The sequence below is a fragment of the Myotis lucifugus genome, unplaced genomic scaffold (genome assembly GCF_000147115.1).
Source record: "Myotis lucifugus unplaced genomic scaffold, Myoluc2.0 scaffold_94, whole genome shotgun sequence".
Taxonomy (NCBI): Eukaryota; Metazoa; Chordata; class Mammalia; order Chiroptera; family Vespertilionidae; genus Myotis; species Myotis lucifugus.
The window spans coordinates 194,839-262,225 of record NW_005871142.1 but is presented as its reverse complement, the minus strand read 5'-3'; the positions used below and the strand labels follow the sequence as shown (position 1 = coordinate 262,225).

General features: G+C 45.4%; 1 protein-coding gene across 1 annotated transcript; it reads right to left on the bottom strand.

The window, feature by feature from the left end:
- Positions 1-14,699: 14,699 nt before the first annotated feature.
- On the bottom strand, positions 14,700-38,013 carry DNAJC27 (DnaJ heat shock protein family (Hsp40) member C27). Its single transcript, XM_023756430.1, has 8 exons — positions 37,809-38,013; positions 31,571-31,653; positions 27,795-27,864; positions 25,764-25,928; positions 25,113-25,235; positions 22,213-22,373; positions 18,282-18,410; positions 14,700-18,195 (listed from the first exon to the last, which is right to left on the bottom strand). The coding sequence occupies exons 1-8, from the start codon at positions 37,893-37,895 to the stop codon at positions 18,156-18,158; spliced, it is 858 nt and encodes a 285-aa protein (XP_023612198.1). The 5' UTR covers positions 37,896-38,013; the 3' UTR covers positions 14,700-18,155.
- Between the last annotated feature and the right edge of the window lie 29,374 nt (positions 38,014-67,387).

Genomic DNA, 67,387 nt, shown 5'->3' with positions numbered 1-67,387 from the left:
CCCTGCGCGCCAGACCCGGGCGGCGACGGCTGCGGGGCAGAAGGCTTGGCGCTGGGCTCCCGCCCCGCGGGCCGCCTCTCGGAAGATGAAAGCCGGGGCCGTGCCCCGCGCAGGTGAGGCGCGCCCGGGACACCCCCGTCGCCCCCTCCTCCGCAGCGGCTTCCTTCCGGCGCGCGGAGGCCGGGGCTGAGGTTTCGGGACGGCGGCGGCCGGGCCGTGTCCCCGCCCCCTCTGGCAGCCCCAGCACCGAGCGAGGGGCCTGAGCCTCCCGCTCAAGGGCCGGCAGCTGAGCCTGTTCTGGAAGCTCGCGGGTAGGAGCGGCCCTGTAGGCACGTGGAACTGGAAGAGACCGGGCTTCAAACAGTCCCACCTGTGTGAGATGATGTGTTTGCATTTACAAACTCTCAGTTAAAATCTCAAATGCTAGTGGCTAAGCCTATCAGTCTCTTACATCTTAGTATAAATTACTCTCCTTGGACTTGACCGAACACCTGTCAACCGTGGGCTTTAGGAACTTCGATAAAGGGAGAGGAGCAGATGGATTGTTTTGGAATAAAAGCATGTGGGAGGGGTAGGGGGTTGCTGAGGACTTTAGGGGATGGGCGCCCCTGGGGAGAGCAGAGGAAATGGGTCAGAGAGGAGCTCAGCCACCCAGGCTCCGGATGGAGTTGCCTCCTGGAGCTCCCAAGTGCCATCCATGAGTCCTGTTCCAGAACCTGGGCATCAGCTCCCGTCCCTCAGGGAATGGATTCATCAGGGAATGGATTCATCAGAGAATGGATCCCATCACAGCTGTTTCTATCAGTCCCTCATACTAATTCTGAAAAGCTGCCAACCTCCGCTCAAACTTGTCTGGGCTTTGATTCTAAAGGAAGGGGGACCTTACATCAGATCTAGGAGGAGGAAAATTAAAGAAAGCAGCACTTTCCGTTGTGTAATGTGTCTGGAGTCCAAACATTCATTTTGAATTGCTACATGATGTTAAAGGAGGCATGCTTCTTGTGTTTAACAAAGGGACCTGCATTAATAAAAAGAAAAGAGCCGCCCACTACATGGGAGAACATATTTGCCAATGATATTTCAGATAACAGTTTAATCTCCAAAATTTACAGAGAACTCATACAACTTAACAAAAGGAAGATAAACAATCCAATCAAAAAATGGGGGAAGGACCTACATAGACACTTTTCGAAAGAGGACATTCAGAAAGCCAAGAGACATATGAAAACATGCTCAAAGTCACTAATCATCCGAGAGATGCAAATCAAAATGACAATGAGGTACTATCTCACACCTGTCAGAATGGCTATCATCAACAAATCAACAAACGACAAGTGCTGGAGAGGATGTGGAGAAAAAGGAACACTCGTGCACTGTTGGTGGGAATGCAGACTGGTGCAGCCACTGTGGAGAACAGTATGGAGTTTCCTCAAAAAACTAAAAATGGAACTCCCATTTGACCCAGTGATCCCACTTCTAGGAATATATTCCAAGAAACCAGAAACACCAATCAGAAAGGATATCACCCCTATGTTCATAGCAGCACAATTCACCATAGCTAAGATCTGGAAACAGCCTAAGTGCCCATCAGCAGATGAGTGGATTAAAAAACTTTGGTACATCTACACAATGGAATACTATGCTGCTATAAAAAAGAAGGAACTTTTACCATTTGCAACAGCATGGATGGAACTGGAGAGCATTATGCTAAGTGAAATAAGCCAGTCGGAGAAAGATAAATATCACATGATCTCACTCATATGTGGGATATAATGATCAACATAATTTGATGAACAAGAATAGATCCAGAGCTCTAGCTGGTTTGGCTCAGTGGATAGAGCGTTGGCTGCAGACTAAAGGGTCCCAGGTTCGATTCCGGCCAAGGGCACATGCCCAGGTTGCAGTCTCAATCCCCGGTGGGGGGGCATGCAGGAGGCAGCCGATCAATGATTCTCTCTCATCATTAATGTTTCTCTCTCTCCCTCTCTCTTCCTCTCTGAAATCAATAAAAATATATTTAAAATGAATAAATAAATTTTAAAAAAATAAAAAAGAATAGGTCCAGGGACAAATGGCAGGGGAGGAGGGGGGTTACAGAGCAACCAAAGGACTGGTATGCATGCATATTAGCATAACCAATGGACACAAACACTGGGGTGGTAGGGACTTGCCCGGGGTGGGAATGGCTAGTGGGGTCGGGGTGGGGGGAGAGGGTCAATTTGGGGAAAAAAGAGACTTATGTAAAACTTTAGACAATAATAAATAATAAATAAATAAATAAGCTGATAACTACTGTTTGGCCTGCTTTGGCACAAGGGACACCCACATTGTCCCCCTGTGAGTCCCTCCCCTTCCCAGGCACATATGCCAACCCTTAGCTCCTGGGCCCCGTGGATTTCCTGCTGGGCCTTCTGCCATCACCCGTGCCCCCCAGTTGCTCCTCCCCACTGTGAAGGGGGGGTGCCACACAGAGACACCCCTGCTAAAAGCCCCGATCTCCTGCCCTGACTACTGGTTTCACTGCTCCACTCCCTGCCCTTCCACAAGCCTCCTCTCTTTGTTGTGGGCACCTGTTCAGCAGACGTGCGCTGAGCACACAGTGGACACCCAGCCTGGCCAGGCATCAGGGAAGACCAGAGGAGCCACCCCGCCCTGCCCTCAGGACACCAGCCAGCTCCGCCCGAGCACCAGGCCGGCTGTGTGCAGGTGGCAGCAGAGACCTGCAACAGGGCCTTTCGGTGGCGGGAAGGATCTGGTCAGGTGACTGGAGCTCCTGACAAAGGCGCAACAGCAGGGAAGCAGCACAGCACATTCCCATCCTGCTCTGCATTCTGGGTATGGGTACAGCCCTTACTGTGGATGTGGGAAGCCCCTGCGGACAGCTGCCACCCTCCCTGGGCCTCCCCGGGAGCCAGAGGCTATCGGGTAAATACTCCAGCGAGAGAGCTGCCCACAGAGGAGATCGGGAAAATGCAACTAGTCGGAGGCAGGCGGCCAGGCTCAAGCCTCATCGCTCTCCCTCACAGCTGCCTCTCCAGTACCTGGCACCTAATCAGTACTCAAAACAGTCGTCGAATGAATCAATAATTGCCCTGGGAAGAAACGCACTCTGTACGTGCGCTGGCTGTCCCTGGGGGCGGCATCAGGCCTTAATGATTGATGCTGAAAATGTTCTGGTCCAGAGACCATTAAAAATAACCACATTCAGGGAAAAGGGTGGGAGGTACCTTCAGCTTTCAAGCTATATGTTTTGTATGGTTGTAATCTGGATGATTGTCATGCATTGCTTTTGCAATCAAAAGACATAGTAAATCTATTTTAACACGCACACGCACATATACATGCATGTGCCCACACAACCTGAGACCATGACTGGCTAGTGGGTGACTTGCCTATGACGTGTGTCGTAAAGTGAAGAGGAGGGCTTCCCCATCCTACCCCTCCCCCATCCCAGGATCCGCTTGGATAGGATGCCTCGTTGCTGAAGGCATCTTTTTTGCAGAGAATTACCCATCATTGGATAAACAAGAGTGATTTGCCCCCTGGGGAAATGTGGCGGCTCCCGAATCCAGCAAACAATAGAGCAGAGCAGAGGCCTGGTGTCCTGGGGAAAGGGAAGGGGGCGGAGAGATCACTGGCTCCCCCGGGCCTGAGCCCAGCGAGAGTCTATCTGGGGCCTTGGCTGAAAACAGAGCCTGAGACAGGGGCCCGCCTGCAGGTGGTTTATTGGGCAAGGGATTCCTGGGGAAAGGAGGCAGGAAATATGAGGTGTGAGACCCTGCAGTCACTGCTGGGGACAATGGGGAGCCATCCCTCTGGGACCCTCCAAGGAGCCCTGGAGAAGGCACGTCAGAATTTTTTTTAAATATATTTTTATTGAGATCAGAGAGAAAGGGAGAGGGAGATAGAAACATCGATGAGAGATCCATTGATTGGCTGCCCTCCACACGCCCCCTACTGGGGAATCCGCAACCCAGGCATGTGCCCTCGACGGGGATGGAACCCGGGACCCTTCAGCCCACAGGCCAACACTCCATCCACTGAGCCAAACCAGCTAGGGCTCACCTCAGAATTTTCCACTGGAGCTAGAAGAGGGGCGTGTTCACCCACAGACTTCCCTCCCCCATTGGTTAAGGGTCACCAGTTGGGGTGTTCCCTGCCCAGTACTCCCAGGTGTGTGCAAGCCTCAGGGGGTGCCTGGCAGGAAACAGAGACTCAGTACAGAGACGCAAGCTGCCCCCAGGTGTACCTGCAGCAGCGACAGAGTAGCAGGTGGGCTGAGAGGGGGTGCCATACAGAGCCCCTCAGCTCCAGCCTGCTCAGAGGTGTGGACTGTGTCACCCGAGGAGAGAGGCATGCGGTGGGTGCGGGAGAAAGCTGGCCCTCCCCAGTGAGAAAACAGCCTGTGTGCTGGCCGTGATGGTACCCGGGACCTCGGACAAATTATTCAAATCCCCAAACCTCCTTGTGGTGTGAGGACATAGCACAGCCCCTAGCGCACCGCCCACCTCACAGCAGGTCCCCCAGCAGCCTGGCCATTTCTGACCTGCGCAGCCAGGCGGGGTGCCATCTCCCCTGGGCCCTCTCTGTGATCACATCTGGGAACCTCTATTGATTCCACTGCCATTTTCCTCTCCGATGGCATCAGCCTGTCTCCCACTTGGTCTTTGTCCATCGCTGTGTCTCTTGGTGCCTCTGCCTCTACATGTGTATGTGCCTGTGTGTGTGTAAGCACACAAGTGTGAGGAGGGGCATGAAAGTGACAGTGTGTGTATGTGTGAGATTATATGTGGGTTTGTGAGAGGTGTGTGTGTGTGTGTGTGTGTGTGTGTTTAAGTGTGCAAAAGTGTGAGAGTGCACATGTGATCGTGTGTGACTTAGCATGTGTGCAACCACTGGGCAGGTACGTAAGCATGTGAGCAATGTGTGAGCATGTGTGATGAGTGTGAGTGTGTGCACACACACACAGCACAGCCACACTGCCCTGCCCTTGCAGGTCCAGCTCCAGCCTCCTCCCACCTCCTGCCTGTGTCCAGCTGCTCTGCCCTGGGGCACAGGGAAGGCCACGTCCATGCTCCGCCTTCCCGGGCTGGGCGGGTCCCTGGGTCTGTCCCTCCTGGAGCCAGTCTCCATCAGGTCCCCGGCCTCCTGATGGTGGTGATGATGTTAGCAGTGCCCGTTTCCTGTGGGACCCTGCCTTCCAGCACTGTGGGTGGTGTTCTCTCCTTTCGTTTTGTTGGTGTCTCCACTTTACAGGTGAGGAGAAAGGGCTCGGAGACAGGAGGAAACTTGCTCCCGACCACACAGCTAGGAAGAGGTGGGCGGGGGTGGGGTGGGGTGTGTGTGTCCAGGTGCTGGAGCAGGAATCTCGGGAAGCTCCCCCGGGAGGTTACACTGCGCTCTCAGGCTCCAGGCCTACTGACAGCCGGGGAAGCCTGGCTGTCAGGGCTGAGGCTGGAATCATCATTCTGCTCCAGCTCAGACAGGTCAGATGTGGGGAGAGGAAGACACGCCACGGAGCCGAAAGCAACCTGTGAATGCTGAGTAATCCCGAAGCCTCTACGGAAAATGTCATGCTTCCAAAAGCACTCCAGCCAGGGCCCCTCGGGGAAGAGGCACCATAGGGATGTGTGCTAACGAGCCTCTCCCGGCCTGCTGAGGATGAGGAGGAGAGGAAAAGATTGCAGAACAAGAGATGGCTGGACAAGGCCCAGGCCGAGGAGATGGGCTTCCACCTCCATGGTCCATCTCACGGGGGAAAGTTACCAATAGGAGGATGAAACTAGAGGGGCTGGGGGAGGGGGGGATTCCTCAGTGCAGATGAGAACTATCTCCCATCCCAGTGGCTGCTCCTCCCCACCTCCCCATCTCAGGAATGACCTTGACCCTGCCCTTTCACTCACACCCCCCCCCCCCATCTATTCTCTATAATCCAACCAGAGCAATTGTCCCAGATCCAAATCTGTTCTTGTCCCTGTTGTCTTTAAGAACCTGGTCACTAGCCCTAGCCGGTTTGGCTCAGTGGATAGAGTATCCCCCACGGAACAAAGGGTCCCAGGTTCCATTGGGTTGCAGGCTCCTCCCAGCCCAGGCCCTGGTGGGTGCTCATGCAGGAGGCAACCAATCGATGTGTTTCTCCGCATCAGTATTTCTCTCTTTCCCTCTCTCTTCCACCCTCTCTAAAACCAATAGGAAAATATCCTCGGGTGAGGATCCTATCTAATAACAGACAAAAAGGGTAATTGACCGTAACTTCGCTACGCCTCCCATTGGCTAATCAGCATGATATGCAAATTAACCACCAACAAAGATGGCGGTTAATTTGCATATGGCGCAAAACAGCAGAGTAAATACTGAAGGTGGCTCCGGCCAGAGCAGCGAGGGCTTTGAAGGTGGCTCCGGCTGGAGCAAAGGCCTGGGTCCCGGGTGCTGGAGGAAAACCGGTGCCGGCAGCCAGGGGAAGGGAAGGCCTATTGCACAAATCTTTTCATGCAACAGGCCTCTAGTTAAAAATAAAAATAAATAAAATAAAAATCTGGCCGAAACCAGTTTGGCTCAGTGGATAGAGCATCGGCCTGCGGACTGAAAGGTCCCAGGTTCGATTCCGGTCAAGGGCATGTACCTGGGTTGCGGGCACATTCCCAGTGGGAGATGTGCAGGAGGCAGCTGATCGATGTTTCTCTCTCATCGATGTTTCTGACTCTCTATCTCTCTCCCTTCCTCTCTGTAAAAAATCAATAAAATATATTTTTTAAAAAAAATAAAAATAAAAATCTGGTCACTAGCTGCGCCTGCCCCGGGTAAGAGGACCACGTGCTGGAGGATTAAAGAGGACGACCCCTGTAAGGTGCTCGGAGGTCACCTGCCCCCTGAAGTTGTCCTCGAGGAACAGGAGCCACTCTCACGTAAACATCTGCAGGGGGTTGAATGGTGGCTCCAGAAAACATAGGTCCATGTCGAAGTCCCTGGAACCTGTGACGGTGACCTTTTTTGGAAAAAAAGTCCTTCTAGATGTAATTAAGTCCTGGGTCTTGAGTTGAGATCATCCTGCATTACCCGAAGGCCCTCAGTCCAGGGACAAGCGTCCTTAGGAGAAACAGCCACGAGGAGGAGGTGATATGAAGATGGAGGCAAAGGTTGGGGGGAGGGAACACCTGGAGCCACCAAAGCTGGAAGAGGCAAGGACAGGCTCTCCTCCTGAGTGTCCAGAGGGAGGGCGGCCCCGGCCATCGCAGTTCCCGAGCTCAGGGCTCCGGGGCTGAGAGAATGGCAGTGGTGACGGCAGCTCGGGAACCTGAGCGGGAGCCAACGGCATGTTTTCTGCATCTACACGGCTGCACTGTTGTAACCTGACACGACTGCCATCCCACTCGCTGGACTTTGAGCCCAAGTTCAAATCTTTGTACCTGGCATGCCAGCCTGAGAGATTCTCAAAAAATCCTGTTGAATTAAAAAAACAAAAACACCAAATCTGTTGGACCCTCTTCTCCAACCACGGGGCTTCTTCCATTAGGATCACACAGCCCAGGGCACCCCGAGAGGTGCCAGCAGGTGGCAAAAAGCACACAGCTGCTCCTGGACTCTAATTTCACTCGAAGTGATGTTTTCCTCCTCAGAGGGAAGCTGAATGATTTAACTGGTAAGTAATTTTAATCGCTATTTTTATTGCGAAACCATCGGGGATTGACTGTGGCGTGGAATGCAGAAACTTCTACCTGTTGTAAGGCACAAGGCAAGGCTGCAGGAAAGCGGAGGCGCGGCAGTGTCTGCCCCCCCCCCCCCCCCCAGGTCTCCTGCAGGGTCCACGCTCAGACCTGCCCTGCGGCTCCCCCTGCCGCCTGGGCCCAGCCAGGACTCCTCCGTTCTGAGCACGCTCCATATGCCCTGGTTGCTCCGAATATGCTGTTCCCTCTGCCAGATGCCCGTCCCTCTTCGTCCACCCGACAAACTACCCAGGGGGCCAGGCAGGGGCGTCCCCTACACCTGCTGTGAGGACAGCCTGCTGGGGTCTCCCTCGGGATGACCCCTCCAAGGTGGCCAGCTGTTCCAGCCCTCACCCCGCGGTATGTCTCTCCATCGCGCGTTCTGCCTCAGATGATAGCGTGCAATTGCTTACAAATCTTCTTTCTCCCCCTGGAACGCGAGTTCAAATGGAGAAGGGCCCAGATTTGGTTGTTCGCTGTGGATTCCCCCGTGCTTAGCCCCACGTTGGTCCCCGGGAAGTGGTCCTTTCTATGGCTGCCATAACGGATTCCCACAGTGTCTGAGCAGCACACATGATCTCAGTTCTGGAAATCTGGCGCCCTACCTGGGCCTCGCTGGGCTAAGCACGAAGCATTGGCAGGGCTTTGTTCTCTCCTGCAGATTCTTGGGGAGATCCCACTCCCTTTGCCATGTAAGGCAACATGGTCACAGCTTCTGGAGACCAGGATGATGCTGGGGGGCAGGGGGGAGGGGGGGCGGTGCGGGGAGCGTGTTGCTCTGCCCACCACACAGTGGGCTCCTGACATGAGAGCCAGGCAGAGCTGGAACAGCAAGCAGCCAGGTTAGCTCGTTTCTCCCATGAAAATCTTTCCCAGATGTTTCTAATCGTAAAACTGCACTAAAAAGGCACTAGCAAGTTAAACCTAGAGATTGTAAAGCATCTTAAAAGTCTGTGAAAAGGTGCTTTTTTTAGAGAGAGAGAAAGAGGCCTTTGAAATCTCCTCATGCAAGCCCTAACCGGTTTGGCTCAGTGGATAGAGTGTTGGTCTGCAGACTGAAGGGTCCCAGGTTCGATTCGGTCAAGGGCATGTACCTTGGTTGCGGGCACATCCTCAGTAGGAGGTGTGCAGGAGGCAGCTGATCAATGTTTCTCTCTCCTCTCTCTCTCTCTTCCTTCCTCTCTGTAAAAAAATCAATAACATATATTTTTTTTTAAAAAAAGAAATATTCTCATGCAAGAGAAAGCTATAGCAGGAACATCCCCCTGTGGTTCCCCCTGCCCCCTGCCCCCTGCGCCTCATGAACAAGACAGCTCCGTCGTTCCAGCAAGGCAGCATGGGAACAAGACACGGAGCAGCACAAGAGCGTCTGCCTGAGGCTCACAGGATTCATCCCAAGACTCTTCTCCAAACCCCCCTTTGGCTGCCATGGGAATTCTTTCCCAGAAGCAAGTGCACTGTTTCACTTCCTCAAAGATGTCTGTGGTCTTCCTTCAGACTCAGTTCTAAAGTCCCTAGCATCCAGGATACTCATGTCCTGTAATCTTCACAAAGTCCTATAGTGTAAATATAATTATGTCTATTTTACAGATGAGAAAACTGAGTCTAGGTTCCACAGGCACTGCCCACGTGTACACCCAGACGTCTGACCCAGGGCCTGATCCCAGGCTTCGTGTAATCAGACCCACCCAGCCTCACGCAGGAGGAGCGGCAGGCTTCGGAGCTTGCCCCTCAGTTGGCGTAGGCGTCGAGTCAGCACTGCTCACTCCTGCTTACTGCTCACGTGGTGGCGGGAATAAATGAGCCACCACTTTGCCATCCCTTTCCCAATCTTGCTGTGCCACAGGGGGACGCCAGGCACAGCCAGGCCTCTTTCTGAAAATGTTCTCTTTGGTAGAACACATGTGAAGCTTTTTCAAAACCAGCCAAGAATTTGGTCCTTTAAAAAAAAATACCTGCTTTCATTTTAACATTGTGTCCCCATTCTACTAAGCATCGTCTCGGTGAAATGGCTCGGGTGGGTTTTAGCCCTTGGTCTCTCACCCTCCTCCCTTCCAGGATGCCTCTGGCTTTACATGCACCAGCCCTGCCCAACGGGATGTGAGGGACAGCTTTCCTCACAGCTGAGAAGGACCCAGACCCCAGCATAAGGTCTCTGGTCCAGGCGCTCCAGCCCTTCCCAGGAACTGCCCGCAGAGCCCACACTACCTGCCAGCTTCAGATCTGTCTGGACAGGAAGGCCTACCCTGCTCTGCTATTTTTAGCCTCGGCCTGGTTGAGTCAGTCTTTCTGCTGGCGGGAGCCCTCTGCTCTTCTTTCTCGCGCTGTCGGAGTCTTGCTCACATCTTGGGCGGTGAGCAGGTCTGTCTCCCTCGCCCCCTCAGCTTTCCCCTGCCCCCCTTCCCCCCTCTCATCAGGCTGGGGCAGAGGAAGGGTCCATATTTCTTTGCTTCTCTTGATAAAAGCCTCCCAGAAGTCATGTGACCTGGAGAGAGCCGGAGACTTTTCATCTTGCTCACCATTTTGCATTAATGTAGCTGTAAGTGGGAATTGTTATTTCTAAAAATCAAGTCTAAGCTCAAATATGCCTTTAAATGAAAATAATTACATTAAAATCACTTCAGAGAGGAGGACTGAAATGTTAGCTATAAATGGATGCTCATTGTTCCTCATTTGTGATCCCAGCTTACAGCAGAATGACTGACAGGGAAGGCACTTAAATGCTTAATGGAGGAAGGTGTGCTTAGGAATAAATGAATAGATTCCAAGGTGCTAAAAGCTCAGTGACTTATCCCTCTCAGGGGTAAAGCTTGTAACTTAACACACAGAACTTTTCTTTAATAAACTGCAAATGGAGTTTGCAGGCATCTCTCCGGGGAGGGGCTGGAGATGTTTTTGGCAGCTGGGCTGACTTCTGTCTTCAGTAACCCCGAACTCAGCTCAAAGTGCTTTAAGCAGTAGAGCAGTGGTTCTCAACCTTCTGGCCCTTTAAATACAGTTCCTCATGTTGTGACCCAACCATAAAATTATTTTCGTTGCTACTTCATAACTATAATGTTGCTACTGTTATGAATCGTCATGTAAATATCTGATATGCAGGATGGTCTTAGGCGACCCCTGTGAAAGGGTCGTTCGACCGCCAAAGGGGTTGCGACCCACAGGTTGAGAACCGCTGCAGTAGAGACAAGGTGCTCCCTCTACAGCACATCTTTGGCTAGGACAGGTCTAAGGTCAGTTATTCAGCGGCTCAAACCACCTCTCAGGTCCAAGTTGCTTCCCATTTCTGCCCGTCTCTTCTTTGGTGGGACAGTGTCCTACCTGCGACTGTAAGATGGGCCACAACCCAGCGTCACACGCAGATGACACTGCCCCACGGAAGAAGGGAGCAGCACCCTCCATGCCGCGCTTCTTGGGGCACCCAGTCCTCTCCCCAAGCTCCCTAGAGGAACGCTCACAGGCCCACTCCCAAACCAATCACTGGCAATAGAACTGGCACCCCTGTGAACGGCTTCAATCACTCACGACTGACCACTGAGCCCCACAGTGGAGGGATGGACGCCTGGGCCACATCAGGGCTCGGCCAGCGAGGAAGAAGGGAGCCATGGCCACTGCACAGGCCATCAACGGTGTTGGCTCTGATGCCCGTCCAACGCCAGGCCTGATTCTCATTTCTTGTCATTTTTCCAAGGAACTTCTATAACAAGGGAAACACACAAATTTCATCAAGAAAATTACACCAAGATTTGACTTGTTTTGAGCAACATATTTGGATGCTGAGGGCACCCACACTTTTCTTATTTTCTTACTCTCCGGCTCTTTTTTTAAAAAACAACATTCGGTTGTTCTGTGATATTTTCATAACCCATTAGGAATTATGTGGTTAAAGGAGCTACAGTCTATTTCAAAGTTCAGCAAAGCGGTCACTCATTCTTTCATTTATCAGATCTTACTATGCTTTACTCAGCATTGAAGACACAAAGGTTGGGAAGATAGGTCTTTGTCTGCCAAGGAGACACTGGGAGGCCCCTACCCTGCTGAACAGAAAATCGACTAAATGCACCTGGATCGACAAATCTCAGAGGAGAAGGCATTTTGAGCTGGATACAAACGTTCAGTAAGAGCTTGTTAAATACGTGCAAATTGTCTTATATTCCATATTTTAACACTGCTAACTTCAGTTGACATTTTAAGTCCCTCTTGGCTTGGGCACATCCCAGAAAGAGCTTTTTTGGGCGCATGTAGGATTTGAACTTGTGTCATTTGACAAGAAAAATTGGACCTCTGTAGTCTTAAAAAATACAAGCCTATACTAGTATATGATCATGTGAGTAACATGGTACAAGCAGGTACAACATTACTTATGAGTATGAAGCAGAATATTTTATTTATTTTTTAAAAATATATTTTATTGATTTTTTACAGAGAGGAAGGGAGAGGGATAGAGAGTTAGAAATATCGATGAGAGAGAAGCATCGATCCGCTGTCTCCTGCACACCTCCTGCTGGGGATGTGCCCGCAACCAAGGTACATGCCCTTGACCGGAATTGAACCTGGGACCCTTGAGTCCCCAGGCCGACGCTCTATCCACTGAGCCAAACCGGCTAGGGCAGAATATTTTAAAATGTGGATCCTGAGGCTGATTGTGTAGGCTGGGAGCCTGGGTTCTGAAGTTGGGCAAGTTTGGGTTTGAATAGCTTCCTGTGTGGCCTTCAGTAAACCACTCACCCTCTCTGAGCCTCGGTTTTCTCATGTGTAAAATGGTAGTAACATCAAACACATCCATGTTCATACAAGCCCTTTGGTTCTGTCACTGGGAGCTTCTCTTTGGCTTCTTTCTAACATTGGGTAACATCTAGTAATTTGTAGTGTCTAATATCTTTCCAATTATCCTTCCCAGTACCCCAGCTTCCTGCCCCGTCTTCTTCTTTCTTCCTTTAGGCAGCTCCTACCCCTGCAAGTCCTGTTCATTTCTTATGAGAAGCTCAGCTCTTTGCCTCGCCACACAAAACCGCAATACTTGCCCCATAGCTGACGTTACATTAGACCCTTCATGAACGGAGTCCCTGCCGAGCACGGCCACCGGAACCAGTGCCTGGCGGAGCCTGACCTGTCCTTGAACCTGATCCCTTTCCCGGCCGAGGTGCTTTCCTCACCAGCATCTGCGTGGACGAGGCGTCCCATGGGGATTCATCCTGTTCTGACAGAAATGTCTAAAGTTTAGAACTACACCCTCCAGGCCAACATGAAAAACAGCTTTTTATAATGAAAACGGTTAAGTTCTCAAAAAGTTTAACACAGCATTTTAACAACCTACATGATCTGTATGTAGCAGCAACCAGGGTTAATTACAAAACTGCGTATTTGAATAGTAAACAATGCGGACTGTGCCTCTTCAGAAAGAAACCTACAGGAAAAAAGAACATTTCTTCAAAACCCCACAAATAAAATATTAATGGAACTATAATATAAGCTCCACAGGGCAGGGGTTCTGTTTGGTCTGTGCTCTGCTACAGCCCAAGTGCCTAGAACAGGGTGGACACGTAGAAGGTGTCAATAAATACATGGTGAATGACTGTTCTGACAATGAAATCTGATTAGAAACTGAAGAAATTAGAAGTGCCCCCAACAGGCAATGGCTCACACAGAAAGTAAAAAGCTAGATAAAATGTGGCATTTAAAAATGACCCTGAAACAAAATGAATTAAACTGATAGTTCTTTTCAGTTTACAGCTGGTTATTATTGGTTTAAAAACTAGCCAAAGACCAGTCAAGAAGCAACGAGTATTTGGACATATTTAGTATACGAAATTTTATACTATACCTGTCAAATATTCTATCGGTCTACAGTCCACAGCTCTCGTCCCTGCTGCGTCCTGGGTGTCTTAAACGCCCATGAGCTAAAGCAGAAAACGGAGGGGGTGGGCTTTATTGGAAGGCCCTGGGGTGGCTGATGGGAGGGAACAACCACCAGCTCAGAAGGCCTCGTGGGCTGGGAGGAAAGTCTTAGCCGTCAGGACTGTCTCTTTCTGAATGTCTGCTTCATTCTCTCAAGTTTTTTCCATGAGCTTATAATCAAGGTGCCAACACCAGCAGACTCTGTCTGTCTTCCTCTCCTGAGAGGAAGTGTGTTTTCATAGATCCCATTAGAACAGCGGTTCTCAACCTGTGGGTCACGATCCCTTTGGCGGTCGAACGACCCTTTCACAGGGGTCGCCTAAGACCATCCTGCATATCAGATATTTACATTACGATTCATAACAGTAGCAACATTACAGTTATGAAGTAGCAACGAAAATATTTTATGGTTGGGTCACAACATGAGGAACTGTGTTTAAAGGGCCAGAAGGTTGAGAACCACTGCATTAGAAGGATCCAGGGAGGGATGCCAATTGGTTGAGCTTGGATGACATTTCCCGTCTCAGGAACCGATCTCTGTGGGCAGGGGGAAGGGTGGGGCGCAGGAGGGCCTGGCAGCTCCCCGAAGGACGTGAGAGCTATGAAGGTGGTACAGTTCCCTAAAGAGTGAAGGACAGTCCCAGACGAGAGCGAATGTCCTTCGAAACGACAATGAAAGCCCCTGTCGGAAGGAAGCCTTCGCAGACAGACCGCCTTCTGCGGGTCGGCCTGCGAGGCTCCCCCCTTTCAGAGTCTGGGTTCGCACCAGTCTGTTACTTCAGGGTTCTTGCTGTCCAGAGAGCAGTTAACTGAATTATTAAGATCTTCATTATTAAAATGAGGTAAGTTTTATCTGAATTAAAAAGGCAAACATAACATTAGTATCTTTCTCTAAGAGATCAAAACACTCTCATCACAACTTAATAAGGTTAGACTAGACTGATGCACTGATGAATAAAAATTTCTTCCATTTGACCAACTGGAAACTAAAGCCAGATGCCTTATCTGAGGCCTCAGTGCGTGAGGAAGTGGACTGGCTCCTGGACTCACGTGTTTTAGTTAAAGACCAATGTTTCAACAAATCAGTGCGGCCCACAGAGCAGTGTTTGATATTTGGCTTTACTTTATAAAAATACACAACTTAAATACATATGACACTCTCTATACAAGACATAAACAACTGTTGGATTTAACATTTTCAGTTATTTCAACAGAAAGCAAATATGTAAATTACCTCGTAAGAGCAAAAGGTTTGTTTAGAGACTCTGCATTCACAGTCAAAGGGCAACCGATGCAGGAAGCCAACCCAAACTGGCCCCTTTCCAACAGGTCACCCCCCAGGCCTTCACTGCACAGCGGTCCTGCACTGCTTGTTCCACACAAGCTGATGCACCCACATCACAGATTAAATGCTGTCTTCTCTAGAGATGGTTCATGGGAAAACCAATGTACAAATGGTATCAAGTGTATCTTACAATTGTGCTCAATCCCAAGTCTGAACCTCTTTCCACTTTGCAAAACTTGCGATGGAAGGTGGTTAGCTATGTTTTGCTAAACTCAAAATTGGTTTAAAAACTAGCCAAAGACCATTTTCAAAAGTCTCACCACATCATAGGCAGACTCTGAGCTGGACAGCGTGCAGTGAAGGGAGTGACATCCCGGCGCCCACCGAGGTTCCTGGGAGAAGGCGCTGTCACCGTGACACACAATGTGCACCAGCTCCACGCCTTCCAACCCGACACTGGAACCCCTCGCCCCTCCAGGCTGTCCCCATGCTGCGAGGGGCGGCAACCTCACTCCGGTGCTGCACTCACTCGGCTTTCTTTCAGAAAGTCAGCTGCCTCGTCTATGGCTCATGGGACTAACAGTGAAGTAGGTACTAGGTTATGGGTATAAAAAATATTGACCAGTTGAGAATTCAATGCTGAGAACATACTAACCTAAGTTTCCTGAGGTAAATGTGAGCCTTAAAGAATAGTGTGCGAGCTACAGCATCAGAGCAGTTTATGGGGGGTAGCAGCACGACACCCCGCATCTACAGTCCCTTAACAGACTGACCACAATGCCAAGGACACATTAATGTGAAGAAGAAAATGACACGTGGAATAACAGAAATGCTGACAGGCGAGAACATCGATTCAAATGGAGGCAGGAGAGGACAGTGGAACAGAAGGCGGTGGATGTTAAAGTGCTTGGGTAGGTTGGACGATTAGCTTGAAATGCCTCCAGGGTTTTTTCTGACAAGTTTTAAAAGTTAATTCTTGGTGACTCAGATGTGGAAGGAATGGCTTTTCTTTAATAATAGCTGTTCAAACTTTTTATTCCTTTTTGAAAAACAAGATTCTCTCTAGAAATTTTTTTTAGCCATTAAAATTATTCTGCTAGTTGTTACTCTCACTGATGTATTCTGAAATCCTAACTGGCTGAATAATTTTAAGATTGAACTATAAAGGGCATATTTGCACCAAGAAGTTAAATTAATGCACAGAGGTCTGTAAGTTTGTATGAAGTTAGTACTAAAAAAACTTCTCATTGCTGTTCATGCTTCATTATCTTTTAATATTCTACTCAAGAATTATGGAAGTCAGAAAATCCTGGCTTCCTCTCTTTTCCATAAGTGAAGCAGTACATGGCCGCCTTGGCTCCCAATGAAGGTCCTGGGAACTGAGTCCCAGGACCTGAGAATAGGGTCAGGCCAAATTCCAACAAGTCAGTCGCTACATAGGGATACGAATGGAAGCCGAAAGAACTCCCCCTGTAACTGCCCAGCCGCACGCTCTCACTGTAGGTGAGTGAGGTGACTGACCCAGGGTTTAAGGACAGTGCTGAAACTGGCCCCAGCTCTTTATACAGGGCCACACACTCAGCGAGCTGTCAGGTCAACTTGGGCTGACACGGCCATGTGTGATCCCTCATTCACACGACTCCTCAATTCTGTAGCCAGAACAGAGCGCTGTTCATTACTGTAGGCATGATGAAGGCCTTAAGTAACATCAGGTCCAGAGAACCTTGGGTTGGAGTCCCGCAGTCCCAGAGCTGGTGAACATTAAACGGCCAGAGGAAAATCCCACCAGAAATCGTATCTCAGATCTCATCTCATAAAAAAGAACATTTCGGTCTCACGGAGATGAGAACCTACTAGAAATCAATGCTCTGGTTTCTGACAAGCTCCCTGCAGCCCGAGGGCAGCCACCGAATGCAGCTGCTTTGGGAGGGCAAGAACCCCAGACGCAGTGGGCGTGAATGAATGGAAGTGCCTTTCTCCTGAGGTGTAGGCATGCCAACCGGGGATCTATATGGGACAGCTGGTAAAATTCACAGAAAGTAGTGTCCTGTGAACCTTAAAGCCCCCATCAGTGCAGCGTGGTCACAGCTAAAAACATGAGCATCCTCATGAGAGTGACAGGCGATGAGCCACCCGAGAGGGGTAGACGCCTGAGAGAAAGGCCAGGCCTGATCTTCACCCATCCTGGGAGACTGAGCCGGAGACTATGGCGAAATGGATTTCTCTACGTGAAGGTAATCTTTATAATCTGTAGTGTAAAATATCGCTATTCAGAAATTTGGGACCCAAGCAAAATGATGGCGATTCCTCCCACACAGGCTTAAGGATCTCTCCCTCCACCGGCCCCCACCAAAGGACCCACACTTCCTCTGGTCATCCAGGCCCAGGCCCAGGCCTGTAGGGAGGCAGTGGGTGGAAGCCAGGGACTGAAGGGGAGAACTGATGGCGGATGTCGTATATGGAATAAGGAGGCTAGAGGAGAGGAACTGACACTGATGAGGAGACCTGGCTTGTTGAGCAGCACCCCTGCCTTTCCCACCATTATTTGTCTGCAGCAAATAATGCAGAAACAATAAAAGGCATAAACCTCATATGGGGGCTCCATTAAGGCATCAAATGTGCCTGAGCCAGGCTGGCGGGGCCCTGGCCATGTGTGCACCATCCAGTGTGCCCTCAAGCCCTTGTCTTGGGTCCGGTTCCTCGTTCCTAGGTGATGATGCTCCCCACAGCAACCAGCACCCATCTCCACAGCCAGGGAGAGACCTCAGATCCAGGGGCCCGACTAGCAGCAGCCAGTTTACCCAGAAGTGTGGCTGCCATCGCTTTTACCCTCAGGACTGGCTCGTCTCTCCCCCTGGTGGTCAGAGAAGGGAACAGACTAAATGTCAAAAAAGGGCTGCTTAATTCAGAATCGCATCACTCTGTTTCACAAACTTCCAAAGGGCTCTAAGAGCTCATTAATCTTAGATTGATGGTTACAACACCACCTAAGGACTCATCCTAAAAGGAGCAACTTGCTTGTGAGGTCACACCAAACTTCCAGGGGTTTCGATATTGTCTGCTTCTGTTTTAATTCTGATGATGAATTAATAAAAAAGAAAGAGAAGGTGAAAGGGTCTTCCTGTCCTTCCCCTCCAGAAACCTTTGGACTCTCCTGAGCAAGGGGCCTACGGGGGGACTTGCTTTCAGCTTGGAAATATGCGATGAGCGACGCAGGCGTGTGGTCCCTTCGCCCCCTCTGTGACATGGTAGCAGGCGCCTGGATTACTGATTCAGGGCTGACAACACACACGGGAAACGAGCAGGGAGGTTCTGTGGAGGGAAACCACGTTGGCTGTTTTACCTCCAGGGAAAGCCTGTTTGTACTGAGCCCCACCGTCCTTTCCTCTCCTTCCTACTTGATGTTCTTCAGCACGGCCGTCCGGGCGTTCACCACGGCTTTGAAGGCATCCTCACTCCCCGGCGCCACACATTTGTCAGGGTGGAGCAGCACCGCCAGCCTCCGATAGGCTTTGTTGACTTCGTCCCTACGAAAAGGAGCAAAGCCCGTGTTAGTGACAGGCCCGCCCCATGAGCTGCATTTGGCTGTTTGAATAACGTAATAACTCTTGCAGTAAGCATATCCCAAATAACTCCTACCCTTTTTAAAGGTGAAACTAGGAAACAACAAACAACAAATAATATGTAACATACAAGTAGTATATGAACGCTGAGAAAGCGCTTGGTAAAGGAGTGATCGGATGGAAACGGCACTTGGCACCTGGCGGCGCTGAGTGCGTGCTGGCAGCAGGGAGGGCCTGGGCGGTCCGGGCAGGCCCCGCACTAGCTCTGAAAGTGGGGCTTGGGGACGAGCACGGGAGGGGAAATACCGAGCAACTGGCAGAGAACTGGCGAGGCTGGGCACAGACTGTGGGTCCGGCATGCAGTCCCCTGAGGAAACTGCTGGGAGGGACACGGAACCAAGTAGCCAGGGAGCAGGGTCAGTAAGTGAAAGGCCATGGAGGCCAAACAACAGGAAACGGGGTTTGACCAACAACAAGAGTAGGCGCTCGTGACAAACGGTGCCGGGAGTGCCTTTCTTCAAGTCAGGGGTCAGGTGGGGGTGTTACCATAACCCAAGTGAGAGCACATCGTAGCTACGGTGTCTGTGGCAGGAAGAGAAAGGGATAATGCAGAGCAAGAGGGGGCAGAAGCACATGAGGAGCCAGATACAGAGCTGGATAAGCTACAAGAAAAAGGGCTGAAGTGAGTCCAGTTTCCTGGGGAGTCTGAGGCCCAGGGTAGGTAGGGATACCAACGACCAGGAAAGGGGCGTGGAAAGGGGTACCTGAGAGATACAGTGAGCTCCCGGAGATAAAGAAACGAGAGAGATCAATATACCCAGAGAGAGGAGCGGTAAGACTCGCACAGCCAGAGACCTTAGGCTTCCGAGCTCCCCAATGAGCAGGAACTGATCGGGGAGGGGCCTGGAGGCCACCTGGTCCTGTAACCTTCCCTGCTTTTTTTAAAAAATATATACTTTTTATTGATTTCAGAGAGGAAGGGAAAGGGAGAAAGAGAGATAGAAACATCAATGATGAGAGAGCATCATTGATCGGCGGTCTCCTGCACGCCCCACACTGGGGATTGAGCCCACAACTGGGCATGTACCCCAACTGGGAATCGAACCGTGAACTCCTGGTTCATAGGTCGATGCTCAACCACTGAGCTACACTGGCTGGGCTCCCTGCTCTTCATTATGCTCAGGTGCCAGGCCTCTGAGAGGCTTCTAGTGCCCAGTCACCACCTGGAAGGAGTCTGCTCTGTCTCCACCGGGTGGCTTTATTTCCCACCTTCCTTTTGTGATCCAGGTTCCCGCTGTCTTCTGAGGCTGGGTAGGGCGCTTTCTGAATGCCCTAGCTCAGTGGTCGGCAAACTGTGGCTCGTGAGCCACATGTGGCTCTTTGGCCCCTTGAGTGTGGCCACAAAGTTTCAATTGCACTGTACGTGCGTGCCCGCACGTGGTATTTTGTGGAAGAGCCACACTCAAGGGGCCACAGTTTGCCGACCACTGCCCTAGCTTCCCTCCTTTACTTTTTATCCGAAGGACGTCTAGTTTGGCTCTGCAAATTAGGGAGTTGGTCTTTGATGTCTTGATGTGATGGAAAGTCTTATGTCAGCTTGGAGAGACAGGTCACAGGGCCATGCTACGTTCTTCATGTCCTGAGCATACATTCTATGGCTTTTTCTATTTTCTGCTCTTAGGGGAGTCCTGCATTCTCTTGTTTTAATCTTTCATGTAGCTCTTCTACATAATTTTATTATCAGCTACCAAGAATCATATTTTCCCCAAAGGACTCTCCATCTCTAAGCAGGTTCAGCATCCTCTCTCTTCCCTGTGAGCGAGTCCTGGGTAGGCCCCTCTCTGCTCTGCTTCCTGAAGAAACATGTCCACCGGGGGTGGTATGAGGCCTGGCCTGCTGCACCAAGAGTGCCTTTTAAGAAGTCTGGGTAACCAATGGACACAGACAGTAGGGGGGTGAGGGCCTGTGCTGGGGTGCGGGAGCGGGCTGGGAGAGGTCAATGGGGGAAAAAGGAAACATGTAATTTTCAACAATAAAGAATTTTTAAAAAGAAAAAAAGAATTCTGGATAGCAGGGGAGGCTTTCAAGGAAAATTCTGGAGAAACAGGACTGAGTCAAGTGTGTAAGAAATATATTAATTCTAAAGATTAAGATTTTCTCAAAGGTGAAGAATAGTAAACAATTAGCACTGAACAAACATTAAAACTGTCTATAACTTAAAAAAATGTTGTAGGTTTTGCCTCAACATACCATACAAAATAAGTTTGATATCTCCAGAAGAGCAAAGGTAAGAACAGTACATGTTTCTATTGGTTAAGGGCATGGAACTTATGGAGATCCTGTAAATTTTAGTAGATTCCACTTAACCGAAGTGAATAAATAAGAAACCAAAGTTTACTTTTCTGTAATAAATATTGTTCTAAGTTAATAAGTAACCATTTCTTAGTTTTAGAGCCAATATCCCTTGAAGATGAAATGGGAGAATTTAGAATGAGGCCATGGAAACCTAAAAGTACATTTAAAAGATACCAATGAACTCTGCTATGTGCACGAGTCATCTGTGTTTAAAGCATCCTCAGTAAAGCCTGGCAAGTCGAGGTGACCAATAACTGTCTTCCTCTCCCCTCCCCTCTTTGCTTCTGGACTAAAGATATGCTCTGAGGCCAGAATGGAGAGGAGATACTAACTCTATGGATGCTGACAAGGCAATTTCAAGGTGGGCTTGTGTGGGTGGGTGGGTGGGGTGGGGTCAAGGTGAATAAGTAGAAAGGGAGAACCATGGAGAGAAAAGCTATGGTGCAAAAGCAAAAGATCTGAGGACTCTTATAATTATAATATGTACAGTAATAGTATTCTGTAGTAAAAAGTTATGCAAACTTTGAAAGTTCTTAAGAGAGTAGATCCCAAGAGTTCTCATTACAATGAAAAACCTTTTCTCTATGAGATGATGGATTGTAACTAAACTGTGGTCACTGTTTCACAGTATCTGTGAGTTGAATCATTGGGCTGTACGCCTTAAACGATACAATCCTGCATGTGAATTATATTTCATTAAAACTGGGGGAAAAGTTCTATGACCATACTGAACAATGATTTACTCTTGCACAGCAACAAAGAGTAGTGATTATATTTCTTTTTCTTCCAAGTAATTCTTTTGGCTAAAATAAAGGAACATAAATACACACAGATGAGAATCTAGTAGGAATTTTGAGACAGAGAGAGAGAGAGAGACAGAGAGAGAGAGAGAGAGAGAGAGAGAGACACGCACACACACAAACACACACATGGTGTGTTCAGGATCAAGAACCAATTCTACCACTAACCCCTGAGGTTACTGAATGTATTTAGTCTCACTAAGTCCCAGTTTTCCCAGCTATAAAATGAAATGTTTGAACACGTTGATTGCTAACATTTTTTCCTCTTCTAGAATTCTATAATTTAAGACGTCTCTTTTGTAAGGTATTTTTTAAGGTTCATTAGCTTCAAGGCTCTTAATTCAACAAGAGCAGAGCATACCATTTCGACAAGCATTTCTGCACACACACTACAAAGTTTCCACATCAGGCAACTGCTATCACCTGAATAGCAAAGAAGCAAAGCTGCTTCTGATTCAGGGAAAGAGTGTTAGCAAGTCATCTAATGTATGTCCACACACCCCTATATTTCCAGACAATTGTGAGAAGATTCGTGCCTGTGATTTTGACAATGGAGCCGTTCTCTATAATACCAGTAGAGCTCAGCACTGACATCACAGAGCACTGCTTACCTTGATGCTCCAGGTTTGACTCCCAACATGTCCCAACTGTCTTTACTATTTCGAATTCTGCGAATGGTGTCTGCTTGTTCTTTGGTGAAACTAGCGCTGCTATTTGGGATCGGACGTTTCCCGCCGTTTTCACATAAATCAACGATGGCTGCATAAAAGGTCTGCAAAACGAAACACATCCCATGGTAGAACTGACTTGGTGAAAATAGGGATTCCTTGTAAGCATCTACTAAAGGATTTCAATATATTTCAGTAACTCTTAAAATTCATAATAAAGCAAGTATTTCAGAGGGAAATACGATCAAAGAAGTGAAGAAAAATATACTGTTGGTGAGTGAAGAGAGAGAATCTCAGCAGAGAATTGGGAACCACCCAAAAGAATCAAATGCAAATTCCAGAAGTGAAGAGTGTTGAATTGAAAAATTCCCTCAGTGGATTCAACAGCAGATTGAAGTCAGAGCAACAGAGACTATGCAATCTAAAAAACAGAGAGAAAAATGGGATAAAAATAAACATAGCCTCAAGAATTGTGGGACAAAAATCACATGATCTACTATGTAGCTGGAGTGGGGGGGGGGGAGAGAGAGAGAGAGAGAGAGAAAATGGGGCATAATAGAGAGAGAGAGAGAGAGAGAGAGAGAGAAAATGGGGCATAATATAAAGGTTTAAAAAATCTCCCCAGCCCTAGCCGGTTTGGCTCAGTGGATAGAGCGTCAGCCTGGGGACAGAAGAGTCCTAGGTTCGATTCTGGTCAAGGCAATTCTGGTCAAGGGCACATGCCTGGATTGCGAGCTTGATCCCCAGTAGGAGGCGTGAGGGAGGCAGCTGATCAATGATTCTCTCTCATCATCATTGATGTTTGTTTCTCTCTCTCTCTCTCTCTCTCCCCCTTACTCTCTGAAATCAATAAAAAAATATTTTTAAAAAATCTCCCCAAATTTCATGAAAAACACCTGCACATCAATCCGAGAAACTCAACAAGCCCCCCGTAGGATAAACGTAAAGAGAACCACACCCAGACACATGGCACAACTACTGAAAATCAATGAGAAAGAGAAGCTCTTGAAAGGAACTGGAGGGGAGCCTGACAGCGTGGCTCAGTGGCTGAGCATCGACCTATGAACCAGGAGGTCATGGTTCGATTCCCGGTTGGGGCACATGCCTGGGTTGTGGGCTCAATCCCCAGTGTGGGGTGTGCAGGAGGCAGCCGATCAGTGATTCTCTCTCAGCATTGATGTTTGTATCTCTCTTTCTCCCTCTCTCTTCCTCTCTGTAATCATTAAAAAAAAAACTTGTTTTTTTTTTTAAAAAGAAAGTAACTGGAGGGGGAAAAGACATTACACACAACGGAGTAGGAGTAAGAATGGGTGCTAACATCTCAGGAGACACAACAGAGACCAAAAGAGAATGAACTAACAGATTGAAAGTGCTGCTCTAACCTCTACAGCAGCGGTTCTCAACCTTCCTAATGCTGCGACCCTTTAATACAGTTCCTCATGTTGTGGTGACCCCCAACCATAAAATTATTTTCGTTGCTACTTCATAACTGTCATTTTGCTACTGTTATGAATTGTAATGTAAATATCTGATGTGCAGGATGTATTTTCATTGTTACAAATTGAACATAATTAAAGCATAGTGATGAATCACAAAAACAATATGTAATTATCTATGTGTTTTCCGATGGTCTTAGGCGACCCCTGTGAAAGGGTCGTTCGACCCCCAAAGGGGTCGCGACCCACAGGTTGAGAACCGCTGCTCTACAGCTATTATCTATGCCTCGCCACCAAATCACCGCTCCTCTCAGGTGCTCTCCTGTCTGAAATGAGAGTGACAACTGCCGCACACCACGAGTCTTAGAGGCGATGCAATCTGTAACCCCTCAGAACTGTAAACACTATTCAAATGGCTAAGTGTTATTACTGCACATATAGAGGTACAAACCACAGAGGTTTGTTTCACAGGAAGAGAATCGTGGCAAGACAACACCAGCCTTATTTGATCTTGAAATAGAAGCTACTGATGCCCAATGTAGCCTGTCAGCGAGGATGGGACCTGTCTTCCAATAGGAGGGTGACAGCTTGTGAGAAGAAAATTCTGCATAAAAGATTAAGTAAGATCCCACTCAATAATTAAGAACAACTCTTTATAGTATAGCTACATTATTCAAAATGCTGAAAATGCCCAAAATATCAGATGTAGTCGTAAGAAAAAAATGCATTATTCATGCCACCACTTACTTCCAAATGGATCTGTCATTAAGAGTTGACTTGACTTTATAACTTAGTGTTTAAACAGCCTCCTCCCCTTAAAATTATTCAAGATTAGTAAATTTTTAAAAAGTGGCCATCTATTCAGCTTGCACTGTGAATGCATCCTTCTACTGCCTACGTGATTGGCGAGACCTGTTTTTGTGTGTGACTGGCTGGATTTGTAACCGCCGCACATGGCCACGATATAGGATTATGTTAGCTATGGCAAGCCGATCTGCATACAAATGTAACCAAAGGTGGTTTGGAAGAAATTCTCTGTCCACTGAAGTGTAAAATAGCTGCTGTTAAACATGATAATCATCGGAATCACCTAGAAAGCTTTTTCAAAATATAGATTCCTGGCTCCATCACAACATTACGCTTCCAATAGGCCCGGAACCCAGCAACCTGTATTTTGAAGAATTTCCTCAAGTAACTCTGATATCAGCCAGGTCTGGTCTGAAATAGACAGCAGACAGATATCACACACACATATCATATTCATATTCTTTCTCTTTTTCTCACCAGCTTCTGAAAAGAAAGAGCTCATTCAAATGAGAAATTCCCTTTTTGCTTCTCATAATTTAAACTAGAATTTGGCATGGGCAGTCTCGACACAAATTTTAGAACAACAAAATGCTGGGTTACCTGGAACATCTCATTAATTCCTTCTCCGGTTTGTGCTGAAGTTTCAAAGTACAGGAACCCTCTGCTTTCGGCCCAGAGACGCCCCTCACTTTCATCCACACAGCGGTGCTTGGTGCAGTCAATCTGAAACAGCAAAGTGAGCGCCAGGGACGGCCCAGTGAGGTCTGTCGGTCCTTTATAAGCAAATACTATCCTTAATGAAGCCCAGCGCTCGCACATCAAATGCAGGACCCAAAGGGACAAGACGGCGACTAATGTTGGATGGGGCTGATTTTCTGTGGCAAAGCAAGTGCCTGCTAGCGCGCTTCCCACTTATGCCTGGAGAACCTGCTGCACGGAGGGGGGCGGGCCTGCTTTCACACCTTTCCCCAGACCACTCTTCACCTCTCACTGCCCTCCTCCAGTCAGATCCGAGTGTGAGGATTAGCATCCGCTTCCCCAGGTACCCACCAGACACAAAAAACGGGTCAAAGCCTGACACCCAGCTGTTGGTTTGTTGTTGTTCTTGTGTTAGGGACCTACGTTTTGAAAAGCTGTTGATTCCTATATTACCGAAAAAGGAACTTTCCTTTTTATGTTCCCCCAAACCCAGAGCTGCGCTCCTCCATAATAAATCTAGAAAGCTGAGCGGACCATTTCCAAAGCGGTTACCTTGTTGGCACACACTACGAAGACAACGTTTTCCATGTTCCCGTGAGGTCCAAGGTCTTGCTTCATTTCCGCCAGCCACGTGTCAAGGGCGTCAAAGGAGTCTTTTTGCCCAACATCATAGACCAGCATCACCCCCTGTGTGTCCTTGTAAAACTCGTTACGAACCTTCACATAAAAGAACAGATGCACAAAATCTGAAGTAGCAAGTTGGAGGGGTTTTGTGGTTTTATAAGAAAAGGTACAAACCATATAGGTCTGTTTCAAAGAAGAGAATCATTAACTTTGCAAAGTACGCTCTTTTGTGTGTTCATAGCATTTGCTGTTGTATCTCAGTATCTGCTGGCCTTCACTTCAGGGGACGTTTTACAAAATCAAAGTAACATGATTAATAAAATCTGTCGGTGCAGAAGGGCTTGGAATGGAAACAGCAGCCTCTGCCCGACCTTCCTCACCTCCAGTTCCACTCCCCAGAGGCGATCAATCATTGAGTGCTGTTAGCAGACCTTAAAATAACACAATGACGTCAAGTTCTGCTCAGGAAGAACATGGAAGCTGAGTGAACAATTAAAAAGAACTTAAGGCAAAAATGACACAGATATTAGCAACAGGTACAGTCATTTAGACACCCACCCCGGGTGGCAGGCAGGTCTCTCTGAGCCTGGAGCTGAGCAGCAACCTCAGACTCCACGCTCAGAGCCACGGTGGACGGGCACACGGCTCTGGAGCCGGGCACACCTGGTTCACACTCACTTACTAGGGTGTGACCGGGGCAGGCCCTGAACCTCTCGGTGTCTCAGTTTCCTCATCTGCAAAATGGGACACTCCTCACTCCCAGGGCTTTTACGAAGAGGAAACCAGGCGGTGAAGGCAAAGCACCACCAAGGGCATTAGCCTCCCTTTCTCCCTCCAGGAGGATGGAGAGATGCGCTTTTCCCTGTTCTTCCTGTGAGTACCAGGAAAACGCCCGGGCAGCACATAGAAAACAGACATAACAAGTCCCGGGAAGGTGGAGAGAAGAAGGCAGGCAAGCTAGGAACTCGGGAGCTGGGGAACGGACAATGGTGAGTTCCCTGGGCTTTGTTTGCCTCACACATGCAAGACAGGGAGCTGGTCCACCTGGAAATGCCACAGGGCGCAGACAGACAGACGCCCACAGAGGCTGCTCTCTTTAGACAGAAGACCAGGGAAGGGGAAGCCTCACGAGACAAAGAAACTAGACAATAACCACTCGCTTCCGCCAGACACCTCAAAAAATCTGCCTCTCCACCCCCCGACTCGGGCAAAGGCTGAGTAGAGACTTCAGAAAAATAAATTACTGAAAAACACAAGAACCAAAATGAAAAAGCTTAGAAATTGAGCTCAACAACAAATGGAGGGGGCAGTGGAAAGACTCAAGAGAACTAGAAGGCAGACAATAAAATTAGGCAACCTAAGCAATAGAGAGAGAAACAAACAAATAGAACAGCGCTCAGGGACCGTGGGGCTACAACAAGATGAGAGTCCCAAGAGGAGAAATAGGGTGGGACTGAAAACGCTCAAAGAAACAATGGCTAAAACTCCTCAAATGTGGCAAGAGACATACACTTACAGATTCAAGAAGCTGAGGAAACCCCAAACAGAAAAAGCAAAGACATCCATGCCAACGCACCACAATTCAACCTCTAAAACTAAAGACCAAGGGAAAATCAGGAAAGCGGCCAGAGAAAAGTGAGACCTCTCCTCTGGGGGAAAAAAAATTTCAAATGACAGCAGATTCCTCATCAGAAATCAAGACCAGAGGATTTTCCAAGTGCTGAAAGGAATACCAACCCAGGCCGGGCTGGTGTGGCTGAGCGGACCCTGATCACTCACGTTCCGGGCTCAGGTATACCGCGAAAAGCAGCAGTCCTTTAACAGTGACAATGTCTTACACCAGCTAAACACACTTATTTTTACACATGATTTGAATATGGGTTGTTTCAGGTAATTCAGGATCTTTGGCTAAACCACTGACAATACTGGATATAGGTTTTCTCAAAAAGGCTTTCTTACCTCGTAGAAGAAGGGGTGTCCAGCCATATCAAAGATGTTAACTTTGATCTCTCTGTCTCTGACTTGTACCCTGAAATGTTCACATGAAAAAAAAAAAATCCCAAAGGTCATGGTTTCTGCATTCACATTAATATTACTTGTCACTTAGAAATATCTGTCACTTATACGTTTTAAAGGCGTGTGTGTATGAACCTTCACAGAGCTTCTCAGTGCCTCTTCCGATCCCGCATCATCTCTGCAACAGGAGCCGCACCTTGGCAGGCAACCTGCCTCCTGATCCTAACACACGGAGCCCGCCTGGCACAGGCGCTCACTCACCTCCAACTGCCCTCAGACACGCCTGTCCGCCCCCTTCACTCACCAAGGGTGGCTCGTGCTGTGGGACTAAGGAAAACTGATTTGGGACAAGTAGGAGCGAGAGGAAGGAAAACAAAATATTTTGTTTCCCTTAGTAAGACATCTTAATTACTACTGGTTATACTTGGTTACCATGCAGAACTGTAACAAATTATATTATTAACAATATCTGTTTAATTTTCTTGTTAGCTTCATTTGAGCAATAGCAATAGTCAATTTTCTTTCAGAAATTTGAAAATAGAGAACAGAACAAAAAGGGAAATAACAACCATTAATATTAGAATTAACTACTGTTAACATTATAGCATTTTTGCTTCAAGTCTTTTTTTAAAAAAAGAAAAATCACTACTGGAAAATGAATGAATAAAACATGATAAATAATTCGAACACCAAAGGAAAATACAAAGATGAAAGCTTAAAAGTAAACCCAAATCATATCACCCAGAAAAAACCACCACTAACATAGATGAAAATCACCGCAGACTTCTTCCTATGCATAGATAAGACTAATAGACATTTTAATAAATATGGGTTTATACTATTTTGAAATAAAAAGTATAAGTTTTACTTTTTATTGAATTTAACAAAAAACAAAAAGACAAAAAACTGAACTGGGAAGAATTGAGCTTTCAATGTAAATGTGTCCTCACCACAGAAATATTATTTCTCAAAAGGTTCCACTAAGGTTAAAGAATAGAGATTATAACAATAAATTAACCAATGAGCATTTTTTTAAGTAAGTATTTCAGTCTTAGCATTGGTACGACTCCCTCCCGCTGTCTTCTGGTGTGTTTATTACTATTCTCTGTCCGAAGGATAACATCTACTTTCAGTTCTGAAACCCTCCTTCCTACAGCTGTTTTCTAGTGTTTGTACATGTAAGTCCAACTAACCACCATTCCTCATCGTATCGTGATTCCCTGTCTGCTGAGTTCTCTACCAGGTCTCACCAAATGTAAGAAGCACATTTGTGACATCAGAATCCATCTAATAAAAGAGAACGTGCGAACAGCAAGACAAACAAAATAAGAGTGTGGGAGCATCTACAAAAGACCTGGCATAGTAATTTATATTAGGAAATTTTACCTTAGGAGGTAGCATTTGAGAAGGCATGGCACTGAAGGACACAGTCAGGAAGTAACACAGTGTGCTCACACACTGAACTCCAAAGAGGTCAATTTAATTCGAAGCCAGAGAAACTGCCTTAAGAAAATGGCAATTCGTTACCTCAGGGCAGGGCTTCCCTACGCTGCGGCCTGAAGACTGCCTGCATCCTGACGGGGGCGGGGGCGGGGGGGGGGGGCGGGGGGCTGTGAGAACGCAGACCCGGGAATCAGAATCTCAGCCTAGGAATCTGCATTTTGACAAACTCTACAAGCAATTCTTCAGAATACTGCAATTTGAGGTTCACCATATCGAAAACAGGACAGATGGAATGGCTTCTCCCCATGTACCTGGTAGTGCAAATGTTCTCAGTGATCCCACAGCTGACTGAGTTAGGGAAAGGCGTCTGTCCTACCTGACAACCAAAACCTTCCCTGGGATTTTTACACTTGGAATATTAGTTTTGCTCCCTCGCTGGAAGTAAAATTTACAGGGTGAGGCTGAGAGCTGCTGGCAGCTGTGTGGAGAAAGCCAAAAGGGGGAGAGAGGGAGAGAGGGAGGGGGAGGAGGAGAGGGAGGGGAAGGGGGAGGGGGAGAGGGAGGGGAAAGGGGAGAGAGGGGGAGGGGGAGAGAGAAGGAGAGAGAGGGAGAGAGAGAAAGAGAGAGAGGGAAATGATTTGGCTATATTTGGTTCCAGTCATCTCTGAGGCCCAGCTACATCTGTGTAATTGGATTCTGTGAATTGATGTCCTTTTTATTTTTTGTTGCTGAAGTTGATCTGAGTTGGGTTTCTGTCAATTATATCCTCCTGACTCACCAGGGATAACCACCGTCTCCAAAAAAAATTTCAGCCAGAAACAGAAGTGTCTGTTGAATAAACCACCTTCTGTGGCGTAATATGGTGATTCTCATTTCTTAGATGAATCAACTAGCTACTTACATGATTCAAAACAAAACTGCCTTCAACAGGATCCCCCTACACATCACTGATGAAATCCTGTCCCCTGAACTATAGATACCCCCCCCCCCCACTTATCTACCTTTCTGAATGTTGCTAATATTCTAATCTTGCCAACTTCCTATTCGGATATATCCATCTTACCCTAACAATAAATATTTATTGAGCATCTACTACATACAAGCACTGAGCCAGGCACTGGGAGATAATTTACATTAATTGCTCCTTATTCACAGAGCTTACAATCTAGTGGGAGACATTAAACATATACAAATCATAATAATAACACAAAGTAATTTAGGGTAAGTACCATAAACAGCAGAAAATTTTAGTATTTCTGTCATGTGCAACCAAAACGAGTCCTGACTGATGAAGGAGTGTTCAGCAGGCCTATGGGCACAGGAGTATTTCACACCTTGCAGGGACGGGCAGGTGGAGAGATGAGGGGAAGGGCCGTTTCAGGTGCAGAGTGAACACTGGCCCCTGATAGGACAGCATGATGGCAGTTCAGTGTGGATGGAGAGCGAAGGTGTAAAGGAATGTAATAAGAGAGATGGGGGAAAGGGGGTGTAGAAGGGAAATTGGGGCCAGAATAGCAAGTGCCTGAGATTCCACCTTCAGGGAGTGCTGTCTACCTCAGTTCTACTCTTTGGCAGTATTATTCCCTATAATGTAATGCTTCCTCCCCAACTCAATCCACTCTCGATTCATCTCCACATAAACCCTCAATTATACCCACTTTCACTCTTCCTGGGTCATTTCTCTCCTCAAGTCCAATAGGCTCTGAAGATCACAAATCAACCAAGTTCTCTGATAGAAAATGTTCCACATAATATTTACCAGGCGTCCTCAAACTTTTTAAACAGGGGGCCAGTTCACTGTCCCTCAGACCGTTGGAGGGCCGGACTATAGTTTAAAAAAAAACTATGAACAAATTCCTATGCACACTGCACATATCTTATTTTGAAGTCAAAAAAACAAATGTTTTTGGCGGGCCGCATGTGGCTCACGGGCCGTAGTTTGAGGACCCCTGATTTAGACTTTTCAGAGAGGATATTTCAAAATGCTCTAAACACATCTGCTAATAGGACCTCCTTCTACAGAAACACGTTTCCTGAAAAGTGACCCTGCCAGTTCGGCTCTACGCTGACCTGCTCCACAGGCAGACCCATGCCCATCGCGAGGCCTGCCGAACAGGACGCTCAGTGAGGAATGCGTGACGCTGGTGCTGAGCGGTGTGATCTCCACGCATCTGTAAGGTCTCGCTCCTATTCTTCCCCAATTTATCTCAGACTTTCTATTTCCAGACAGCGTTTTAGAAGGTTCTGAATTTCTATGGAAGTTACAATATACTCACTTTGTGACTCCATAGTCAATTCCAATTGTTGCAAGGTATTTCGACACAAATCTTTTCTCACAGTATCGCTTTATAATACAGCTCTAAAAAGGTGAAAATACATGCTTTTAGTAAATAGCCTCTGTGATCATATACAAAATAAACACATTTCTTCACATGGTTGGTGTCTTCATTCCTCACTATGAGAAAGCATTTTTTAAAGGCAAAAGTATAAAATAACTGAAACAAATGCTAAAAGTGAAGATTTTAAAGAAAAATTATTTTGTAATTCTCCCCTTAATATCGAATATGGGTATGCTTTTAGTCTAGTTCTCAATCCTTGTGCTCTTTTCTTTGAAGATATCTTCTCCTTTCTTTTTATTTTTATTTTAATTTTTTTTTTTAATTTCAGAGAGGAAGAGAGAAATAGAAACATCAGTGATGACAGAAAATCACTGCTTGGCTGCCTTCTGCACAGCCCACACTGGGGATTGAGCCCACAACCCGGGCCTGTGCCCTGACCGGGAATCGAACCATGGCCTCCTGGTTCACAGGTTGACACTCAACCACCGAGCCATGCCAGCCAGGCTAGACCTCCTCCACTCTCAACAATAACAACAAAATGCCTAAGTCTAGCCTTGACCTCCCTCCCAAGACTAGATCCCCATCCCCAAATATCTGCTAAACTAGTTTCTACTCAGATGTCCTGTTGTTACCTCAAATTCAACATGTCTGAAAATAAACTAATCTTATACATAAAATAGCGCATCCTGCTGAAAACCTACTTCTATTGATATTGCTACCATTTTCCCAATCACAGAGGATCAAAAGGTTAAAGTCGTGTTTGATTCTGAGCCTTTCTAAATCTCCTCTCTTCATTCCAAGAGCCATCGATCCCACTCTGGTTTAGGTCATCGTGTACTAGACAACCGGAGGAACTTCTTCATCCGTCTTTCTGGCTCCTTTTCCTCCCGACTTTAGCCAACACTGCACACCACTAACATTATTTCAACTCAGAAATCTTCAGTGGCTTCTCATTGCCAAGACTTCAAAATCCAAATTCCTTTGTGTGTTATTCAAGGTCCTCCATAATCTGACCCTAATCTGTCTTCTCCAGCGGTTCTCAACCTGTGGGTCGCGAACAATGAAAATACATCCTGCATATCAGGTATTTACATGACGATTCATAACAGTAGCAAAATGACAGTTATGAAGTAGCAACGAAAATAATTTTATGGTTGGGTGACCCCCAATTTCATTGTTACAAATTGAACATCATTAAAGCATAGTGATTAATCACAAAAACAATATGTAATTATATATGTGTTTTCCGATGGTCTTAGGCGACCCCTGTGAAAGGGTCGTTTGACGCGACCCCTGTGAAAGGGTCGTTTGACCCCAAAGGGGTCGCGACCCACAGGTTGAGAACCGCTGCTCTAAACCCTTCTATATAAACTCTCCATTTCGGCAAAACTCCCAGGACCCGACTTCCTGGCCTTTGTCATTACTCTTCCTTCTGCTCGGAATAAACCTTCCCTTGTCTTTTCAAATCTTAGTTATCCTTTAAGGTCCAGCTCAACTCAGCACTCAGGTTATAAGAGGTCTTGTCTGCATCTGAACTCCCCTAGCACTTTACATACACACTATCACATACACACACACACCCTAGCACTGCCATTAGTCATACACTCCCTCGTATTGTTAATTACCTTTTCACATGTGTATATTTACTTTATCTCTTCAGCTAAACAGTAAACTATGTGAGGGCATGCACCAGTATTTTACTTCTTTATATCTTCTGCAGAATTAGATCAGTGCCAATGAAAAGCCACTTTAAAATGACTTGTATATTAATAATAATCCTTAGCACTTATGAAACATAATTTACTTGAAGTGCTGATAATGGAGTTTGTTCTTTCCTGATGAACCTCAATCTAAATTAAATAGGACAGTTACTATAAAAAGGACTTAATAAACAAACCCTAGTAAGAGAGGAGTTGCAAGAGTGCCCTCTCGTGGACATTCTGAGAACAGCACCCTTGTAAGGGGTTAGGTGCAATAGTGCCCTCTTGTGGACTTTCTGAAAACAGCACCCTAGTAAGGGATTAGGTGCAATAGTGCCCTCTCGTGGAATTTCTGAGAACAGCACCCTAGTAAGGGATTAGGTGCAATAGTGCCCTCTCGTGGAATTTCTGAGAACAGCACCCTAGTAAGGGATTAGGTGCAATAGTGCCCTCTTGTGGACTTTCTGAGAACAGCACCCTAGTAAGGCATTAGTAACAATAGGGTCCTCTTTTTAAAAAATTAATATATCTTTATTGATTTCAGAGAGGAAGGGAGAGGGACAGGGCGATAGGATTCCAGGCACGGAATCTCCTTTTTCTTATTTTATCTCTAGAACCTCTAAAAAACAATGCTGAGTAATAAAGGAAAATAGTAAGTATCCTTTTTGTACCTATTTTGAATGGAAGTTGCCTTAACATTTTACCATTTGGTATGTTTTCTGGTGATTGCTAATAAATATTGTTTTATCATAAAGTGCTCATTAGAAGTGACTAGTTACATCAAATTATTTTTACAGTACTGGAAATATTTTCTCCAGTAATCAGTTGACATAACAAATTATGGAGTTGACATCTTGATATTGAGCCATGTTTGCATTCCTATAATAAACCCTTATTAACAGTGAATTTTTTTAATTGTTGAATTCTGTTGATATTTCAAAATTATGCATCTCTATGTCTATGTAAAATTGGTATATAATTTTTAAAAAATATATATTTTATTGATTTTTTTACAGAGAGGAAGGGAGAGGGATAGAGAATTAGAAACATCAATGAGAGAGAAACATTGACCAGCTGCCTCCTGCACACCCCCTACTGGGGATGTGCCCGCAACCAAGGTACATGCCCTTGACCGGAATCGAACCTGGGACCCTTCAGTCCGCAGGGCGACGCTCTATCCACTGAGCCAAACCAGTTAGGGCAGTATATAATTTTTTATACTATATCAATTTTTGCTACTTAAGTTTCCATGACTTCATATAATAAATTTGAGTCCTATTCATATTTTTCTTTGCCTTGGAATAACTAAAGAAATTGAAATTGTGTTATTTAAAGCTTAAATAAGGCTTATTCATGAGCCTGATAGCTTTTTAAATGGCAAATCTCTTTATTTTATTGATTTCAATTTTTAAAATATATTTTTATTGGTTTCAGAGAGGAAGAGAGAGAAACATCAATGATGAGAGAAAATCATTGATTTGGCTACCTCCTGCATGCTCTACATTGGGGATTGAGCCCAAAACCCAGAATGTGCCCCGACTGGGAGTCAAACTGTGACCTTGTGGTTCATAGGTTAATGTTCAACCACTGAGCCACGCCACCTGGGCAATGATAAATCTCTTAAATTCTTTTTAATTTCTTCTGGAGTAACTGGTCAGTTGGACTTTCTACTTCTTTTTGAGTCAACTTTGGTAATTTATATTTTGCTAGGAAATCCCCCATTTCCTTTACATTTTCAAATGTGTTCCCATAGAATTGTAGGTAGTATTCTCTAACCATTCTTTTAATCTCTTCCAGTATGCGACTATCTCCTTTTCAAAACAAATCTTGTAATTTTTTGCTTTCTCTATTTTTTCTTAAACAGATTTTAGGCACTTTGTCATTAGTCATTCCAGAAAATTCCCTCTCTCTTTTGGTTTATGTTGTGTTCTTTTCCTAATGTATCAATAAATAAATTCCTTTAGCTTTTTAAAAATTGAGATATACCATACCATAAAATTCACATTTTAAAGTGTACACTTCCATGGTTTTTAGTATACTCACAAAGTTGAGGAACCATTAAATTCCTTTAGTTTTTATCTCTCTTCTGTAGAAATAAAATAATGCATTTTCCTTTGATGACAGCTTTAATTTTGAAGGTTATGGTATAGATTTAATTTTGAAGGTTACGGTATAGATTCTATTCATTTTTATTGCTTTATAGTTATTTTGTTATTTGTTCTGATTTGCTTTTTGATCCAAGGATTATTTACTAGAGCATTCCTTATGTTTAACTTATAATTATTTATTTGTATATCTTTCTACATTTTCCAAATTCTTTAAAATGAGTATGTACTACTTTTATAATTAAGGGGGAAAATGTGTTCATTTAAATCTTTTATTCACCTAAAATTTATTTTTGAGAAAGGAATGCAATAGGAATCTACTCTACTCCCAATTAGTAGGTACTTATTCCAATAGTACTTATTAAATGGTCTCTATGTTCCCATGATTTCATTACATTTGTTATAAACTGAATTTCCTCATCTGTTTGGGTTTATTTCTGGACTCCATTCTATTCCACTAATGTCTCTATATTTCCTTTCCAGTATCAATAGGAAATCTTGGTAACTTTAAAAGGTGTTTTAATATCTAGTAGAGTTAGTCTCCTCTCATTTCTTTTTTCACAATTTTCTTGGTTATTTTCATGTTTCATTTTTCAGAAGGACTTTAGTACCTTTTATTATGTTCTGAAGGAAAATCTTACTGGAAATATAATTTGAATTGAATGATATCTATGTATTAATTTAAAGAATTAACATTTCTACAATACTGAGTGATCCTAATTAAGAAGAAATATCTTTTCATCTGACTAGGTAATTTTATGTCCCTCTGCAGAATATGAAATATTTCTTCATACAGGTCCTACCTAGTTCTTCTCAATTTTAAACCTAGGCACTTTATTTTGTTTTTTATTGTAAATTAAAATAGTTTTCAGTTATATATTCCAAACATTTATAATTTTATACAGTAAAGCTATTAATTTTTGTATATTAGTTTTTCCTTATTGAATTTTCTTATTGTTTCTAATAGCTTTTCAGTTAATTCTCTTTGGGTTTCTAGATAAACAATCATATCATTAGCGAATAATGATAATATTGCCTTCTTTCCAGTACTTCATGTATTCTTTCTTTCTCTTACCTAATTGCATTGGCTAAGAAATGAATGCAGTGACACTGGGAATTTTGGGCTATTTCTAATGTTGCACCATTTAGACATAGTAAAATTACAAAAGTGATGCATGCTCACTTTGCCAATTTAGTTCATAACCTTCAAAAGGCATTTCATTATTTTCTTTTCAATGCCTGGCACAGAGCTGATGTTCAGTAAATGTTGACTTTCAGTGAATGCTATGTTAGTCCTTACATTTATACACACAGATACATAAACAGTAAAATGCTGCTAAATAGAAAGGAAAGACACTAATAAACATTGAATGAGCATGAACGGTATGTGCAAGGCACTGGCTTAAGCATCTCGTGAACGGTTCTTTTAGCTGGGACATCCTGCTCCCAGTTGATTTTGACAGCGCGCCGTCATGGAGAGAGCTCTGCGGTGGGCGTGTGAGGACCCGGGTTCTAATCCTGCCTCCGTCACTGATGTGACGGCTCTGAGAGGTTCTCACTAAGCAGCTTCCACTCACCCAGAAGCAGAGACAATTTGGGCGAAGAGGAGGCAGTCTTAGGACTCATTTGGGGAAAGACCTGGGTCGCCTCTCGCCCTCCATCTCCCCCACCCCACCCCTACAATGGGAGAGCGTTTGGCTGATACCCAGGAGACGGAGAAAAGAAAAAGACAGTGGAACTAAGGCTTCCTTGAGAGAACTGATGTGGCGACACCACCAAAAACCAAACAAACCTGCAAAAAAAAAAAAAAAAAAAGGCAACAGGCTCCTGGAGACGCCCTGCACCTCCCCGTGACACATTCAGCATCAGCGCTGCTTTCTTAGGACTGACAGGCTCGACTCTGGGCTCCAGGTCTGCAGAGAGCCCTGTGCAAACCCCAGGCCTCACACGCACCCAGCACACTCCCTGCGGCTTCCCAGCTCTGCTTGGGTCACTAAACTTTCCCTCTCCACCTCCCAGTCCTGGGGTGGGGGGGGGGGGTCCCTGGAGCGCAGAGATGGTCGGTCTCTGAGCGGACGGAGTGACGTTAGGTCCAGGCCTCCTGACTCTCTTTGGGGTACATGCCCTCAAGGGGCAAGGGCCACAGAAGACACCTTCTTGGGACGAGCGACGTGGGCGGGGAGGGGACCACCCAGAGGTCAGAAGGGTCAGGAGAGCTTCCCTCCCGGCGCCCAGTCCCCGGGAGGAGACCCCGGCCTGCTCAGGGGCGGGGAGGAGGCTGAGCCCAGGCGGTTGAGTGACCGCCCTCCCAGCCAATCGGCACGTCGCCCCGCTGCGCCGAGGACCCGCCCCTCGGAGCCCGGTACCCACTTTTCCCACTTCGGCGTTGCCCATGGAGATGACTTTGATGCGCAGGGACTTGCCAGGCTCCTTCCGCTTCGGCACGTTGGCGTCCATCGCCCTCGCTCTCCCGGGGCCACACGCTCGGCCTCGCCTCGCTCACCGTCCCTCAGGCCTCCTCGTCCAATGGCGGACCCGCTGCCACCGGCGCCGCCCGGGCTCCGCGGCTCGCCATCCCCGCCGCCGCACAGCAGCGGGCGCAGGCGGTTGGGAGCGCAGGGGACTGGGGGCGGGGAGGGGGCGGGGTGGGTAAAAGTCTCGCGATGCTAGAAAGGGGAGGCGTGACGTCATCGCCAGGCCTGGAAATGAAGTTGTGGTTCCCTGATCCTGGGGTCAAGCGAGGGAGTCCCGGGGGCGGGCAGGCGGCTGCAGGGGCGGCTCGTAGTGCTTGGCTTTGGGCCCAGAGGCGCCGGGACAGTGGTTCTCAACCTTCCTGATGCCGCGGCCCTTTAATACAGTTCCTCATGTTGTGGTGACCCCCAACCATAAAATTATTTTCGTTGCTACTTCATAACTGTCATTTTGTTACTGTTATGAATCGTCATGTAAAGATCTGATAAGCAGGATGTATTTTTATTGTTACAAATTGAACATAATTAAAGCACAGTGATTAATCACAAAAACAATATGTAATTATATATGTGTTTTCTGATGGTCTTAGGCGACCCCTGTGAAAGGGTCGTTCGACCGTCAAAGCGGTCGCGACCCACAGGTTGAGAACCGCTGCCTCTAGGACTTAGGCATTTGCTACGTTTGCGGCCGATCGGCTTTTAGGGCAGATCCTCCCCTTGGAAGCATCTGGAATTACGGATTAACTAGTGCAAGGCTCAGCCAGCCAAAATTCTACGCAGACCATGGTCTATTTGGGATTGTTTTCTGGATTCTTCAGTCCATACTGGCGGTCCACTCACCCCTCCAATATTTTGTTCCCCCAGCTCTGGCTCCAAAGAGCCAAAGCCAGGAGCCAGGGAAGTGGGGAAGTTCAGGCCCTGGTTCTGGAGGAGGGGCCGGTCCACAAAAATTCTCTGCCCCTAACCCAATGCCAACAGGAGTCAGAAAAAGGAAGGACTTTATCCAGGTAAACAGCAAGCAGGGCAAAAATCAAAAGTGGCTCCCTCCAGAGGCCAGGAAACCCACTTATATAGGAAAAGTGGTTGCCCTCGACCCTGATTGGTCCTTTTTTATGCAAATAAGGAATCCAAATGTTCACAGTTTAATTGGTCCAAATAGCACTGTCCTGATTGGTTGGAATTGTGCATTCTGATTGGTGGCTATGGAATTGCTCTGATTGGTCAGTAAAGATGTAAATGAGGATGCATGTCAGCTCTGATTGAATGGGCAGGTCTCAGGCCATTGGTCAAAACATGATTCTAAGAACTCCTTTGTCAGGTTCCGTTTGGGCAGGAACACAGTGCAGGTTTGGCAGATCCCTCTGTGAAGAGGGGCCACTCTGAATAATGGCTGCTAGACTCTGGGTTATGAATTTGGACCCAGTTACCCACAAGGAGTCCTTTTCGGCAGGTACATTCCTTCTTGGGTTCAATAGGCCTCAGGCAAGATCTGAATCCTATTCCTATCATTAAAAAAAAAAAAATTTTTTTTTAAATAGGCTATTTGGAGTCAAGATGGGTTTAAGTTTAGTCCTTACTCTTCTATTATGTAGTTCTAATTTGTAGGAGGAAAGTTCAGACTAGACTTTTCTTACACTCGTCCAGCTCTATCAAGGTGTGTGTGCCTGTGATTATAGCTGTCAGCGCCTTCATGCCACTCACATCCAAACTTAGCCCCATCTTCTGTCCTCACCTTGCCTTTAGCTGACAATATGACAAATGAATTCTAATGTAGCCGCTTTTATACTCTCTCATTCCAAGGGATAAGAAAAGCATCTTCTTGATAAAAATCAGTCTAAAAGGAACTGTAATTTTTGAATCAATATCCTCAGTTACAGAAGATAAACAGACCTTGATAAATGAATTTTTTAGTGCCCTGAAAAAAATAGCTGCCAGTTCCCAGTAAGCTACAAGGACAGCGGTAGTATTGCTTGTGTCCCCCATAGCTGTAAACATCTTAAATGTATTGCAGGAAGACAGCGAATAAAGGCTCAAATATGTATACTAGTTATTTAAGTTAGATTTTCAAATATTTCTATTTAAAATTTTAATTTTAAAACATTATATGCTTTTCAAGAAGAAAGCCTATTCTGGGTTTTCATTATGAATAACTGATATAACTTAGTTCAATGAAGCTTCTAAAATTCTTTACAAATATGAAATATAAGCCATGGTTAGAATATTGATCGTTTTAAGCTTAAAATAATTGGATTTAAACTTATTCTCCAGATACTGATCTCTCAGAATGATTTAATAAAGTCAAGAAACATCTGTTTCTTTGACAGTTCACCTTTCACCCTGTAACAGAACTGGTATTGTGGTAGAATAATTGCAAAATGTCAAGTCTAACTATTAAAGACTGATTAGGTATGATGCTCTTGAGCAGAAGGGCAATAAAACATGTCGAGGTTTAAAATATATTATCATTTTTGCATATTGATGTTTTCAAGGTTTGAGTATGAATAGCCATATTTTCTACTGGCTGTGTGAAATTAGTTTGGAATTGAAAAAGCAAGAAAGTAGCTTTTCTTTTCCAGCCTTTAATATAGAAAGAAGAAAGAGAAGCATGGATGGCTGTGTGTGGTGTGGAGCTGGATGAAGCGGTATATGGGTTAGGAGCAGGAGTGCAGGAGCCAGCTCTGTTATGTTTATGCTGGGGCGACACGGGCATGAGGTGCTGGGAAGGATTGCGGGAGAGAATGCCCATGAATAAAGACTCAACTTTTCATAATAGTTATTTTAAGTTCTATTTTCAAATATCTCAATTTAAAACTTTAATTTTAAAATATTATATGCTTTAAAATTGATTCCAAGAGCTCCTTTATAAGAATGCCAAGGAAGAAGTACAGTAGACCCAATAAACAGTAGCCTTATGTTTTTTATATTTATGTATTAAGAAAGATTGTACATATGTTAAAACTGTATTTTAAAAGTAAATTGGGAAATATATTGGGCATTCTTAAAGGTAGAGAGAACAATATAATAAATATCAGTGTATCTACCACATTGCTTAAGAATAAAGCATCACAGATGCTGTGTGTATTCCTCCCCGGTACAACCCTACCCCATCTCTACAGAAGGTTGCAACTCTCTGAATTGGTACTTTTAATTTGCACACATTTAAAAATTGTACTTACTGTATGTGTGATACACATGAAGTGTAGTATTGTGACATATCTTTTAGAAATATTTATTTTGAAATAATTTATTCAGAAAGGTTTCAAGAATAGAACAAAATCTTTTATCAACCCTTTATCCAGATTCATCGATTAACATGTTGTCTCGTTTGCTATAGCCAGTGTTCTATTTGTCTATCCATTTATCTATCCACATGTTTTTTCCTAAATCATTTGAGAGTAAATAGCAGGTGTGTGTCTTTACCCATAAACACTTCCGTGTGTGTTTTCCAAGACAAGGACTTCTCTTCCATGGCAACAGTATATTTACCAAAATCAGGAAATGGGACTCCGATACAGCTCTATTATCTAATCCTGTGGTTCTCATACTGTGTACTGAAGTGCCCCACAGCCCCACAGGGAATTCAGTTCACCGCGGATATCTGTAGGATTTCTTACATTCTGAATTCTCAAGGCAAAATGAAATCTACGACTATGCAAACCTACTTGCCCGAGATTGTTTGCAATTTCTACAATAGATGGCGCCATATTCCTTAAATATGTCATAGGGGAAACTTTTTCCATGACTGTGATAAAAACCCAAGTACAGTGCTAAAATCAGTGTGGAACAGGAAATTAGGGTGGTCTTGTCCAACCTGATCCCAAGGTTTGAGAAGTTGTGCAGTGCCCAACAGGTGCACACATCCCACTAGTAAGTAATTGTGGTTAAGATGGAAATAAAACATATTTTTGTTCAATTTGCATGTATTACTTTTTTCCAAATAGCAACTAAATTGTTAGGGCATAAATACTTAATAAGTTGTTTGGACCTAGATATTTCTTTTGGCCAAGGAAGACCATGAAAAAAATTATTGAAACACTGAAGGTACCTTGAACCAAGAATATTTGGGAAACTTTGTTCTAACCCACAGATAGTTCATATTCAAATGTCACCATCTGTCCCAAAATATCTTTTATAACTATGTTCCCCATCCTCACCCTCTGGTCTGGAGTCTAATCCAGTATCATTAGTTGTCATATATCTTTATTCTTTTTGTATTTGCTATGTCCTCAGCTTTTCTTTACCTTCCAATATGACAGTTATTTTTAGAACCTTCCTATTTTGTGTTGGGTTATTCTTGTCATTAAATTCAGTTATGAATGTCACAGAAAGGACATACTGTTCCTTTAAGGGCATCAATTTCAGAAAGTCGGTGATTCAATTTTTTCCATTTATTAATGAGGTTAACTTAGTTGATTAAGGGAGTGTTCACTAATGTGAGTTTTCCCCTTTGTAATAAGTAATTTGTAAGGGGATATTTTGAGGTTATATAGATATCCTTTCTCCATTGGATTTTCACCCACAAATTTTTAGAATCCAATGATGATTCACAGCTGAAAAGATTATTTCCATGATGGATGCAAAAATCATGATTGTCTAACTCCATCATTCCTCCTACATTTATTACTTGGGATCTTACCTTAAGAGAGAGCTTTTCTTTCTCATTCATTAATTTATTAATTTATATCAGTCCTAACTCATATATGCTTACTAGAGGCCCAGTGCACGGATTCGTGTACCAGTGGGGTCCCTCGGCCTGGCTGCGGGGATCGGGTTAAAACTGTCTCTCCGACATCCCCTGAGGGGCCCTGATTGCGAGAGGGTGCAGGCCAGGCCGAGGGACCCCACTGGTGCAAGATTGGGGCCGAGGAAGGATTGCAGGAGGGCCCCAGGGCGTGTCTGGCCCATCTCGCCCAGGCCCAATCGGCTGGACCCCAGCAGCAAGCTAACCTACCAGTCGGAGCACCTGCCTCCTGGTGGTCAGTGCGCATCATAGCGACTGGTCGAATGGTCAAAAGAATGGTCAGACACTTAGCGTATTAGGCTTTTACTATATAGGATTTTACTTCATGAATATTGTTTTGTTATTATTATTTTTTTTGATGCTCAAGCTGGCTCTTATGTCTTTTTAACATGTCTCCACCATTTTTTGACATAAGTAGGAGCCCTGGTTCCCTAAGTCCTTTTAGTGGAGAATGGTATTTAGACACCAAGATCTGGGTGTTATGTGTGCTCATTGATACTAGGGTGTCTTTGCTTTGGGCCCTCTTAGTTGACTGAGCCAAAAAAAAAATACATTTACATACATACATGCAACTAAACTCATATATTAAAATATAGTTCATACTGATATCCCCAATTTTATTTTAGCACAACAGGATTTGTTTGGCTCTCCCTTTCCATATTTATAGCTCCCTTCTTCAGCTGTGAAAATGCACTGGGCTGCACACTAACGATTTGTGCCTTTTTCTGTTGGATGTTACACTTCAATATAAAAAAGTTTGCAAAAACAATTCCTACCTCATGTTTATGCAACGGCCTAAGAGCCAGAAAAACAGACTCGGTCTGATCTTTTTCTCTGCTCAGAGTTTCTCCTGCTGTTCCTGTGACAGATTTCAGTGTCCATGGAAACAAGACAGAGGATGTGCGGGGAAGCCAGGAAGAAGGGATTGGCGCCTGGGGACGCAGCACGTGCGACAAAGAGACAGACATTCGGTAGGCATCGGCTCCCCTTTGTACTTTCAGATCCCACTCAAGCTCCAGCCAGTTTTCTGCCGATGACCACGGCATAACTTACGGGGAATCCACCCATAACTAGTTCCAGCTCACCTTCTCCATGACTGGTTTCCATTTTCCTCAACCCAGCAGGGAAGTTGGCCTTCTGGGGACTTGCAGTAGAAAAGGCTCCCTGTGGATGAGGCAGACTACCACCTGGCCACTCAGGGGTCTCCTAGGAGGCCAGCTGAGCTCTGAAGGGGGGCCTTACTGAGGGTACAAGCCCCAAAAGCCTTGGGTGGTGAGAGGGGTGCTGAAGATCCTGCGGGAGCACTTCACTTACAGCAGAGTTCTTCGATCCTCACTCAGAGCTCATTAATTCTTATTTTAAATATCTGACTTTCTAGGTCTCCAGAGAGACAGATGAGGGTGGGTGCAATTTTCCCCTACGGGTACATGTGTCTGGCTTTGTAAAGTCTGAGAATTATTCTGGATGTGTGTGTGTGTGTGTGTGTGTGTGTGTGTGTGTGCGCACACGCAAGTGTACTGATATGTGTGGAAATTGCGTGTATAGCAGTGTGTTGGTTATGATGCCTGTGTAAGAGAACCCGTGTGTAGATTGGCATTTTGTGCATATGTCGGTTTGTGTGTGTATATTGGGTGTGTGGTATGTGAGGACATTTGTGAGTGAGTTTGTCATTTCCTGTGTTTATATACATACTTATAGTCAGATGTAAAATATGTAAATCAGAATTTACACTTATGGGAATCTGTAGAATGTTTAAGAGAGCATTTGTGGGGTTGCTTATATGTTTGTATCTTTGAGCTACACTGTGAGTTTGTATAATGGGCTTTTGTAGGGACAGCCCTAGGCAAAGTTTTCAACTCATATGGTCAGACCATATGGAATTACCATTTTGGGGGTTAAAATGGTTTAATGTTCAGTGATGTCTGTATGATTCAGCCTAATGTGCATATGCATATAATGTGTATACACACATACATATGTAAATTCAAGCGAGCATAGCTTCTGTGCCACACTGTATTACTCTCAGAACCAAGCCGGAGATAGTCACTGTGAGTGTGGGACCTGGGAAGAAATTTAACATGGATCTTGAACAAGATACAGAAGGAATGACTAATGCAACAGAAAGTTGCAATAGGGGAATAGTGAGAAGTGAGATGAAAAGTTCTTTACTCTGGGATGCCTTCTCCACAACCTGTTTTATACTCACCCGCCCCTCCGTTTTCCTCTGCTGTGGCCTTCAACATTCCTGTGAACATCCTCTCTGATGACACTTGTCAGATTGAACTGTAATTGTTATTTGAAGTGCCCCCCTTCCCCACTAGAAAGCAGGTTAACTGAGGACAAGAACTCGGTGTCTGTAGTTCACTTATATCCTAGCAATTAATAGAAACTCAATGTTCATTGAAGAGTTGGATGTCTAAAGGCTGGATAGACATTCTGGTAAACCTGTGCCTGTGTGACTTGTTCTGTACAGGGGTAGACATTGTGGAGGGGGGTTAACATGTGCAGAATATCATTTTAGAAATCTTAATTTAGGGGTGATAAAATGAATAGACAGATTTAGGGATGATTAGCAATTAGAAGCCAAGTAGTTACCCAGACAGGTAGTAATAAGAAAACCTGGATCACCATGGCATTGGGAGTGGACAGTAAGTGAAGATTACTGTCCAGAGGTTAAAAAGTGCAGTAGAAGACTCTTGGTGATGGCTAGGTATGTGGGAAACAGAAAGAGAAAGAAAGGGTGACCCTAAGGTTTGGAGCCTGCGTGACTGAGAGGATAATTAAGACACTGGTAGAAATTAGGAGGCGTAAGGGTAAACGATGTAAACTTCGGTGAGCTCTCTTTTGAACACGTTGCAGATTTCAGGTATATTGGAAATGAACTGAGGGCAAAAAGCAAAAGAACATACGAATAAAGATGATCAACAGGCGCTTAGCTATGTGACAAGAGCCCAGACCGCGAGCCGAGGGTGTAGATGTTCAGACATTGTCTCAACAAATATTCCCTCAGAGCCTATGTACCAGGCAGCGGTCTAGGCCCTGGACAAAGCCAAGTTCCTGTCAACTTTTATAGTTTCCTTATCCCTGCAGTCATTGGGAAGCGATTTTTTTTTTACTTCCTTAAATATAATAAGCAGCATTACATTATAACCTGTGTCGAAAAGTTCTTCAGCTGAAGTCTTTGCTGGTTTGTTTCTACTGCCTGTTGTTTCTCACTGACCCTTTCTCATTTCCTTCGATGCTTGGTTATCTTTGACTTTGGGTTGAAAAATTATTTGTAGGGATCTCCCAAAAATAAAATAAAATAAACAATAAATAAGAATATAAAGGTGTCTGTTCTCTTTAAATTGATCTATGGACTCAATGCCACGACAAGTACAATCCCGAAAGGAACCTGACAAGATGATTCTAAATTTTATATGGAACAGTAAAGGGCCAATCATTGTTAAAAAGAAAACTGAGAAAGAGCAACATGGGGAAGCTTGCCCTACCAGGTAGCAAGACTTACTTTAGATCCTCCCAGGTTAAATATAAACTTCCCACTGTGTATTCCGATCGTCCCTAATCATCTCCCTCTTACCTTCCTGACCTCATGGTCCACAGCTCCTCCGCATGGAACGCTTGTCCCAGTCTGTGCCATCTTCTCCCAGTCTTCCACCTTTGGGCTATGGCCTCCCCTCTCTTTGCCTTTGCTCTGTCTGTCTTCCTTGCTTTTAATTCACAAATCCCTCCTTTCTACCAACACCTGGCCTGGCCCTGCTCAAATACTACCTCCAAAATCTTATGCAGCTTATATATGTTCTTATCCAGCTCATATAATTTCTTTCCTCCAAACTCTCACACCCCTTTATTGTTTCTGCCATCTATTTTGGTATTTTTATCATCAATAGCATCAAAAAAGAGAGGAGAATGTACCACTCCAATGAATGATGTTTATAATGGGGGAGGCTATGCACGTATGAGGTCTAAGGGGTTTATGGGAAATCTCTGTACCTTCCTATTAATTTTGTTGTAAACCTAAAATGTTCTAAAAATAATAAAGACTTTTTAAAAATCAGGGGGAAAAGAGGAGAAAAAGAAGAAGAAGGGAACCTAGAGCTGGGCATTCAGAATTGGCTCTATGTAGGCCTGCTCTGCCTCATCAGGAGGCATACAGTCTCCTTGAGCACGTGTCCGAGATCCACCAGAAAGCCTACCCAGAGGCCTTAAACACGCACAGGCTGAGTCGGGTGGGAAATGTCACATAGTCTGATCAAACCCTGCAGGATCGGTGGCAACCATGAAGCTGTTGTTGGTACACAGGAGCTGTGTGCACCTTCTTCATCTGGGACACAGTTCTGACCATGAAAACAAATACTAAATGTGCAGGAACAACCTCTATGTCCACCAGGAGGAGTCTTGGTTCTATGATGGTACAACCACGGGCACCTAATAAGAAGAGTGAGGCAGCTCAATATCGGTGATGGGATAAAGATAAGGAAAGAGCGTGACCGGTTTGGCTCAGTGGATAGAGCGTCGGCCTGCGGACTGAAGGGTCCCAGGTTCTATTCCGGTCAAGGGCATGTACTTTGGTTGTGGGCACATACCCAGTGTTAGGTCGGAGAGAGCCCAGGATCAGATACATACAGACATGGGATGAGACAATGGACTTCCTCTGGAATTTCTCACAGACCTGGGATTTCTCACAGGTCAACATGCCAGACACAGATACCTGCTTCTTCTCCCTGAATCCACATACTCCCCTGCAGCTGAAGCCTCCTCAACTGAATACCTCAGCTCAGAATCCACGTGCCCTGTCTTTGGGGGTACGTGGGTCTCCTGGGGACGCAGAATAAACTTTCCTTTCCTTTCTTTTCTGATTCACTGGACTCTCTATTTCTTGCGCCGCCTCCTGAGCCACCTAACCTAACACCCAGTAGGGGGTGTGCAGGAGGCAGCTGATCGATGTTTCTCTCTCATCGATGTTTTTAACTCTCTGCCCCTCTCCCTTCCTCTCTGTAAAAAATCAATAAAATATATTAAAAAAAAAAAAGATAAGGAAAGAAAGCCAGGTGCGGACCAACGTCACCACGTGTGGGGTTCTTGTTAGTCAGTGTGCATCTCGTGGTGTGAACATGCGGAGACGCTGTGATTGTCGGCGCCTGAGGAGGGGGTCTGAGGTTGGGAGACTTTTCAGTGAAACCCTTTTGTACCTTTCGCCTTTTGTACCATGTGCAGCTATTGAGCATTTGAAAATATAAATGTCTAAAAGGAAATAATAAGAAGCAACGTTATTGGAAACAAACACGAACTTAGATGGTGCCAAAGAACAGAATTTGGCAACGTCTCATGAAGCCCAAAGGAATGCAAGCAAGGGTCAGCACGCTCCTCCTTATGACCAAGATGAATGTTTCGGGGCAGGCCCTCTCACCTGGCCCCAAAGACTTTCCACAAACAGGTAAAGCAAAGGAGGCACAGAGCCCAGCTACAGCTGCAACATGAAATACCCCCAAAGATACTCGCGTCAGAATTACCACTGGGAGACCACGGGTTGCTTAGCACTGGCAATCCGGAGAGAGAATTACATTAATAATCACACGAAATTGAGGAAGCAAAAAAGTCCCCCTGTGTAGCCGCAAACCAGACACTAACTTTTAATCCGCCGTCTGCTGGAGGAGAGGGGAGGTCTGTGGCCGTTCAAGGCTCAGCTTCACCCGTGGAGACCGGATCCCGGGACCCACAGCGATTGTGGCGTTGCTATCACGCAGGCCTTGGAACTGCTGCTTCAGACTAATGGCTGCCAGAGAGCCAAGAAATTTCCAGAAAGGGCAAGGCTGAGGATCTGAGCAAAGCACCTGAGTCATGGTCAACACATGCCCACGCACTGGTCTAGGGGTGAAAGCCTTGGAGACCGAGAAACACCACCAACCAAGGGACAGCCCCGGGGTCCCCTCCTAAGAAGGTGCTCGTGGACTTCAGACAGAAACACTGTTGAGTGTGGAGCTCCTTTACTCTCTAAAGAAGGTACAACAGGATGGATGGCTACTTTGGGGGTTAAATATCCATTCATAACCATGTGTCCGCCAGGAGAGGAGAGCAGGTCTTCTGATGTGTTCGTGCTACAGTGGGCTATTCGCAGGGAACAAGACCTGGAATAAAAATAATATAAGAATGATTGTAGACTAAAAGTATGTAACCAAGACATTTCACAGCCTCACGGGTCCCATTGAATTCTCAGTAGTGGTGTATTGTTCAGCGCTGAAGAAGAGGAAGAGAAGTCAGGATGGCTCTTAGAAAAGAACAGATGGAGGCATGAAGGCCTGGAGCAGCAAAAGGAGTGGTGTAACTGGGCCTCTGCCCTTAAATCAGGCCTCTGGCCAGTGAGTCTCAGCACATGGGGGCGGTTGTCCTCCAACCCCAGCTAGGAGCTCTGTGCGCCGACCGGGCTGGGCCTGGAGACTTCACAGCCTGACTTGCTTTCGGTGCGGTAGGGTGTGTCACCAGCAGTATCACTGTGAGCACCTGGTCGTCCATCCCTGGGCACAGTTGGAACTTGAGCAGATGGGGGATGGCTCCCTGTTAGCTTCAGCCATGGCAAAGAGAAGCAGCTAGTGGGAGCCTGCCCAGTGAACAGTTCTTGTATATGCATATGCAACTTCTCCTAGAGAAACCTCCTATTCCTCAACCTTACGGATTTCAAGCAGAAAGGATGAATAACTAAGCATCTGGCAGCAGTTCTAGAGGCCCCCATAAAGAACTGCACCCCCCCAATAGGGGGCTGGAGTGTAAATACAAAAGCACAGGGATAGCCTAAATCAGCAGTTCTCAACCTGTGGGTCGCGACCCCTTTGAGGGTTGAATGACCCTTTCACAGGGGTCGCCTAAGACCATCAGAAAACACATATATAATTACATATTGTTTTTGTGATTAACCACTATGCTTTAATTATGTTCAATTTGTAACGATGAAAATACATCCTGCGTATCAGATGTTTACATTACGATTCATAACCGTAGCAAAATGACAGTTATGACGTAGCCACGAAAATAATTTTATGGTTGGGGGTCACCACAACATGAGGAACTGTATTAAAGGGTCGCGGCCTTAGGAAGGTTGAGAACCACTGGCCTAAATGGACGTGAGCCTCAAATGTTTGACCAGGGAGAAAGGAAAAGAGCTGAGAGTGGGGAGAGAGACATGAAGATCAAGAGAAATGGAGGAGGAGATATTTATGAAGTATTACTGTAAGTTATGAAAAGGTCTTCGGAGGAGGTAAATAGAGATGGCAATTCCTTTTAAATGTTTTTGTTGCTGGATTCTGTGACCCATGCAGAGACGGGGGGCCATGGAGCTCAGCCTTACCTGTGGGTTCCACCAGGCTCCACCCTGCTCAGAAGCCGTGGTGACTGTAACTAACGGACCATGTCTCATGCTTCGGAGATATTTGTGGTTGAATGAAGGTATGAATTAATGAACGAAAAATTGAAGATAGCAAAGAGAAGCGTCGAAAACATAAGAGGAACAGGCAGTGGATGGAAGGAGAGGAGTAGAGCAATAAATGGACAGGGGGGGCGGTCATTGTTCTTGGAGGATGAGAAACTGGAAGAGGATTGAAATGGAAAACAGGAGTGCTTGTGTGGCTCAGAAAAGCTAAGTCCAGGAGTACAGAAGGGGACTGGCTTGATGCAGAGGCCAGAGAGAAGGCTACCAAGGCCCGCCAGAAAGTCATGTAGGAAGAAACCCTTTCATACTCACCCAAGCCTGGACGTGAACTCCCTTTTGCATCAACATACACAATAAGTGTACATAGTTTTAGCGCATATTACATTTTTCACGAATGCAACTGCTAGTTAAATTGCAAGATTACATTTTGTTTTGTTGGGAACTTGACCAGGAGTTGCTCAAAGTTTCAGAAAATGGTTTCACGGATGGCGATGTTGCCAATGGTATTTGAGTCAACACATCTGTGTCAACCCGCATTTGTGTCTATTCAATTCGCCGTGACTTTATGGGTAGGGAGAAGCATGTTTAACCTTTATTCCTAAATGTTAACCACAGAGATGAAAGGTCGACACTATTCAGGTGAATGTTGTGTTCGTGTTCTTAAATCCAATCTTATTCATTCCAAGTAGGTACAAGCATCTGCCTGTTTTATTGTATCTTCTAGTTTAACTGTGCCTGAGCATTTGTGTATGAAAATATGAATTATTTCATCATAAATTATTTTTCTTTATTTCTCCTTTACATGACAGGTATAGATCCATTTTAGGAAATTGTGTGATAGTGTAGGCTGTATTGCTTATGAAATTCATGTTGGTATGTTACAGTTTTTAAATAAAAAGCTAATATTAGGATTGGAGCAACTGTCTTAGAATATTTAATGAACTTTTAAATATAGTTATAGACCTATAGTTTACACACACATATGTGTCCATACATACTGTACCTACAAAGCAAATCCACTCTTATAACAGCTTGTTATTACAAACAATCAGATATAATGCTATACCCCGGAACACAACTTCCTTCGGAAAAACTAAATATCCTTCCCGGCCAGGCTTACATTCTTGGAACAGGACCAAACTAAAACAATATGGGTGGATATTATTACTTTTCTAGCCTAAAAGGAACCATGGTTCTTGTCCATAAGATGTCACAGTCTGTGTAACACTCAATTTGCATATGCAGTATACGTTATATTGCATTGCAAGTTATCATACTTGTAATTATAGTAAGATCCTTTTATAACTTTAGTTTCCTCTTCCTTCCAAAGTAACATCAAGCTGGACTGTCGGACTGTTGCTGGAACGTATTTCATCTCATCGGTTTCTATTTCAGTGACTGCAGAGGCCATGGAGAACATCTTTGAATCTAGAGCATCTGGATTCAAAGCTCAGAGGCCTTTGTTCCTTTGTTTTTTCTCCCTTCCTCTCCGCCCCCCCCCCCCCCCCACCTGTGTTTTCCTCTCTGTTCCTCTCCTCCCTCCCACTCGTTCCTCTCTTGGCTGTGGCTCCACAGTTTGAGTCACAGGCTCCATCCCATCTTGAAAGCATGATCATTAGTCAGGGATGCAGGCCCAGCCTCCCCTGATTCTCCCTGGCTGTGGAGAGCCCTGTGCAGCTGGGGAGACAGCAGGAACTGCTCCAGCAGCTTTGCACAGCCCAGGTACCTCTGGAGATGTGGCTGAGCCCAAGGGACCGCGGTGACAGCAGGAGGATGGGTGCTGGAAGCTGACGGAGGCTGTGCAGTTGCTTTCCCTCAGGTCGCCATGCTGCTCTTTAGAGATGGGATCCCTTCAAGATGGAATGGAGCCTGATGCTCTAGATTCAAATATGTTCTCCGTGGCCTCTGCAGTCACTGAAATAGAAACTGATGAGATGAAATATGTATCATCATCACCTTTTCATGTCTTCTTCTACTCAGAGTCCAGGGCAGAACCGAGTCCCCTGCTTTGCTGAGTAAAGGGGGGACACAAACGCTGAAAATGGCTGGGAGGGTGTGGCTTCCTATAGAGACGGTCCTCCGGGGGCACGGAGTGGCCCAGGAAAAGCTTTGAAGAGAGAAACTCTGTCCTTCTCCATGTCTCTTCATTGTTCTGAGCCTCTTTCTTGGGGAGGAAATTTGGTAGCAAGCAGCAGAGACATAAATGGACATTAGCATTTTTCACCCTTGCATGTCTAGAAAGGACAAATTAGGGGTAGACCAGTAGCTCTAGCCTTCAGTGAAATTGGGAAGAAATTATAGTTTATTTTGGGGTGTCCTCTTTTCGGTGCCTCTCTCTGATCCCTTTCTCCTTTTCAATCCATTTACTGTCATACAAGGGATTATGTCCCCCACACTGCCTTGTCCAGAAGTGTCCCAGCCAGACCTCCTGGGGCAGGAGTGCCTTCTATGCAATGGCTTCTCCTTTCTTCTTCCAGACTTCATCACAACTCTGGTTCCCTTGGGTGGTGTATCTTAGATAGTAGTTAGGAGAAAAGCATCTAATTAAACTACTTCAAAGTAAAGTCAGGAAAAAACTTCTCTTAAAGAGCTTGCCTAGTTCTGCTTACTCCTAAAAATAGCCACAGAGAATACCCAACAGAGAAATTGGACTTGAGAGAATCTTCTTTAAACCCAGCCTCTCCTCGTTCCCCTTTTATGGTCTCCAAGCTCTGTGGGCAACTTTAGGGAAGGCCATTCTCTCTTCCCTCCTCTCATACTTCACTGAGAAGTTTCCCAGAAATTTGAGGTGAGAGCTAGAAAATATCCCCAGTAACGATTCCTTGAAATGCAATTGGCATCCAACCACAGCACTCTACTTCACGACCCCGTACCTCTGCACATACTAGTCCCTCTGCCCGTGAGACCTTTCCCCACCCTCCAACTTCATCTGACCCCCCACTTGTACTTCCAGCTTTGGTTCATGCATCAGTTCCTCTGAGCCTAAGGTGCCTTTGGGGGGCTCTCGTGCTTGTGGCCCCGCATTGAAAATGTTTGCTGATTTGCATCTTTTTTTTCTGCCGAGGTCAACAACAATCTACTCTGCTGCTGAAAGCTCTTCTTCTGGGGATATGGCGAGTCAGAGAGGTGGGGTAGGATCAGGGCCACCTCCCAAGGCAGAGTTGTAGACATCCGCTCAATGACCCATCAAGTTAAAAATGCCAATTGCATTTCAAGGAATAGTTACTGGGGATATTTTTTAGCTCTCACCTCAAATGAGGGGGTCCAGAGAGAGCTGAACCCAAAGGAGTCAGCATACAATGAGCCCTGTGCCAAGCTCATAGATTTGAGCTTGTCCCTGAAGGATTTTAAATAGGGCACGGATGTGTCCAGATTTACAATGGACCATACTTCTTTTGGCAGCAGGTGGAGTGGAGTGAGCCAGACTGGAGGCAGGAAGAGTAGTCAGAAGACGGCTGGAAAGAACACAAGGTGTGATGAGGACTCCTTTACAAAGAATGCCAGCCAATAAAATAGGAGAATTAGCAAACTCACCATTTTGCAACCCCAATTCAGGCAAGGACTATGGTTGTCAACAGATGCTGAGCCATTCATATGGTCTCAAAGATTCACTTCACAAATTATAAAGAAGGGGAAACTGTGCCTTTGCCATGAAAGATCTGGTGGCCATCACCTTAACCTAGAGGTCAAACTTAGCACAGGGCCACCAGCTAACGTCATGTGCCTGCTGAGGCGATGCAATAGGAGACAAGTATTCTTTCCAAAGATGTTTAATATGAATCTAATCATGAGACAAATCCAGGATGTGGGAGAGTATCTAAGAAAACCGGCTGGAACTCTTCAGAAGTTCGGTGTCATGAAAAGCAAATAAAAACAAAATGTGAGGGGACTGTTCTAAATCAAAAGAAATTAAGGGCACCCAACAACCCCATAAAATATGTAACCCTTGCGAAATTCTTGATCAAAATCTTGAAACAACTATAGAAGACACTTGGGGAAATTTGAATAGGGACTAAATACTAGATATTAGCGTTCTGGGTGCAAGAATGATACATCTGTGTAGAAGAATGTCTTTATTCTCAGGTGATGCTGGAGCATTGAAGAGTCAAGTGTCTTGATGTCTTCGACCAATTTTCACACGGTTCAAAAAATGTGTAATGTATCTGGCTGTACATATGTGATATAGGTGAATGTTTTCACATATATGTGACACGTGTATGACATGTATAGATGCTCTTACACATACATGCTATGTATGGTGAGTGAGAGAGAGAGAGGTTGCAAAATGTTAATTTTTGTTTAGGACCAGGATACATTAGAGTTATTGCTCTATTTCAATTTTTTGGAGGTTTACCCAAGACAGGGGCAGTAGGTTTGGGGAGGAAGGTTGGAGTCAAGGGAAATACAGAAATAGAGGGAATTTATTGAACTTGAAATAGCGTTAGAGGATCCACCTGGAGCGAAGTTAGGGAAGCAGACCCAGTCAGGATTTCCAGTCCCGGGCAAAGGTAATATCATGGGTATCCTCAACCCAAACAGTGGCGACAATCACAAGAACAAGAGCTTGTAACTTACACCCTGGGAAGCAGAGAGTCAAGAGCACGGGCTGGGACTCAGGGTGCTGAAGTTCTAATCCCGGCCCCACCACTAAGCAGCTGTCAGCTTTTCTGGGGCTTTTCTTTGAAAATGAGATTGGACCAGACCTCCTCTGAGGTCCTGCTTAACCTTCTAAAGTGCATAGTTCTTGTTACCCTTCCTGTTGACGCTCCTCAGAGCCGCCTGACCTAAGCACTAATGAGATTTTGCCACGTCTGCCTTTCCATTCTGTTTTGATTTATTCCCCCGTTTCGGCCACCTCTCTCGGGCCTGCCCTTAGCTAGAGAATAGCCTCACTGAACACAGCTCCTTAAGTGGGGCTGCTGGGGTTGCTCTCCTGACACTGTCTGCCCCTTGACTTAACAGCAGGGCTTTTTCCCAGACTCTCGGATGCTGCTTTCTATTAATAACTCTTTTGATTTTCTCTTTGTTATAGAGCTAACAGACACTTATGGGAGAAATGTGAAATATTGGAAAACTATTAGAGTTTTCTCTGATTTTTAAATACTTAATAGCATATCTTGAGCACTCTCTTGTGGGGGAATGGGACAGATCACCATTCTGTAATTCCTTTTTCAGAATTTTATAAGCTTGGAATGTTACTAGTATTTGGGAACCTCATTTTTAACAGCTCTTGATATAATGAGGTACATTAAATACCCAGGATATGTAATAAAATAGATGAAATATTAAATATGTTAAGATGAAATATGTTAAAATTAAATATTTAAACACGTTCCTTTATCTTGTATCTCTATATATATTGAAAAGATTCATCACTGTCATAGAAGATATTTTCCAAATGATTTGGCAACTCTACCCATTTCTTCTTGTTCCGATGGAAGGCTTGCCTATTACATCATCAGGGCTACTGGGGAAATATGAGGGTAGAGAAGAGGCAAGGGGAAGAAATAGGTTTAGAATTTCTCAGTTTATGATATTATATTGTTAGTGCTGGGTCCATAGAACCCCTTCTGGTTGGTGATGATGAGGTTTGCATGGGGTGTGTATGGTGAGTGGGAAGTAGGGAAGAGCCAAGTGGGGGAGTAAGAAAATGAATTACAGATGATAGGTTTTGGGGTACATATGGCAACTACTTTGGAGATTCTTCTCGGCCATTCTTACTAATGCCAAATAATAAAGTCTAATTTCAGTATACTGTGTATTTACATGTAGGTATGTGTGTATGTGAGAGAGAGCCATGGGGAATTATGTGAGGGAAAATGCATTCTAGAATCTATTTTTTAAAAAATCAAAAACAGCACTAATCATTAGCATTTTCTAATGTCATTAATTCAAAAACATCATAACAGTTGCCAGATGGATATTCTTTAACCTCTCCAAGGAAGAATCCGAACCATTCACTCATCCAAGCAGCTCATATTTTGATCCAAGAAATTCAAATCACTTAATTCATCCTCATGGCTCCCCTGGGAAGCAAGGAGAGAGAAGAAATTACTCTCTCTTTTATATGATATATGTTTAGCTCTGCTTACATTATTATTATGCATTTATCTCTACAGAAAAAGAAATCCCATAAACCAAGTACATTTTTCTGAAATCACTTCTAACCCTCATTAGAATGTATGCAGTCCCTGTGCATACTCCTTGTCTTTCTGAATTTTTTCCAAATATACACATTTCAGTGACTATCATACCTATTATTTTTAAAGGCTATATAGTATTCTATTTTATTGGTATGTCATAGTTTATTCAATCATATCTTTATTGTTAGAGCTTTAGGGTGTTTCTAAATAATTTTAAGCATACTAAGTAATACTATAAATGCATCGTTGTGTGAATAATTTTTTCCTTTTGGATCTTTTACTTGAGTCTCATTGATGCTGGCATTCATTATTTCACTTTTGCTAGACGTGTGGGTATGTAATAGAACCTCTGAGCTGTTTGATTTGTAGTTATCTCATTTCTATGGATGGTTTAGGCCATGGTTTCTATCTATTTCCTGGGTATAAAATTGTCTATTCTTGTCCTGACCAATTGCCAAGTAGAAGCTAAGGATTAGCCATATAAATTTTTATTAGATTAAGATTTTTTTTTTTAGAAATTTAAGATTTTATGAGTTATACTTGTCATGAATCATTTTCACATTCTGTCTTCCTTTTTTTAAACTTTGTTCGGTTCATTACTTTATATGATGTATTTTTAGATGCTGAGAAGGGATGTAACAGGATTTACTCATGGGCTCTTTTCCAGTGATTTCTGTTGCCCTTGGAAACCTCCATGTCACCCCTGCAATTCCAAACACCTGAATCCTCGGTCTCAGAGCAAGAGGATAAAATACCTTGGGCTCAAGGCTGAGGTGTGACCTGGGGTGTCCTAGGAATGTGGCCTCTTCCGGGGGGAGCGTGGCAGAAGCCGGCTGTCAGTCCCCAGGGATATTGCTATCAGCGCTCTTCCTTTCCACTTCACTATTTGTTCCAAAATGGTCATCGTGGTGGCTCAGAATTAAATCTCCGCCTGTCCCTTGAACCACGTGGTTAGGGACCAGAAATAATTATTCCCAGAGCTGCCTATGGGTCACAGGGGGAGAAAGAAGCAAGGCCGGGCAGCATGTTTCCTGGACTCCAACATCATTGCTGCGGGCCACAGTGATGACACAGCTGTCTCCCTCCATTATCCTGGGCCTGGACCGGGCATTGCTCGCATCGCTGTCTTGAGGCCTGAGGTGTGAGACAGATCCTGGCTCCTAACAGAAAGTTATCTTTATGGTAGTTTCAAGTGGCACTGTGTGTGTGTGTGTGTGTGTGTGTGTGTGTGTGTGTGCCGTCTCTGTATCCTCCATTGTGTGTCATCCTGTGGAGCAGCCCCTTTGTGCAGGTACAGTCAGGAGTTGTGATGCCTGGGTGAATGCTTGTCTCAGCAGCGGTGGGGAGGGAGGCTGCAAAAGCCAGTATTGAGGAGATGGTGAGAGAAAGCTGTTCACACACAGGCAGACATTTCAAGAACAAGACAAAGGAGGATAAGACTTGGGGGAAATACTATGTAAAGAAAGTCCAAGAGAGTGGGGGAAGGGCATGGCAGGGCATGGCGGTAACCAAGTGGGGGAAGGGCAGGGATGGCCGCAGGCCATGTGGTGCACCAGCATTTTGCGGTCTAGTCCCCACCAGTAATAGCCCTTTGTTTTTTGTTTTTAAAAATATATATTTTATTGATTTCTTACAGAGAAGAAGGGAGAGGGATAGTCAGAAACATCAATGAGAGAGAAACATCGATCAGCTGCCTCCTGCATGCCCCCTGCTGGGGATGTGCCTGCAACCAAGGTACATGCCCTTGACCGGAATCAAACCTGGGACCCTTCAGTCCACAGGCCGAAGCTCCATCCACTGAGCCAAACCGGTTAGGGCAGTAATAGCCCTTTGAATATGATGCCACAAGTACCATTATTTGCTTAATATTTTTAATTGATTTTCTTTTTAAAACTCAGGTATCTAATTTTATCTCAAACAATAAAATCTGCGCAATCACAGGCTTGATATGCAATTTTTCTAACATGTGAAAATAAACACAACAGTACAAGGATATAGTATGTATCTGTGAAGCACCTACAATAGCCTCAGGCACTAATTGGTGGTATGCAGGCCGTTCTCTGGAAAATCCATCACCTGTTCCATTTCTGTGCAGACGTTCATCCTCTGTTCAATTCTGTGAAGTCCTTACTTTAGCCATCACCATCTTTTCCTAAAATTATTTAAATAGCTCCCCTATCCCAGAAAACACACTCTCTCCTCTCTATCTACTTCTCTGGGCAAAGTCTGACTCACTCTTCGAGTTTCAACGTGGCCTTCACTTCCCAAAGAAATGTACCCTCACCCCCAAACTCCTACCCTACTAGACTTGGGGAGGTTTTCCTACCATATGATTCCATTGTTCCGCCTCTCTCCTTATTCACCGACTACTTGCTGCTACCACTTATTTCATTATTTTCAACCTTCCATTGGAGTGAACTCTGCCAGGGCAAAGACACAGTCTTTTTCATCATTATAGTGTCAGGGCCTACCTCATTGCCAAGTACATTGCAGCACTCAGTAGATCGTTCTGGAATCAATGAATTCCACCATATAGCACTCTTGGGCAGTTCTCCCTTTCATCAAAATCTTTTCTCAGATAACTTCCCACTTGAAACATATTCAAGTATCTAGATTTAGATAGGAAAGAACTATGAAGCCAAATGCATAACTGTCCTGTGTGTGTGGTCCAGCTGGCAGCGAGATATGTCACTGCCGAAGACCTGCTCAGAGTCCCCCACATCACACTTCACAAAATAGAGAAGCGGTGTGTGTGATGGCTGGTGGCAGTCTCCAGGATTGGACCACTGGATTCCAATCACAGCTTTCTTACTTACTCCTGCGTGACCTTGGGCAAGTTATTTAGCTTCCCGTGACTCAATTTTACCCCCTTGTAAAATAAGTCTTGATTTCATCAACATCTATAGGCACTTACTTTCAGCTTTCTTTATTCTGCCAATTCAGTTACCACTCATCCACATGTTTTTCCCCTTTCAAAAATTTGTTGTCATTGCTGGTCCTGTTATCTCCTCTCTTACTTTCTCTATCCTTATGGATTTTTATAGGTCTTATTCTTTTAATATAAGTTTAGTGGTTTTTAGTGGGAAGGATGCAGAGATAATTGGGGGTCATTTCACTAGAAAACTTTATCTGCCTTTTCTATCATTACCATGCTTTATTTACACTAAAAGCAAATAAAGGTATTTTTAACTTTATAAAGACACAGTACCTATATCATTCTCATGTTGTCTACTAATGTCTACAAATATATTAAGTGATTCAAAAAGGAAATAAAGGTGGTTACTGTGATTTGTCCTTAATAAGTTCATACTGTGCACTTAATTATTTTTTAGGTGTTCACAGCAAACAACCCTGTTTCACCAGGTAATTCTATTAATTGTCAATATTTACCACCAAGCTGGTAATTATTGAAACCATTTTCCTGCATACAAAGTCAACTCAATTTCAATTCCTCTCTAGTTCCTCATGAATTTTTAAAGTTTATTGATAGTTACATTGCAAATCCCTTTCCAAGTCTTCTTAACATCTTAGGAAGAAATTTGTCTAGATAATGCAAGTTTTTATTTATAAAAATAACTAGAGGCCCGATGCATGAAATTCACCCAAGAGTAGGCCTTTGCAGCCCTGGCTTCATCTGTAAGTTCATCCTGATGGTCGGTTCTGCTGTTCGGCCATTCAGTCGATTTGCATATTACGCTTTTATTATATATGAATATGTGGGAGACTGGCCTCCACCTCCCATATGGACACCGAGGGGGACAGCTTTCCTCCTTCTTGACCAAAGGCGTTAGTGTGTGATCCAGGCTGGGAGCCGCAGCTACTATACAGGGTTTTAAATACAGTTATGTGCTGCTTAACGGCAGGGATATGTGCGAAGTAATGCATCCTATGTGTTACTTAGAACATATCCTTAGGTGGTTTTATCATTATGCAAATGTCATAGAATGCACTTACACAAACCTAAATGGTAGAGCCTACTACACACCTAGGCTTTATGGCATACCACTTTGTATATATGGTTTGTTGTTGACCAGAATCTCATTAGTGACTGTATTGAGGGAATAATGCGAAGACACAGAGGGTGGGAGATTTTTCTGTTGCAGTGGTAGAGGAGTTGGGAGTCAGGATGCGGGGAATGAGTGTCCTTTATCAATGACACCAAGGGGACAGCAGCAAGCAGCCAGTGGTGGTGGTGCCAGTGATGATGGCTTTATTCTGGTGGCATGATCTTGGTGGTATTTGGACTCCCAACTTCTCTTGGTTCCTGGCTGGGTTTTGATCTTGGGCTTCCCACTGGCTCTATGATTACATACCATTCCGGTGTATTTCCCCCCTGCTTAAATGAGCCAGAATTAGGTTATGTTATCTGGACCAATAACCTTGACTAGTCCAAACAAACTGGTGCTGAGAGATGGTTGCAGGCAACAGAACCTTGGGGAAACGGAATATGCTACCTAGTCATTTAGGACAGAGCAGTAAAAAGTCTGTTATTATATAGGGATGATATGCCCATAACATATAACAGTAGAAAAAAATTAAAAGATAGACATTGTCTCTGATCATGGCTCATTAGAAGCAACTATTTGCTCCTGCCAAACTACAGGAAAAGTCAGGATGGTGTAACTTCTGTTGGCTTTAGTTTGCTTAAACAAAAATAAATGATGAGCTCAGATCTTAAAAATTTTATGTCATAATGCAAAATTGAAATATTTTCTAAAACTGCACAAGGAAAGAAATTTCGGGAACAGAAGAAACTGAGAGCCAAACTCCATGAGTTGCCAAATGACAACGTCGGTTGAATTCATAGCCTCACTAGGTCTCTTATGAGAAAGTCAGGGCGGTGATCAGGAAGGTGTTGTTCCTCAAGAACTGGAGTGGGAATATATATTTAAATATCTGAAGAACTCAGGGAACCCTGAACCCCCAAGCCTCACTGAGCCTCTATCACCAGCCGAAACAGAACCTGTTCCTATGTCTAATGAGGCCATTATTGCTGAACTTGAAGATGCACCTAAAGGAGTAGCCTTGCAAGAGGAAGCCAATTATCTGTATGCTCTACTCCTTCACTCTTCATTATCTCCAAACATGTACCTGGAATTAGGCACCAGCATGCCCAGGGGGACCAATTATAAAGTATAACCTAGGAGTTACTGATTAGCACATACTGAGGATGAGGTGCACGCACACACACACATACACACACACACACACACACACACACCAAGATTTGCTAATTTACATGAATATGGGGAAAACACACACGGGGAATAGATTTCCTAAGGAGGAAACAACAAAATTTCAGATTCAGGGTGAATTTATCTACATGGGTGTATTTTTTTAGAAATTTGGATTTGAATAGTTGGAAGTGTTTCTAAGTGTTTTCTTGGTTGGTTGCCTAAAACCCAGTCACAGTAGAGAAGAGCGCTACGCGAGGCTGAGATACAATGCAGTTCAATGTTGAGGAAGGAATTCAAAGATGATGAAAGTGAGAAATATTGGAGGGCACTTGTCATGTCCTCTTCCCGTGTCTCAAAGGTGGCCCAGACAATCTCCGAGAGTGCCTGAGTGGCCATTCTAAGCAGGCCAGGAATGCCTGCGATGGGCTACCATTGGGATGACCCCTCTATTTCAATCACAACGGACAGATCCTGGCTCAGCAGAAGCCAAGTGATGACACCCAACTGCCAGTGGTGTGGAGAGATGCCAGGCTAGCACAATTATTAAAACCTTCAAGGTTTTTTGGTCATGGGTCCCAGTAGCAAACCATTAGCTTCTAAGATCCCATTTTATTTGAAACATATTTAAAAATAAATAATTCAAAAATTAAAAAACCAAACTCCGGCTCTGCCGAAAGACAACCATCTGGCTCAAGTCATGACAATAGAGTGACAGCCCCGCATCCAGTTACTAGACTCAACACTCCAGGAATAGGCAAGGCCTGGGTACTTTTGAGGAACAACACTGCAGGACCACCACAAGGAGAGACTCTTTTCCAAAGGGAATGGTGATCAATTACAAGGTAATTGGTTGGGGTGGAGAGGAGATCCCTAGGGGGTTATTGGACATTGACTTAGAGAAAACACAAATTCTTCAGAATGCTCACTGCTGCTATTGCCCACTGGTCAGAGTGGAAGGGGGAGGCATTATGAGAGTCAAGTCATAAATGGAATTTTGGCCAGAATCTACTTCACAGTGGGCTCTATGACCCCGAATCCATTCCCTAGTTATTTCCTCAGTTCTTGAGTATAGAACTGAACTACACATTTTCAGAGATTGGCATCATTAAAGAAATAGATTCCTCACCTATAAAATAAGACCAATTAGTAAACAGGACTACGTGGAAGTACCCTCAATCCCTCCTTATCTATCAAAAAATAGTTGAAAGCAATACTAGATAGCCAAGGAAATCATTAAGACAGTCGCCACTATAATATTCTTGTTAGTCCCAAGGTGCAGAATTCTATCATATTTCCATTAACTATTTAATTGGCTAAAGAAGAAGATGGCTTGCCTAGCCGTGGTGGCTCAGTGGTTGAGTGTTGACCTATGAACCAGGAGGTCACAGTTCGATTCCCAGTCAGGGCACATGCCCGGGTTGTGGGCTCGATCCCTGATCGTGCAGGAGGCAGCCAACCAATGATTCTCTCTCATCATTGATGTTTCTATCTCTCTCTCTTCCTCTCCTTCTCCCTTCCTCTTTAAAATTAATAAAAACATATTTTTAAAAAGGAAGAGGACTGAACCCTAGAAAATAACATGGGTTCTCAGTACCCTTGGATTATTATAAGCTTAACAAGATGATGCCTTCAATTGTACCTGCTGTTCCAGATGGGGTTTCCTAATAGATCAAACCAATATACCCTCTGGGACCTAGAAGATCCCAGTTAATCTCTAATGCTCTAATACCCTTTGTCTCAGTAACAAGAGAACATCAGAAAAAGGTTGCTTTCTCTAGTAACCTAGTAGAAAAAAGGTAGAGGTTTATTTCTGAACTATTTACTCTACTAGTCTATATGTCTGTTTTCAGATAGATACCACAGCATTTTGATTACCATTACTTTGTAATATAGTTTGAAATAGCGTGAAGCTTCCAGTTTGTTCTTTCTCAAGATTGCCTTAACTACTCAGTCTTTTATGGTTCCATATGAATTTTAAGATTGTTTATTATCATCCTGAGAAATATGCCATTAGAATTTTGGTAGGGATTGTATTGAGTCTGAAGATTGTTTTGGATTCCATGGACATCATCCCAATATTAAGTCTTCCAGTCCATGCATGTAGAATGTCTTTCCATTTATTTGGGTTTCCTTTAATTTCTTTCAGCAATATTTTGTAGTTTTTAGAGTCCAGTTTCTAGGACTCTATTTGTATCTTTCTTCTGACACTTCATTGTCCTAACTGCCCTTCTCTACTAGAATGTGAGTTTTCTGAATGGCAAAGATGTTTCTATCTCTCTGTCTCCACTCTATCTAACATAGTCTTTGCATGTAGTAGCTCTCAATAAATGCATGTTCCATCAATTCGAGCATGAGTTAGTCCTGACCTACAAGACATCAGATACTAATGAGTTTCAAAATCAAATTGACTTTCTTCATTGTACGCATGTTGGTATATAGACGTCTAAGCTTCTTTAATATTTCCACCCGAGAATTGCTGAGCATCCTGTTGTGAGACTAAAATGAGCTATCATCCCTGAGCCAGAAAAGTGAGAACTGGGCTAGAGATCTAGAAGCTGAGAAGTGGGGCTGCGTATCAGAGAGGATTCTTCTGGCTGACACAGTCCAGGGAGGGGGAAATGGGCATAGGTAGGGCTGCCAAAGGCTGAGCAGGTGGGTGTAGCAGTCAGCATTCTTTAGGGGAGCAGGAGGGGTGATTTCAGGGTCCAAAGCTAATACGAGGCTCTGAATAGACAAGGCTGGAGAGGCGGGGTTTGGCCAGAGTAACTTCCTTGGAGGGGTGGCATCTGGCCCCACTGAAGCCCTAGAGCCCTTCCTCCATCGGCACCGATTTTCAGGTCTTAGACTTCAGCCTCTCCGAAGTTCTTTCTCTAGTAGCCGGGCTTACAATTTTCTGGAGGTGTTTTTCTCCCCGTCATCCAATTTCATTTAAACTATTCGTCGATCAGGCTGGCCCACTCTGGACAAGCCTGTTGCTTCTGGCTGTGGTGGAATGCAGGTCTCCTTAGCCACGGCCTGGAAAGCCAGGCCTGACCTCCTGAGCTCATCTCTCTGACCAGCTATTCGCTGTCCATGTCCTCTTTTCTCTTTCAAGTCGTGCCTATCAATCGATGCACAATCGATGCCATGGGCCTTCAGGCCCTTCAGCGTGAGAACGGGCTTGGGTCTCTCAGTGGGAGCAGGTGTCACATAGGCTGAAGGTGGGAGGCAATGGGGGTGGGAATAGGTGCCTCCTGACAGCAAGGAGCCAGGAGAGTGAGGAGATGGAATGGTGGGGGCTGAAGGCATAGTAATGCCGGAGCTTTTACCGTGGACTTGAGCTTCATGTGGGAAGGAGCCTCTTCTCCAGGGACCATAGGGAGCCATAGACAGTGGAGGGAGTCTGACCCTGCTCTGGGGGGTGAACACAGGATAAACCACGGGCAGGAGAGGATGGTGGCGAGGAGAATTTGCTTCGTCCTTCTAAACCTCAACGCGTTATTAATCACTATCTCAAACTTCACTCCCTCTCTGGTAACATCTGGTTTAGCGGAGGTAAAATCTGTCTGCAGCGCCTTCTCCACTCCAGGTACTCCTGCCCTGATCTCACGGCAGCTCTGTCCCCACCGCGTCCCTCCTGCACCCAAGGCAGCTTCCAGGAACCGTGCCAAGAGCACGTCCCACTGACCTGGCTCGGAGCTGTTGTCTGTGTTGTGGAGATGCATTCTTCAGCCTTTGGTTACCCAGCTGCTCCTATACCTGGTTATTGTTTTATAGGCTGTTCTTTCCCTGCGGCTTCTGAGAAGTAGGTCAAGGCACCTGCTTTAAGGGAGAGGTGCCAGGAGTTCAAGTCACCCGGCCTGGAGTCAGGAATCCTGAGTTCTATTTCAGGCTTCACAGCTAGTCAGCTACGGGGCAGTCTTCGGGGCACACGCTCCCCTCTGGTTCTCCGGGGGCCCTTCTCTAAGTCTCATGACTTATTTTTCTCTGAAACTGTATCTCCTGGGGCTGTCACCTTCTTCCCTCCTTGCTCCCTCCGAAAGGTCCTTTAAAGCTGTCGGGTGCTCAAGGCTGGTGCCATGAGAGGCTTTTGCGCAGACACAGTGCAGGGGGTGGGGCCTTGTGAGGCTGGGGAGTCAGGGGGCCAGCCTCCTGGACTACAGGACAGGCCTGGTGGTGTGCCCCGGATGCCGGAGTCAGGGATGCAGGTGAGGATCCTGGGTTTTATGAGATGGTTGTAGATGGCCTCCTACCTCCAAGCCTCCCTTTCCCTGTAATGCAGGGAGATTCGGCCTCTGGCTCATAAGGAAACTCTGGAAATTGTGGTGCTTGCTCATGATCCCAGCAAAAGACTTTGTTTATAGTGACTGTGTTAAGTAGGGTGTACTTTGGCCAAAGAATAATGACCTTTTCTGAAGCTTAGCTCTCTGGCCTGACCCTCCAGTCCCCGGAGGGCTCTGGGCTCCGGATTTGGCCAATGCCACAGGGGTCCACCGCTGAGGGCCTAGGAGGCGGGTGGACATTAGCCTGCATAGGTCTGGATAGCCTGAGACCCGCGTTAATCTCTACCCTCCAGGCAATCGGGGAGTGAAATACACAGGAGGAAGGAGAGCAAATGCAGGTAAAGGGAGGGAAGGGGCCTGGGGCGTTAGACTGTGAGGAAGAACATGATTGAAAGTTCACGTGGGTGTCGGTGTGGACTGCAGGGCATCGTGCTGTGGTAGAAAGAAAACGGGGTTTGGCACAGTGACTGGGGCTTGAATCCCTGCTCCACCCCTCCAGGCCTCAGTTTCCCAGCTGTAAAATGAGAATAATAGCGCTAACCTTGCAAGGTTACTGAGCTGTGACATAAGATCATCCGTGTCGAGTACGTGGCACAGAACCTGTAGCACAGCGGGCACGCAGCAAATGTCACTCCTTTTCCCACTCTCCTTCTTGTCGTAGCCATCACTGTGTTTGGGTTTGGGCAGCTAAGTAAGAACCTATTTAAGATAGGGGTCCCGATTCTGACTTCTCTTCCCCCCAAGGTTGACCTAACTAACTGATCACCTGCTTGGTGTGTTTTCTTGGTCACACTCTTCTGGGTAGCGGGACACTTGGGGTCTGCTTTTTTGCTTTAAATTGTGAAAAGATTGTACTCCACCCCCCCCCCACCCGCAAGTCTCAGCTTCCTCATCGGGGAGTAGCACCCCACCTGAGGCTTGGACAGCAGCACCATTTCCTGCACAGATGTTATCTAAACATCTTGACTCCATCTCAGAGAAGCTGGGCATGAGCGGAGTCCTTCACCACTGACACCCAGAGTCCGGAGGGACCTCAGCCCTCTAGCCAAAGCCCCATGCCGAATCTGACAGGCCAGCCGGATGGCCCCATTCCTGTGCCTTTGGGAGCCCCCAGCAGTGGGGTCTACTTGGGAACACAGGCTGGGCGGAGAGAGAAGGCCTACCCAGGCCTGGGCCCGTCATGAGGACCCAGGAGCACCCTTCAGAGGACGGCACTGGTGAAACAGGCAGATGAAACCTAGGCTGAAGCCGAATTTCAGATAAACGGCAAAACTTTTTAGTATAATGATGTCCCAAATATTGCATGAGACAGACCTAACAAACTGTAGGCTTTTTGTCTTGAAATTTAAATCTAATTGGGCAGCCTGCATATGTATATGCTAAATCTGGCAACCCTACATCCAACATGCAAGCCTTTGGGTTGGGCCCTCCAGGCCCTCCCAACAGGGCCCCAGAGACCTTGCCAGCCTCCCTTTCTGCGTCTGCCCCCCGCCCCGGGCTCAGCCCCAGCCAGGCGGATCCTAGGCTCCGCCTCACCTACTCTCTCCCCTCCACCATCCTGACCTTTGCAAACTGTAGTTCCTCCTGGCTGGAACTATTTACATGTTATCTCCACATCGGGGAAACCCTGTTCATTCTTCAGAGCCTCTCTTGAATATTTTTTTCCTGAAACTCCACCCAGTTCCTTCTATGAGCCTCCACCGTAGAACTTACTAGGTTTCATATCATTTTT

What these genes read in the sequence shown, in the direction of transcription:
- DNAJC27 (XM_023756430.1), bottom strand. Translation starts at nt 37,895, where the DNA reads ATGGACGCCAACGTGCCGAAGCGGAAGGAGCCTGGCAAGTCCCTGCGC. An exon ending in GCAACGCCGAAGTGGGAAAA is followed by an intron (nt 31,654 to 37,808) that starts GTGGGTACCGGG and finishes TCACCTTTTTAG; the next exon opens with AGCTGTATTATAAAGCGATA. An exon ending in TCGTAGTGTGTGCCAACAAG is followed by an intron (nt 25,236 to 25,763) that starts GTAACCGCTTTG and finishes TTGCTGTTTCAG; the next exon opens with ATTGACTGCACCAAGCACCG.